General features: G+C 41.5%; 1 protein-coding gene across 2 annotated transcripts; it reads left to right on the top strand.

The window, feature by feature from the left end:
- Positions 1–17708: 17708 nt before the first annotated feature.
- Positions 17709–46686, top strand: INKA1 (inka box actin regulator 1). Of its 2 annotated transcripts, none has more exons than XM_044078855.1 (2): positions 17709–18013; positions 45539–46686. In XM_044078855.1, exons 1-2 carry the CDS (start codon positions 17963–17965, stop codon positions 46523–46525), a joined length of 1038 nt encoding a protein of 345 aa, XP_043934790.1. In that variant the 5' UTR covers positions 17709–17962; the 3' UTR covers positions 46526–46686. The 2 variants fall into 2 exon arrangements, with proteins under 2 accessions (XP_043934790.1, XP_043934792.1); XM_044078857.1 differs by lacking the exon at positions 17709–18013 and adding an exon at positions 40320–40387.
- The last annotated feature ends 25403 nt before the right edge of the window (positions 46687–72089 follow it).

Genomic DNA, 72089 nt, shown 5'->3' with positions numbered 1-72089 from the left:
GTAGTAAAAAGTATTATCTTGTGTTTTTATTATTTTTTATTAAATATTTTAAAACCTTTCAACCGTGGCTGTTTTGTGTAGAAATAATTTAAGCTCTAGAGTACATTGCATATTTATAGTGATTACTGTACCAAGTCACTCTAATAAGCCTTGACTGTTTAGTTATACTACCAATTAGATAATAATGTTACACAGTAATAATTGGACACCCTTTTAAAGGCCTATGAGTAGCTGATAAATATTAGCTGGGTGGTGGCAGGTGGTACTACCATATAGTCTGGGTAATAGGGGCACAGTTGGAGAACCTGTGCCAGCCTTTCCCAGGAGTGTCTGTGTGGTTGTATAAACTCTTATCTCAAATTGTGTGTGTGTCAGCTACTTGGGCAGGGACACGAAGCACTGGTTGGGCAGAGAGGGTGCTGGAGGTTTTAGCTTGCCCAGCTAGGCTGAGATCTGTACACTAAAGCTGTGCCAGTGGGGAGTTTTATTGGGGACCTAGAGAGCAAGGGAGCGACCAGCCCCAGACTGACTGTGATCTCTCCATGCTATTAAGGGAAATTGCACTTTACTGTATGTATTTGTTATCCTTTCTTCATATATGAGATGCCCTCTCTGGTGTTAGTGGTGAGGATTGAGGCTCCTTGATTGCTGAACCAGGGCACGGGCATCATAGCTCCTTATTGGCCATGACAAGTTTCATTTCCCTTCCTTTGGCCTCACCTACTAGATCACCCATGGATTCTGGATCCTTCTCCAGAACTGATCTTGCACCTACAAGGGTTGACTCAACAGAACATCTCCAGTCTCAAGCTGACAGCTTGGTTCCTCCACTTCCAGGAATCACCAGGCAGGACAATCTCACCTCCCCAGTGCGTAATATCATTCTGGCTTCACATAAACTGTCTACCAGGAAATCCTATCTCAGCAAATGGAAGAGGTTCCTCATTTGGTCTCAAAAAAGACATCTAGACCCTTGCTCAGCTCCAGTTGCTGTAGTTTTGGACTATTTATCAAATCTTCTTGATTCAGGAGTAGCAGCTTCAAGCCATTTGGGGTACACGTAGCTGCTATCTCAAATTTTCATAATGGTTTTCAAGATTCTTCCCTTATATCCCACCATCTCTGCAAAACATTCTTAAAAGGTGTTCTACATATCAGACCCCCTTTCAGGGAACCAGTCGAACCTTGGAAGTTAACATTAGTATTACAATCTCTAACACAATCTCCCTTTGAGCCTGCCTCTACTTGCAATCTAAAATTATTTTCCTGGAAATCATTATTTTTGATAGCTGTCACATCAGCTAGACACGTCTCAGAGCTTCAAGCTTTGAGTATCAGCTGACCTTAGATGGTATTTCATAAAGACAGGGTATCACTCCGAACTCATCCATCCTTTCTACCTGAAGTTATTTCTGAATTGACAATTAACCAGACAGTTTACCTGCCAGTATTTTTTGCCAACTACTCAAACAAAGGAGAATATTGCCTTCACTTACTGGATGCACATAGACAATTACATTTTTACCTGGACAGAACTAAGTCAATACGTAAATCAGACCAATTATTTGTGGACTTCTCAGGACCAAAAATGGGAAATCCTGTCTCTAAAGTAACTTTGGCCAAATGGTTGAGAGACTATATAACCTTAATTTAACAAAAAAATAAGACTCCTCTGCCTTGCAAATTCAGAGCACATTCGTAGCAACTTCTGTTGCTTTCCATGCGAGAGCTTCTTTGAATGACATTTGTGCAGCTGTAACCTGGGCTATCCCTCATACCTTTAGCAATCATTACAAATTGGATTTGGCCTCTAGGGGAATAGCAGCCTTTGGTTCAATGGTACTCTGGAACATTCTTCCATAAGGGCCTCCCAGGAATAAAGGTAGCTAGGGACTCTGTCCCATCAGTAAGGAATGAATGAAGATTAACAACATCAGATAAAGAAGTTATGTTCTTACCATAACATTCCATCTGTGTTGATGATCTTCATTCATTCATTACTCCCCACCCTCCATCCCCCTCCTAAGGCTCATGGGGGATCGCACAAGGTCCTGCACCTGTTTTTAGGGTTTTTCTGCCCAGAGACAGCCTTTGCTTTACTTATTTTAGGCACTCGATCTGAGGTAACAAGGGGCATGGGATTGTGGGTAAAAGCTTAGCTTGAGAGTTTGTTGGCTGGCACAAGCTTGTTACAAGGCTGACTCAGTTCCGAGGATGGAACCGATACCCCATCAGTAATGAATGAATGAAGATCAACAACACAGATGGAACGTTATGGTAAGAACATAACTTCCTTTTCTTCCACTCAACATCTCAACCAGCTGGCACCTGAATGAGTAGGTGAAAGGCACATACCTTCCAGTAACTTCCTCATCCAGCTGCAATTCAAAGAACTGTGATGGGCACACAGCTCTTTCCCTCTTCATCTTAGCCAGCAGCCATCTTAAGAACTTGGGGGGCCCAGTTCTTCTACACCTATTCCAGGTGCCATTTGACAAAGTGTATAGGAGCACCAGCTTTTCCTTGTACCACTCCAGTAAGGTATCACCTGTTAAGCTTCATTTTTATTTTGATGAGGTATGCAAGCACAAGTGCTGAAAGAAATGGAATTAAGTTTATCCATGCCAAACAGAGAGAGGTTACACTGGACAAGAAGAAAATGCAGGAGTTTCTAGGCTATCAGGGGACAACTAGTATATGCTCGAAGTGCTAACACCACCGAAGAATCTGTGCTGTTAGCTACTCTAAAGGGATGAGTTAATGTTGCTTCTTCTCAACATTCTGCTCACATGTGAGCTGTACCCAGAATATACATTAAAGGATTTTAATGCACAAACCAGACTGGTGAATAATGCGATTCAGTGGTAAAGTATCTTTATATCCTTGAGAAAATATGCATTACAATCAATATACAACTTTGGCTTGTTTTATATTTATGAAAGGCTCTAACTTTTTAGTACAAATATGAAGGCAAAATTCTGACCATAAATATGTAATAAATTAGTTCAGATAAGTCTATTTTTTTTTTCAAAGAATTCTGTGGGAGTTTTTTAATGCTATTTTCTAACATTACTTACCATGTGCATACAGAAGGAAATACTAAACATTGCACTATGGCCTCGCAAAGATGGATGAACTGTCATGTACATTGTAGCCCAATTACAAATATTAGTAAGGAGGTCAGGTTACTCTGATATAATTTGATTTAACATGATGAATATTTGATGTTATGTTGTCCTATCTCTCCTTCATTCTTACATGTGGGTTCAGAGCCGATCCTTGGCTCTGACTTGGCCGATTGCAAAAGCTCGAAGTCTCTAAGTTGGCTCATGGCAAGGTAGGTATCCCATAATGCAGTGGTATCAATCCCCAGATCTCGTTTGACACTTTACGAGTTCAGAAATGCTCTTCTTGGCTGTGGCTAAGTGAACTTTTTCATCTGTGTTTTTTCTTGCATTTATACTTAGTATATAGTTGGATTAGTTAGAAAATACTTAGAATATAGTTAGTATACTAGTTTTTACATAGTAGTGAATATTAGATATTGTTTAATAGTTTCCTATTTTGTTAGCATTTTTGGACGTCATTTTTCCACAGGCGTGTGTGTGTGTGTGTGTGTGTGTGTGTGTGTGTGTATGTGTGTGTGTGTGTGTGTGTGTGTGTGTGTGTGTTTATTGGTATCCCGTAGTGGTAGCTTATTTCTCTTGTTGAGTCCTTTATCGGTTGTTTATTAGCTTGTATCGAGTATTTACTATTGAGGTCTTTCTAGTTTAGTCTGTTTTCCAATTGTTATTGGGATCTTCCTACATGTGCGTATATCTTTGTTTAAGCATAGGTAACTTAGTTAACTGTTTTCTGGTGTGGCGTACTTCTCTTATAGCAAAGTTCATTTTTCATTAGAGGACTTTTTTAGTTCCGTGTTCTCCCTCATTTCTCATTGGGCTAGGCCCATTTAAGTTACAGGACCTAGTCCTCTTATTATACTGTTGCTTTCTCTTCTGCTTTAGTAGGGCTAGGACTGTTGGAGTTAGAGGACCTAGTCCTCTCCTCTGATTACTTCTCCCTTTTTGTGGTGTGTCTTTATCACCCCATTAGCAGTGGTCTGTTTAAGTTAGAGGATCTAGCTAATTCCCCTTCTTTGTTTTTTCTGTGTCATCTGCTGCTAGTTAGAGTTGTCCAGTATGCCTAACAATAAAGAAAAGGATCATAAACCTTCGGGTTTTAAGAAGTGCCAAAAATGTAATCAAAAAATGTCCATAACAGACAGGCATACTGTGTGTGTGTCTACTGTTTAGGGGCCATTCATTTACAAGACAGCTGTACATTTTGTCATGCTTTTAGCTCTAGATTCCTTCAAGAAAGGAAAAACAAGCTTCTTTTGAAAGGTCTCCTAAAACTATCTTTTGAGGAAGCTTTAGGTAGTTTTTCATCCTCTCAATCTGCAAAGTCTTCCTCTAGTCAAAAAGAAAAGACTGCTAAGAGGCCATCTCCAGTGTCCTCAGAGAGATCTGGACCTCCTGAAAAAATGTTTAAAACTATTAAGACTTCCACCTCATCAGCTCCACTGCATTTGGAGTCAACTGAGGTCATTACCACTGATGAGCCTATATCGGCCCCAGGAACTTCGGAGCTGAAAAAGGATTTTTCAACTTGGATCCGGTCTACAGACATTCCTCCAGTCTCCCCTACTTTGAGATCTCCTATTTTACAGAGATCTCGCTCACCAACCCTTTCCTCTAGGTCCTCTAGGAGCAAACTATCAGATGAAGATGTGGAGAGGGTGGTGCGTAGACTTTTGAAGGCACCGGGGCTGGCAAATTTGCACTCGGCTCTGGCCCAGCTGGCTTCAGAGCCGTCCAAACCTTTTACATCCACTGCTGTTCCTTCTCTGAGCCATACTGGTCTGTTGGAGTCAGAACATCCAGTGATGCTTGTTGTAGAACCTTTGGCTCAAGCACCCCATGAGGCCTTACCAAAACCAATATCTGCTGTGACACTCTCTGTGCCATCCATGGTGTCTAGGAGCCAAAGTTCACCAGTCGGCCCTGAGGGATATTCTCGGACCCAAGCCTCCTCAGGTCTGAGTCTACCTCTCGGTGCATCTGCTTGGCTGAGCTCAGTTCCTACATTGGCTTCAGAGCCGATTTCTCTGGAAATAAGTGCTACCTCTGCTTCTTCAGAACCGGTGGTGTCCTTGGAACCAGGGGAGTCGAGATGATGAGGAGTGTGCTGGCCAAATCTACAGCTCTGTGCAAGAATGCTGATGTTCTTCCACCAAAAGCACCAGCCACTGTCTTAGTGCCACAGCCTCAGGAACCTCCTCTGGGGTGTCCCTATTCTTCCGAGACCTCCCTAGAATGCCCTTCTGAGGAGCCTCCTCGGAAGAAAACATGCAAGAGGAAGCATGTAGACTCCCCTGATGAGTCCGTCACCTCAGACACTGACCTTGAGGAGTCAGAAGGGTCCCCAAGGTCATCCTCTGATGATATCTCCTTTGTAGATATCCTTGAGATCCTGAAACAGAGAGATGGCTGGCCTACCATCACCACTTCTGATGAGGAGTCGCTGTACCCGAAGGTTTTCAGATCTCAACCTTCAGCCTCTTGGGTGTCTCCGCCTTTCAACTATCTCATGGATTTGGTCAGTCGAAAGACATGGAAATCACCTGACACCATGGAGCCAGTCCCTAGGAGGCCAAACAAATTTCTGTCAGCCACCAGGGAAAAGGATTTCTTGAAGAAAGGTGAGCTGGTAGATGCTATGGTGGTGGCAGCAGCCACCAAGAAGGAGCTTGCAGAGACATCCTCATTTGTCCATACACTGAACAAAGAGTCTTGAAAGATGGACAGATATGGGAAGCATGTTTTTTTCCTAACAGCTTTTACCCTTAGATCATTGAATTGTCTTACCCATTTTACAAGGCTTCAAAGAGATCTCCTGAAGGAACTAGGAGATACTCTACAAAGTTCTTCAACTGTGGGGGGTACCAGAAAAGGTTACCGCTCACTTACCCACCTTAAACTCCATAGTGAACTCCTCCATGAGACTGATATCATACACAGCAGATGGAGCGAGTAGAGCAGGGGGTTCAAGAATTTCCCTGAGGAGACACTCCTGGATGCACTTGTGTAACTTTGCGGAACCCTTTAAGTCTACCTTCACAAATGCCCCCTTTGATGGTTCCTCACTGTTTGGACCTAAAGTTAAAGATACACTCACTAGATGTGAGAAGGAAGGGAAAACTCTCTCTACCAGTGGAGTATGTTTTTCCGTCCCTTCAAGACCCTATCCTAAAAGGAAGAAAGGCAGGAAGATGTGGTTCAAGACCTCACACAGATTTTTCCCAAATGCATGAGGTAATTCCTTCCCCAAAGGCAGAGAGGGATAAAATAATGGTAGATGTCATTCTAGAGGCGGAGGGTGTCCACAGAACCAGGATGACCATGATTCCTTTCGCAGATGCCCCTATCAGTGCTCCTGAAAGGAGGCACAACTGTGCTACTCTGGAGCCAGTCGAGGGACATTTATCTTTGTACCCAGAAGCCTGGCACAACATCACAAAAGACAAGTGGGTACAAAACATAATATCCAGAGGATACTCCATACCCTTTTCCTACCCCCCTCCTCGAACCAGAAAAATCCCGGATGTTCCACCCAATCACAGGGATCAAGCAACCATAGAGATCCAAAAGTTGCTAAACAAAAGAGTCATCCAGACCATCCCCGCAGACCAGATAGGATTCAGAACTTACTCGAGATTCTTTTTAGTACCGAAAAAAACAGGGGACTGGAGGCCCATATTGGATCTCAGCAAACTAAATGAATCAGTAAAGAAGTCCAAGTTCCAAATGGTGACACTGCAGTCTATACTCCCCCTTTTAGGGAAAGACAATTGGATGTGCTCGATAGACCTCCTAGATGCGTACTACCACATAAAAATGGACAGAGCATCGAGGAGTCATTTACGCTTCTGGCTGGGAGCCAGTCACTATCAATTTCATGCTCTGCCCTTTGGTCTCACTACAGCTCCCAGAGTGTTCACCAAATGCATGGCAGTAGTAATGGCTCACTTGAGACGTCTTGGATTCCTAGAGTTTCCATACCTGGATGACTGGCTCCTGACTGCCACCACCAAGCATCTACTTCAACGGGCCAGAGACATGACCCTACAAATTTGTGCTCAGCTAGGTATTACAATAAACTTGCAAAAATCTGCCTTGTTGCCCTGTCAGCATGTTACCTTTATAGGCACAGAAATAGACACCATTTCAATGATGGCGCACCTTCCCACCGACAGAATTGCAAATCTCAAACAACAGATATTGCTTCTTCTTCCCAAACAAAAGGTCAAGGCAAAGATAGTGCTCAAACTACTGGGAACAATGGCCTCAACCATAACCCTCATTCCCTTAGCCAGGATGCATATGAGAATCCTACAGTGGTTAGTCTTCTGCCAGTGGTCACTTCAGGAACTTCCTCTGTCTCACTCATGACCATGGATGCTTCCCAGATAGGGTGGGTGGGCATTACCTGGGAAAGACAGTCCAAGGCATATGGCAAGAACACGAGGCCCATTTGCACATCAATGTTCTAGAGATGAGAGCAGTACTTCTGGTGTTGCAAGCACTCCACAACTCTCTTCCTCTAGGGATGACTGCTATCCAGTCAGACAATATGTCAGTGGTATGGTATATAAACAAACAGGGAGGAACCAGACCATACCCACCTTGTCAAGAGGTTCTGAGTGTTTGGCAGTAGGCAATATCTTCTCAACACTTTCTAGTCGCAATGCATATCCCGGGGAAATCCAATAAGATAGCCGACAAGCTCAGCAGGGATATTTTGATGCCTCATGAGTGGTCTCTGAATCAGAAAATAGTGGAAGAGATCATCCGCAAATGGGGCCAGCCTTGCTGCGATCTTTTTGCCACCCCTATGAATGCCAAATGCAGCAGCTACTTTGCTCTAATCCCCCCTCCGGTGGAGACTCCCAGAGACGCACTTGTTCACAATTGGCCCTCGGGACTTCTTTGTGCCTTTCCCCTGTTTCCCCTTATATCAGAAGTCATCCAGAAAGCAAAATAGTTGGGAAGCAAGATGATTCTCATTGCTCCATATTGGCCTCATCAGATCTGGTTCCACTTTCTCGGGCCTCATCTACTGGAGGATCCATGGATTCTGGACACAGTTCCGGACCTGCTGACACATATGTCTGGAACTCTCCATCCCTCTCTCCACACCCTCAACTTGACAGCTTGGCTGCTCCACTTCCAACCTTAGTCAGGCTTCAGGATTTCACTCCAGCCGTAAAACATATCTTGATATCCTCTCATAAGGTTTCTACCAGAAAACTATATGCTAATAAATGGAAAAAATTTTCTTTCTGGGCGCAGAGCAGAAACATAGACCCATTCATGGCCCCAATCTCTTCAATTTTGGACTTCCTTTCAGAACTCTTTCAACAAAGCTCAGCCGCTGCAACAATTAAAGTCCAGCTAGCAGCTATCTCCAGTTTCCCCTTAGGACAACATATGCCTAACTTGATGGCAGATAGTCTGTGTAAAGCCTTTTTGAAAGGCACTTCCTTATTGAGATCTCCATTTAAGGAACCTGTTCCTCCTTAGGACTTAAACTTTGTCCTATCGCAATTACCCTCACCACCCTTTGAACCTTCATCCACTTGTGATCTAAAGTTCCTCTCTTGGAAAAACTTTTTTCTGGTAGCCATAACCTCAGCTAGAAGAGTTTCAGAGCTACAAGTGCTTTCAGTCAAACCACCTTATTTGATTATCCATAAAGACAGGGTTTCGCTTCAAACTAACCCATCCTTTGTCCCTAAGATTTGCTCCCAATCTAATATTAACCAATCAATTGAACTTCCGATGTTTTTTCCTAACCATAGCAACAAGGCAGAATACAGACTTCACCAACTTGATGTGCACAGGCAATCGAGATTCTACCTTGACAGAACTAAAGAATTCAGAAAGTCAGATCAGTTATCCATATCCTTTTTGGGGACAAAAAAGGGTATGCCAGTCTTTAAAATCACATTATCTAATTGGCTTTCTAATTGCATACCTTTTATATACTCTTCCAATAACAAGGAACTGCCCTTCAAAGTTGGAGGTCACACAACCAAGTCAGTAGCAACATCCACTGCCTTTCAAGCCAGAATTTCAAAGGACATTATTTGTGCAGCCGTGACCTGGGCAAGCCCACATAAGTTTATTACTCATTACAAAGTTGATTTAGCCTCCAGGAACATAGCTTCCTTTGGTTCCATGATGCTCAAGAGTGTATTCCCATGAGCCACCCGAGAAAAAGGTGCTAGGGACGCTGTCCCACATTAAGAAGGAAGGTGAGATAGGACAACATAACACAAAGAAGTTATGCACTCACCATAACATTCTCTGTTTGTTGTCCATCTCGCCCATCATTCTTACGAACCCACCCACCTACCTCCATCCATAAAGTCATAGAGGACCTGGTAGGAAATTTTGCTTTTTCCTTATGTTGGAGACCTTTCACTATTGTTTCTCCTTTATCTGAGGGTACAGTATAACTATTTTCTATTATAGTTAGCAGCAAACAAGATCTGAGGATTGATACCACTACATTATGGGATATCTACCTTGCCACGAGCCAGCTTAGAGATTTTGAGCTTTTGTAATCGTCTGAATCATTGCCGAAGATCGGCTCCGAACCCACATGTAAGAATGAAGGGCAAGATGGACAACAAACATAGAATGTTATGGTGAGTATATAACTTCTTTTTTTGCTGATGGGTCATTCTCTTATATTAAAATGGCCCAATTTTTGCAGAGAGTAAAGCCCGCCTCCAAACACACACATGCATACATGGAAATACACAGACACACACACACACACACACACACACACACACACACACACACACACACACACACACATACACACACACACACACACACACACACACACACACACACACACACACACACACACACACACACACACACACACACACACACACACACACACACACACACACACACACACACACACACACACACACACACACACACACACACACACACACACACACACACACATGTCTTCATTCTTGTTGCCTTACTCCTTAATTGATTTTAATTATATATCTAACTCAGCCTCAGGCCCCACATTTAACCCAGAAAACTTTGAGATTAACTTAACAGCCTAATTAATTTTTTTGCCAGTCCTCAGAACTGCCTGTCCAACAACTGTGTTCACTCTTCACATGGCATCACCCTGATCTTGTTATCTTCCCTTACACATTTTTTCTTTCCTTTTCACATATCTGTGTACATTCCCTTTGTTAATGTCCATATGTACTTATGACGGCATATCGTAACAGCTATAAAAGTTGGTGGCAGTAAAACAATGCATATAAAGTAGTATGTAAATAATCGATTTTCTCATTCTGTCTTTTGAACTGGACTTTGGATATATTCATATGCTTATTCTGCATAAACTTTTCCTCTGCATTCATTGCCGTTTGTATATACTCTGCAACTTAAAAGTCCCGATTCGAGGTATGTAGTCTACATTAATTCTGAGACCGAAGCTGCCTATATTTTATTTCTTAGTGCAGAAGACTAAGGTTATGATGTTCAATAGAATTTTTATTCCCTCAGTCTCTACACAATTCGCTTAACCAGATATCGGTCATGAAAAGTGACGACTGAAGAAGCGAAGGTTACTAGGCTATCGACCCAAAGACCCAAAGGTCATTTCAAGCCTAGATGTTTCATCCCAATGTAATAGGAGAGATACACTAGTCAATACCAGGATTGTATTTATTAATGACTGCCCATGTCCTAGAGCATTGTGGGTGCTATCCCCAGTATGAATTTATGGTGCCCCATCCACTCGTCCAGCTTCTTTTTGAACAGTGTTCATAGGTAGGTACTAGGCTATCGGCCCAAGGGCCTACATAAGCCTAGCCAACAAGGTTCCCTGGCTTATGCCACCCAAGAAAGTTATTTTCCTGTGCCACTGTCGAGCAGAGACACAGAAGTGATCCCCGGGGTGTATTTCCTATTTCCCATCCACTCATCAAGATTTTTCTTGAAGAGTGCTAATGAACAACTTTGCTTGACATAGATGGGTAGCTTGTTCCAGAGTATGAGAAGTCTCTGGGACAGGAATCTATCCCTCCAGCACGTCCTGTTTATTGTGGTGACAAGGCTTAGGTCCCTAGAGCGTGTAGCTTGGAGGGATTTCTTTAGGTGTAGCATGTCCATCAGCTCTGGGTTTGACATAGCTTTATATGTTAGGCAGAGATCACCTCGGAGTAGGCAATATGCTACAGAGTAAAGCTGGAGTTTTTTGAGGTGGTCAGTGTAGGGCATTTGTTTGAGGCCAGTAATCCTCTTTGTGAGGTACTTCTGTGGCCTTTCCAGCTGCTGCAGATGTCTTGTGAGGTACATTCCAAAAGGGGCACTGTACTCTATAACGGGTCTAATAGTGTTGAGTGGAGGGGAACAATGACCTCTTTTTTTCCTGGATGAGAACCCTTTTACGATGAGGTGTGCCACATAGAACAACGTCCTGACTACTGTGGTGATGTGACTATAAAGGAGAGACTACTGTCCACCTGGGTCCCAAGGTCTCTTATCACGCATTCGGTGTTAAGTAGATTGCTGCCTATGTGGTAGTTCATGGGTACAGAGTTTTTACCAAAGGGGATGACGCTGCACTTTTTGGCATTGAGCTTGTGTCCATGGCTCTGATACCAGGCATCTGTCTCAGCGAGGCCCTTCTGTAGGATGTCCACATCATTTGGGAACTTGACTATAGCTCCTAGCTTGCAGACATCTGCGAATTTTGTTAGCCAGAGGCCTTCTGTGTTAGCCTGTACTTCAGAGAAGTAGACACCAAACAAGAGAGGTCCCAGGATGGAACCCTGTGGTACTCCACTTGTCACGGCTTTGAGGTCAGATTTGGAGTCTGCAACTTTTACAGTGTGGGTACTGTCAGTGAGCCATTTGGTAACCCATCTTGTGACACAGGGATTTATACCTAGTTTACTGAGTTTAGCTATAATTCCAGAATGGGGGATAGTGTTGAAAGCCTTGGCGAGGTCAAGATAGGCTGTGTGAACCACCTTACCCTCATCTACGGCTTTGGTGACTGCCTCAAAGAAGTCAATCAGGTTCAGGAGGTATGATCTGCCTTTCACAAACCCAAACTGGGTGGGATCCAGAGTTTGAAGGTTATCAATGTCTTTGTTTATGAGTTCCATGATGATACGTTCCATGGCCTTGCAGACCAGGCTCGTCAGGCTAATATGTCAATAGTTCCCGGGATCAGTGGTGCCCCCCCCCCTTTATGGAGTGGGATAACTGTTGCTGTGCACCATTCAGTGGGCATAAAGCCTGATGCGAGGCTATTACTGAACATGGTGCTTAGGTGGGGAGCCAGTTCGTTGTGAAGTTTGTGTAAAATGCAGCCTGGGATGTTGTCCGGTCCCATGGATGCTGTGTTTTTGGCTTTAGAGAGTGCAGCTTTTACCTGCGTAGTTGTGATTACAGGGACTCTGCATTCTTCCATATAGATATGGGCCCTTTAGAGGGTGAGATGGGGTAAAGTTAGCACTGAACCTGTCTGCCAGGATGTTGGCAATATCAGTTGGTTCTGTAATTTTCATGCCTTTGTGCTGTAACTCAGAGCAGATCTGGGTGTTGCCATTGAGATTCTTGACATAGCTATCGAATGCTTTGTGGTTGTCCTTGGAATTAGTGGTGATTTTGTTTTCATAGTTAGCTTTGGAGGCTCTTATAAGGGATCTCAGCTTCTTACTGAGGCTGACCAGGGAGCCCCTCCACTCATGGGATTTTACTCTCGTTTGCAACAGTTTCTTCCTTCTGTTGTACAGTTTGTCTATGGCAAGGGACCACCAGATAGGCTTCCTTTTTTGGAGGATAGCGTCTTGGTTCTGTTTGGGATAGCACGATCCATGCACTTGTGTAAGTGCTTATAGAGTGCATTTGTGTAGGATTTAGCTGCTGTAACTGTATTGCCCATTTGCATGGGTGTCATGAAGTTCACCACTTCTGTGTTAAGAAATATGAAGTTGGCTTTGGAGAAATTTTTTACTGTGATTTCCTTAATGGGGGGTGGGGGCGAGATGTGGATATCAAGGGTGATTAGATTATGGTCGGATCGGACCAATGAGGAGTTGACTTCAGGTGTGGAACACCAGTCACTCATGTTGGTAATGACTAGGTCTAGCATATTGTTACCCCTGGTGTGGGTGTGGATAAGTTGATCTAGGGCAATGGAATTTATGAATTCCAGAAAGCATTGAGCTAAGGAGTTGGTACACGAGTAGTTTTCCCAGTTAATGGTGGGGTAGTTGAAGTCACCCATTATTAGGGTGTTCAGTTGAACCCTAATATTTTCCAGTACATCAAGAAAAGAGAATCATGGGGGATGGTGGGGGATCTGTAGCAAGCTACAATTTGGATTGCAGTTTTGCCCAGAGTTAGTTGAACTTGGATAACCTTGGATGCATTATGTTGAGAAACTAGCCTGGAGGTGTGGATATCCTCAATGAATATGGACACACCTCCCCCTTTGGTGTTTTGGTCCAGGTTACATCGCCGAAAAGTGTGGTATGAGTTATAGCCTGGTAATGCAGGGGTGCTTTCTGGAGCCTTGAACCAGGTCTCAGTCACTGAACAGATATCAATGTTCTCCATTTTAAGGAGTGCCTCTAGTGAGTCCATTTTGAGAAACCCCCTCTCCTATTCACTAGCATGCCTATGGAACTCCCTTCCACCCTCCATTCGTACCATCACTAGCCTTCCTACCTTTAAAAAATCACTCCACTCCTACCTATCATCCACATGGGAATGCTCCTGCTCCCACCCCACATAATCTTTCTATACTCTGTACTGTATTCCCCCTTTTACTCTCTCTACCTCAGACAGTAACCTATTCCTTAATAGTTCCTATCCTCCTGAAAGCCTTATGCATCTATCTACTCCCTTCCTTATCCTTGTGCCTATCATATAATTTGATTTCAACTTTAATATGTTTTATACTTTGATTGTATAAATGCTTAACTTTACTCATTTTAATCACTGTTCCTCGTGATGTCATGTACAATAATTTGGATATAAATCTCTATAATATGTAATCTGCATATAACTCTCTATAATATGTAATCTGTAATGGAGCTTTTCTCCCCAGGACTCCATTGAAAATGGGTTCTCTTGGCCCAATGGACTATCCTGGTTAACCAACAGCAAATAAATAAATAAATAAATAAATAATAAATAAAATAGACTTATAGCATTGAGTAGCATTACCCTCAGTTGTTGTCATAGAGGTGATCCTCTTCACATGAATTGGCAGTCTATTCCAAAGATGTTGCAGTCGCTGGGAGGCAAATCTATCCCTCTAGCACATCCTATTCAAGTTGCAGGTCATATTTATGTCCATGGAATTGGTATCTCTAGTCTCGTTTGATTTATGGATGTGCAGCCAATTCATTAGGTTTGGGTCAGAGACTAGTGTCCCCCAAGGAGTCTATACGATACAGAGTATAGTGACAGGGACTTTAGTCGGTCTGTGTAAGGCAGGTGCTGGAGTCCCTTTTTCTTCTTTGTTAGAAATCTCTGAGGTCTCTCGAACTGCTGCAGGTGCTTTGTATGGTACATGTTGAATGGGGAGTTATACTCAGCTATAGGCCTGATTAGTGATGAGTTTAGGGGGTTATAACTTCCTTTGCTCTAGAGGCAATGCCTTTGCTAATCAAGTGTGCTACATAGAAAGTCTTCCTCGCTGCAGTAGATACATGGTGGTCAAAGTTAAGGTTACAGTCTACTTGTGATCCCAGATCCCTTACCACTTCATTAATACACAGGGTATTGTTGTTAATTTGATAGTGTGAAGGGTCAGTGTTTTTACCGAAGGGAGTGATGACGCCTTTCTTTCCATTTAGTATGGGACCATGACCAAGACACCAGTCACTGGTCTGCATAAGACCCTCCTGAAGTATACTGACAGCATTTTGGGATTCAGTAATTGCACCCAGTTTGCAGCCATCCTCAAACTTGGTCAGCCATAGCCCCTAAGTTTTGGTCTGAACTTCAGAGAAATATATACCAAACATTAGGGGTCCCAGCACTGACCCTTGTGGCACCCCGCTGGTGACAGGTCTGCTTGTAGATGTGGAGTCACCCACTTTGATAGTGTGTGATGGGTTTGTATGCCGGTTGGCAACCCATCTTACAACAAAGGGTTTACATTCAGTTTGCTAAGTTTATCGGTAATGCCTGAATATGGGATTGTGTCAAATGCCTTTGCCAAGTCAAGGTATGCTGTGTGCACAGATTTGCCCTCGTCAATGGCCCTAGTCACATTTTCAAAGAAATCCATCAGGTTTAACAGGTAAGATCTGCCCTTGATGAAGCCGAATTGGGTCAGATCCAGGGTTTGGAGGTCATCTATGTCTTTATTTATGAGTTTCACGATGATTCGTTCCACGGTCTTACACATGAGGCTAATCAGACTTATGGGTCTGTAATTCCTGGGGTCTGTTATTAAGCCACCTTTATGGAGGGAATTTTCCAGAATACAACAATTTCAGACTTAGTAAATACTTCACACTTAATTCCTTGAAGTTTTGGATCTGCGCTATCAGGCCTCAAAAATACAATGGGACCAATTATAAATATGCTGATTTATTAATACAAATTCAAGCATCTCTCATTGAGAAAAATAAATGTTATTTTTGAAAATGAATGCCATGGTATACATGGCATATGGCTGGATAAATTCATAAATAGACTAATAATGAGCATGCGGAGGAGTCCACCATGTGCAGTAATAAAATACTGGCTATAGAACAGAAAAATGTACTTTGAACCTTGGTACTACATATCACTTGAAAAATATCAGTATGGGAGGTCAGAGGTGACATGTCATTTCAGTATTTATATCTGCATATTTACTTGTATTTATTTCCCAGGTCCATTTAAATATATAAAAAAGAAGAAATTAAAACTCATAGAACATTGCTCCAGTATAGGGAATGTGACCATATACTTTATAGAAGGGGTATCCCTGGAATCCTCTATTCATTTATTTGCTAATCAGGTAAAAAGCAAACTAGGCATAACTGTCTCTTTTTTTTCAGGGGTGATCCAGCAGGACTCATTGGTTAAGTGAACTGGTTAGAGTCACACAGCAGACAAAGAGAGAAGGAAAGAATCAAACCCCCGCACTTCAATATAAAAATCACGAGTAGCTCATACCTTTAATCGTCTGAGATAAACTGTCTGGAATTAAAAATGCCAACTCTAAATGCAATACTATTATTTTTAATTCCAGTGTTTTTGAATGTTTGACTTCTACCGTGCATGAGTAGTTTCGAATCCTTGCTGCTATTAAAGACGTTGGAAATTTTTAATGAGCTAAAGTAAAGAGCCAAGGTGAGCATAGGTCTAAAAATGTCAGACCTGGCTTACTGCCCAGAATTATATTTTTGTTAATAATCTCGTGTGAATATACGTTTGATACAGTAATGTGCCTCTTGGTTTACTTCATGTCTGAAAAGGGTCTGCAGATCAACCAGCCTACTTACTCAATTAACAAACAGAAAAAAAAAATAATTTGAAACCTTTTAAACTTTAAGCATTAAAAATAATGGATGTGACCTTCCAGCATCTTTGCAGCTGGCTGGAAAGACCAGTTTCTAATTCTACACAGGAAAGGACTTCAAATACTAGGCATCATATAATTAGTATTGAGAAACAGCTGCAAAGATTCATTTTAGAGATTCTATTATTTATGTGCAGATATGATGTCCTGACTTTAAGAAAAAACAGTGACTTCATACAAAATAAAAGTAAAATATGATGCCAAAAATTATACTTTTTACAGGGTCTGGGACTGTTTTTGTACTCCACCATTCCTGACATCATACTTTATTAACATTTGTTGGCTGGGAAGGGAATGTCCCATTGGGAGGATCCTATTTTTAGTGGAGATCCAGGGAGGAAAGCCCTGGCATATACAAAAAAATATGTAAAATGGGATGTACAAAAAGCACTGTGCAACATAAAATGACCTGCGCATGTGAGAAATATTGTGTGTACTTATAAACTGAGAAAAGGCAGAAAAAATTATGACTATATATATACAGCTGTGATACAATTTCAAGTTAAACTAATACACTTCATATCTACTTAATAGCAGGCAAACATTCAGATTACGCACGCAGAGAAAAAATGGATTTAGTGAACAACATTGTACAAGCTTTAGGTTACATCACGATTACTTTTCCATTGTCTACTGAAATGCTCCTTTAAAGCCTGCTTAAATGCTCATTAGTGTTTTTTGGAAGAAAAGCGATACCCTGTTTTTGTCTTTCAGACAGTATGGATTTGACAGTTGGTGTATTATCTGCTGAAGTGGACCATTTGCCTCAGTGGCAGAAATTTCACTTTTCCCCTTTTTATCTTCTGCCCAGCATCGCTGATTTAATTAACTGCAGGACTTACTACTCAGATTACAACACCCAGCTACATTTAACTGGCCCAGACATTTTTTTTTTAATTCTCTAAGGTAGGGAAAAAAAGGCACAGAACCAAAACACATGCTGATTGGCTGACTGGGGAGAGAGGGGGTGGTGGCCCAGATGAAGACAAAAAATGTTAGAAGGAAGCCAGTAAGTTCAGTCAGCCTGGGCATGTCAGGGGTTGTTAGGTTTCGTCTGAAGTCTCTTAGGAAACAAAGCTAATAGTAAGGATTGTTAAGAGTGACAGTACGGAAGACCTGAGCTCAGTCTGCTCACAGTGGTACTAAGTGAAAAACATCAGCAACTAAATTTAACAGGAACCCAGGGGCAGGAGCCACAATTTTTGCAGAGTAAATACATGGTACTGGTGGTGGAGAGCTTCAGAGGGCTGATCCTGCCTCAGCTTTGGGGATGCAGGCTACAAAATTAAATGAGTGTCTTGCACAGCTGCAAAGTGAAGTGGTAAGTAATACATTTTGTCACCCTTCTTCTGATTGTTGTTTTATAACATTTACATGAGAGCTAACATCTAATGCAGCTGCATTGCAGACCCCTGCCAATTGGGGAAACTGCACTGCTTTTATTCATTAAATGATTCAGTGTCGGGGTGGAAGAAAAGCGGACCTATAATTAGAGGTGAGGTTTACAGTCCCTGCAATTTGTAAGACACATGTCCTGAAATGCTTGTCAATGTACAGATAACACCCAGATATAAATGCATATGATCAGTTGCAGTTGTTGGCCAACTAGGTGGCTTGGAATTAATGTGTGAGATTTGATTTTTAACGTATACTGTTAAGATGCTATGTCACTGCTTAAAGAAACTTCTCTCAAAATGACACTTAGAAATAAAAGTATACCTACATGGGGCAGCGTTATTTCCGCAGAAGGGTGGAAGTGTTAGTATTAAACACCTTTGGGTTTTTCGGATTATTGCTATGAAAATCTTGTGCAATTCCCTAGTGCCCCACACTGCGTGGGCATTCTGTACAAGAGCCCGCCATCAAGAACATTGGTCCACATGGCACTTATATGTGTCTGCGCAGTGTCAGATTAAAGACAAATGCAATTTTTCAAAGTGGTGGTTGAAAACTTATGATTTGAAACAATATGACCAAGTCCAACTTTATCATTATCTGTGTGTGTGTGTGTGTGTGTGTGTGTGTGTGTGTGTGTATTAATCCATAATTGTAGAAAGCAACCTATATAGCACTTATGTGGTGAAAAACAAAAGGCAAACTGTAACTTTCATTAGGAACAAATGGCTAGGTTGTGTACTCCTCCCATCCCCTAAACACACATATACACATTTGTTACTTTATTCCTGGGATCTGTGTTTGACTTTCCAAATTCCACCCTAAAGCCGTGTCTTTCATTAAGCAGCCTCTTTATTTTGCTTTGTTTTAATGGGGCTGCTTTGGGTAAAAAAATCTACATTTCCATCAGACATGTTTCTATTTATTTCTAATATTCACTGCTTGAAATGCATGACTGTACATTTTAAAAAGTCTGTTGTTGCCTTTGCACTACCTGCTGTGATAAAAAGTCCACTCCTCGACTGGTTGTATTTGCCAACAGAAGACAACACCAGCTCAATAAAAGGAGTTTCAGTGTTAAGATTTAGCCTACAGAAAGCAATCAATACTGTTGAAATTATGAGACCTGAAGCACAAATTGTTCAACATTCTGTTATGTTTTTTAAGAGGAGACAAGCCAAACCGATTTAGTGTAAGAGCTTTAAATCTATAAAACATGAGATTCAGTGGCATTGTTTGCTTCCTTTTGTTAACAAGTATGTGGATACACGTGGGCAGCGTGTGGCAAATGTAAATGGATCGCTTAAGCTGAGCTATGGTAAGGTTGTGTGCTACAGGACCCCAAAACGCGTTTGTGGTTCTGAGGTTCGAGTCTGACAAGTTGCTTGACGCCGGGTTCTGTCAGTAAAATGAATGTTACATTGCTATACTTTTATTCCATCTTAAGCAATATACGTACACTCGATTTTTTTTTTTTTGGAGGGGTTGTTAAACCTCTTATGTATGGAGTCAAGTGGACCCCCTTGGAAAGGAGTGGTCGATGGTTTGGATGTGGTTAGGCTGTTCTGCCGCGGGTCAGTTGGTGAGCATATGTAAGTATGTCCTGTCTTTGTGGGGATGATTCCCATGCACTTCCTGCATACCCAACGTGTGACTCTGCTGGTTCGGTAACCGCTGAGTGCAAAGTCTGTCTTCCGAAAGTTTGGGCAGCTTGTAGTGCGCATCCCATACCTTGCTGGTTTCAAAGGTGGTGGAAAAGCGTACGCACCTCCTTTCATACGTACCTATCGAAAACGGTACAAACGCTGCACGCCTCCTGACGGTGTAGTAGGGAGACAGAAGGGAGAATCGAAAGTGACAGTACAGCAGGCTGCGTGTCCAGGGTTTGAATCTCTCACTGCGCTATGAAGGTCACATAAGTACTTAAAAGCATTTGTTTGTGAAGTACTGCCTTATTTAATAATAAACAAATAATATGTTAACATCATACCCCTCAACTGGTACTACACAAATGTTCGGGTTCTTTCTTTTTGTTTGTTTGTTTTGTTTTTTGCCTCTTTGGTGTGTTCCTCATAAAATCTGGAGTTCTGTGATAAATCATTGAAGATTAAAGTCCCTAAATAATGACAGACATTTGACTTTCAGACTTTATACTTTAGACAATACATGCTAATGCAAAACTTTTTCTTTTATTCCACGGACTTTATGTTTATCGAGCAATGTTTTACACTTGTCCCAGATTTTAGACGTGTGTCCAACCATTATTTTTGGCTTTGTCCTGAATTCTTGTGCCAAGAGGCTGAGAAACTTGGCTAACGTGGTTACTGAGGAGAAGCAATTCAGGGTGTTAGTAGCAGTTTGAACTAAGAAAGCAGAGACTCGTTCTATGTTTGGATGGTGAGCCTAGGGTTGCCACCTTTTTAAATGCCCAAAGTGGGACATTTTTGGTACAAATGTCAGATTCTGCAGGGTGAAACATACCCACGGCCAGTACAAAGGACATCACTTCTTTTCCTAAATGAAAGCTTATACTTGTAGCATTTTAGTTTCTTATTCTGTTTTTTTATAAAATATTTAGGTGTTTCAGATACAAAATAACTGCTTTCTGCAACTATTACATAAAACATAGCAAATAATTTTGTCCTAAAATCTCAGGACATTTGCCATTTTTACAATTTTTTTGCAGGACACAACTGCTCAAAGAGGGACTGTCCCTCGCAAAGTGGGACAGGTGGTAACCCTAGGTGAGCCCCAATTTGATTTTAAGCAGTAGCATTTACAGGGATATCTGCTTGTTTTCTAATAAAGTTTTGCCCCCCCCACACACACACACACACACACACACCCCACACAGGCGTATGACCTCAAACTAAAGGGGAATTCTTCCTTCTAATGTTGAGCACAGGTTTGGGAAAAGCCACATTCTGACTTTTTCACTGGAGCATCAGAAAACTGGGGGACATCTGTACAAATACACAAACATGCGTTTTGGTGACTACTGCAATTGCATGTGTTAAACAAATAATTCTGCCATCATCCTACATGTTTGCTGTCACAGACTTGGTACTGTTGAAGACACCTACTTTCCTGCCTAGGTGGTGGTTAGTTGTATGTTTTCTACTTGATTAAATCCATCCCACTATTTTTTTTTTCTTTAGCCAGTAAGTTCTGCCCAGATGTAACTTCCCAATTATCTGTATAAAGGAATGATAATAACATCATCGGGTTTCTCTGACTGTCTTGTGACTTTGTAACATTTCCCTTCATTGTTAGGACTGTGATGTCATAGCTTCCCATTAAAGTCACACACATTGAACTGCTTTCCTTCATGTTCTTGCAGTTTACAGGAAGTCCGGAAACACGTTCTGGAAATGAAGCAAACTTAAGCAGCAAGTCAGTAAAGTAACATTGGTCTGTATGTTGTAAGTCAGAGCAGTGAAGTGATTGGATTATACACGAGTTTCAGATGGGAGATTTAGAGGCAAGTCATTCGATACGTGTAGGTGGTGAACGATAAAGACATAAAGTTATGACAGAGGATAGAGGCATGGTGTGTCATTTGTAGTTGTGTATCCAGTGGTAAAACCCCTCATTGGTTAGTGGCAATCATACCATCCACAGATACGACATTTAACCGCAAGGCATCCTCACTAGAAACGTGTTGGATGGTCAGCACTTTTGGGCTCCGCTGTCTGCTTTCTTTTTCTTTTCATTTTTTGATAACCTGGTAAGCCCATTGGAATGAACAGTCCCTTTTTAGGAAATTGTTTTGTCAGGTGACTTGCTGAGAGTCACACACAGGAGATAGATGGAAATAGAAGGAATCAAACCCTCTGCACTTCACATCAGTCTTGAGGTGAATTTCTTGACGTCCATGTCTCGACCGCATGATAAGGTGGTTATGAAAGGAGCTCTAATCACGGTCCTCCGTCTTATTGTTATTCTTATTTACCAGTCACATTGTATCGACTCATATGCTGTCTATCACATTGTATCGACTCATATGCTGTCTATCACAATCCAGTAATACCCGACTCAGCTTTAATGTGGGTCCTACTGGGAGGAGGCGAGTCTCGCCCTCCTTGAAGTTGGCCAGTCAGGTTTTGCTGGATTGTGATCGAGGTCTGTGAGTTGATCACTATCATGTCAACAATGGCCACGGCATCCATATATTATATGTGTGTGTTTGTGCTTGCACTTCTACATGTCACATGTATGTGTGTGCATACATACCTGACACAGAAACACACTAATTCACATACAGATAGCTTGGGATTTCAGCTATCTTGTGAGCACATGGTTGTTTTTGTGAATAGCAATTTAATGGTTACACCACCATGTTCTTCAGTATCCCTTTGAAGAGGTCACTTCTGCTTCGATTAGGAATAAGGACTAATTTTGTAGGTCACAGGACTTTCATAATGCAGTTGTCATCTCATAAAGGACCACTTCCTGTTCTGCATGAGGTAAGAATTTCCTCTTTTCTCTTGGATGTAAGGGAAATCATTGAAGCAGCAAAACCAGGCCCCTACCACCTTAAAGTGGTATAAACATCCATCCTTAGCATGGTTTTACAGCATGTGTATGCCTCTCCAAGTTTCAGGCATAACCCTAGGCCTTTCCATAGCTAGGTGCTGAGTTTCAGGGCATCTGAAGTCAGCAGTGGTTTAATCCATAGAGGGGCACTGTGTGCACAATCCATTGCGGTAAAGGTGGATCTTTTTGCATGTTGACCAGTGTTTGAGATTACCCAATAATCTCTGTTCTGATTTCCAGATGCCTCCAAAAAAGCCACCATTATTTTCCAACATGTTTCCTAATTACTGAAGATTTACAATGCACTTAGGCAAGTCTAGCCCTATAAACTTGTATCCCTTTGGATGAATTAAATGCCTCATTATGTTTATGTTATAGATTTTATGAAGCATTTGCTTAAGCCACTGACTTAAGCAAAATGTTGTTCGGGTAGAAACTAGGATGACCCAAGTTATCGCCCTCTTTGTGTCTTTTAAGGTTGGCAACAGAACAAGATTGAAATGTAAAATAAGACAATAAATTGAAACTTGTAAAAAAAAAAGCATGCCTCACTACAAAGCTAACCTCTCCTAAACACAAATCAGGTCTCGTCGTACCACTTTCGTGAAATGCTAGGCACTTTGTCATTGAATTTGAATGTGCATTTATTGCATTACATAGTGGAGTTTTCACAAAGTAAAACATAATTAATAGAAAATAAATCTCCTTCAAGATGCTGTGGTTTGCCAATATCTGGCATAGCTGCATGTAGTTAAAGTCTCCAGACAGTTAATAAAAAGAGAGCTTTTTAAAAAGAGCACTATAGCCAAGAACAACAGCAGCATTTTCTGCTTCTAGAAGTACCCTGAGTAGCCAGACTGTCTGATCTGGATCTCCAGGAATGCCATGTGTTGTTCATGAATGCTGCTGCGGCACGTTTAACAGTCTTGTTGACACATCTGGTATAGAGCTGCCTTTTTTCTAGTCAGACTATTGCTGTGTTACCACTTTTATTTCCAGCGTAAGTTAACAAAAATTAAAATGCACTGATCCTATGCCTCTAAACGGTCAGCTAATGGCAGATTCACATTCCATACTGAGACATCATAGTCACTGTATAACTATTTACCTGACTGACTCCCTTTTACACTTTTTTCCAACAGAAATGTAGGTAGACTGGAACCCACTGAAATGCAGTGTTGTTTCTGTGCCTAAAGGCCACATATGGCCCAAGTCCTGTTCCTGGTGCTTTGTGCACAATTTTGTTTGAAGTGTCCTGACTTTCAGAAGAAGACAAGGTTTTTATGATTAGTGTTAAGAAGGAGTACCCAGGGACAAGCTGAGGACAATGTAGTATCATGCCTAGACAGTAAAGAGAAAACTTTTTGGGGATGTGCTGATGGCTGCTCTGAAACTCCACTCCATACAAACCCCAATATCACTCACCTAGCCGTTCTCCTTCATCCCAAAATGGCTCCTGTGAACAGCCTGAAAACAGAGATAACAAATCATGTCCTGCAGAAGAGTAGCCTAGCAAATTATGGCCTGGGATGAGCCATTCACAAGTCAAAGGAACAGCTATGCAAAGCAAAGTGCAGTGAAAGGGTACAGAGTTTGAGTCTTTCTACCTTCATTTGTCTAGTTTCTGCCTCAAAGCAGGCCTCTTAACCAGTCAGTGCTTTCAGGTCACCCCTGTAAAGGGACATTTTTATAAAATCAAGTGGGCTAATCCAGTTAACAGATAAATAAAGAATAAAAAAAGCCAGAAAGTCCTTAAAAACAGAAAACGTTTGGACATACATGATGAGTGAAATAGGAAAGGTTTGTGTGGCTAGAGATACATAGACAGGAAGCATGGATGAATTAGAAAAAGCAATTATGTAATGCACTTTGAAGTAGAAAAATCCATTTGGAGTCCTTAAGTGCCTTGCTGTGGTATTTCAAAAGCACAGAATTCTTTAAGAATGGTCTTATTGCTGGGGTTGTTACCCCAGCAGCATTCCTGCGACAGATAGTTGTACAATTGCTGTACTGTGTCCCTTCCTCAATGAACATGTAACGGCTTCACCTCCCCTCCCACTTTCATACAGAGCTTTCCTGTCTCTGAGCATGATCAGTGATAGATGCAAAACATGTGTTTGAACAAAGGGCCCATCCTGGGTTGACGGAAATGTGCAAACATCACTTTACAGCCAACAGAAGATCACATGCTTTTTGTGGGAAAGGATAAGCTGCAAATGTTGGGTTTTATAATTTCTGCAATTCTTAATTCCCTTTGGAGTAGCAGTCTGCAGAGATCTGCAAAAAGGATTTTTAAAAAGCACCAGTACTTGTATTCTTCAAAAGAATAGCTGCAAACATAAGTTTTAAAGACAAAATGTATTTTATATGACTGTAGCCCTACAGTAACAGAATATACAATAAAAATGGTCTGTAAGATTCCTGTCAGTGCCTTGTGCTAGCAGGATTCAACACAGGTGCAGTGTTACACCCAATAAAACTGATTTTGCTATCATTTTGTGCCTATACTAGTGACAAATATTTATGGGGTGTACAACAAAATATACAAAAGCTTATCATTCACATCTGTTCTCCCATGCATTGGTATTCCTTTATAATTTAGCAAATTATTTTATTGCAGTAGCAGCTACAAGACTATGCATTATTATAATATAGACATTGTCACTAGATACCTGGCTTTGCATAATCTCTCAATGTATGACGGTGTCCTGTAACAAAGCATGTCCAGTCTTGGATAATAACTGGCTACATTCTATTAGCTCTTCCTAGTTGTCCACCTCCGGTCAGTACTACTGTACCTCTGCCAAACAGATGATAGTTTGCATATGGGTTTCTCCTATGTTATGTTCATCTTACGATGTCCCATGTCATGTTTGATTTGATGTACTGTTGGCTGATGCTTAACTAGGTTAGTTATGTCATTGTATAATGGTGCTTTTCTGCCAAGGACTCTGCTGAAAAGTGGCTACTAGCCCGGTCAGATAATTCCAAGTAACAACAACTTTCTTTCTTACTTTCTTTTCCGTGTTTCTTTCTCTGACCGGATAATGTCCAGCTGGGAAAATTCCATTTTCACTGGAGTCCCAGGTACGAAACACTCCGAGATTTCTGTGTGCCCATAAGAAACCCATTTAATTTCGTTGTGATGACTCGTAGCCCAAGAAAGAGTGTGGCGAGCCCAGTTGGTTTTCCCGGTAAAATTTGTGTACAAGTTTCTGACACCCCTACAACTCTCTTCTTTGCAGATTTTTTTTGTACTAGGCAGAGGTTGCATAAAACCTTGGCCTGAAATATTTACTTGTAGAAACTGACAAGTATCTAATTAGTACCATCTCAAAGATACGCCATTGCAGTTCTGTTTATCATAGGATTATAGGAGGTTACTAGGGTAATGGCCCTGGGGGCCCTTGCAGGCCTAGCCAAGAGTTTATCCCCAAAACGAAACCTCAGTCACCACCTGTCAATGAGGGACACAGGTGGAACCCCTGGGACAAATTTGTGGTTTTCCATCCACTCATATAGGGAAAAACTGTTTCTGCCCGGTTTCAAACTAGGTATCTTTTGCATTTAATGTGAACATGATAACCACAACTTTACAGAAACATATCCATCTAGCTTCATGGTGGTGCTGCGGTAGCGTTGTCGCCTCACAGCAAGACGTTGTGCCGTTCGATTCTCAGTTAGGGCATCTTCTGTGTGGAGACATGCGTGAATGGGCATGCCTTCGTTGAAGGTTGTGCATCAGGGCTGGCAAACTCGGCACGTAAAAAAAATCTACTGCCAATCATTAGTGGACGGGAGCTCCGCTGTGGCGACCCCTAATTGGGAAAAGCCGAAAGACACAAACAATCCATCTAGCTTCATTTCTTTTAAACTGATATAATTATTGTGCTTTTAGTTTGCTTATGCTCATTTTCTGTTACTCTTGTATGTAACTACATTGCACTTAAATTGAAGTCCTTGTTTGACTTGGATGTACTTCTTTAAATTGTAATCCTTGTTTTGCTGTGTTTGCAGAAAACACTGTTCCTTGTGGCCAGGGTTATTGTTGATAATGGTCCTTGTAAGATTAGCCCACATATCCACTCAACAACTATGCAAAAAATTGTAGCTGGCTCTGTTCAGTCATAACCTCATTTTGAGTCCTTATGTAACACTTTCCAAAGTTTTATATAGTTGTCTCTTGCCTGTGGCCTTGTCGTAATGGGGATGGGGTGTCCCAGCATGCAGATCTTGTTTAGCTGTTAACTTGCTGTCTCTGTACCTAGAGGCACACTTCTCACGTGTGTCACACGTCACACTTGTGCCTATACCTAGTGAACTTCCTTACAGTAAATGAAGTAGTGACTTAATTGTAAGATTTCTGCCACTTATCACCAAGGTTTTGTGTTCAATTTTGATTTAAAATTATTTTCTGTGTGGAGTTATGCATGCATTCCTTGTGTCTCTTTGACTTTTTCTATAATTTCCTCCCAATAATCTAGTTGACTGTCCCCAGTAAATTGTCCTTGCATTGGCTGAATTTTCCTTGCCCTTGTGACTGTAGTGGAGTGTAGGTTTTTGGTTTGGCTGCATTATACAGACCCATTTTTTTTTGTCCAGTGTTGGAGCCATTGTACTTGGTCACTGTAATGCAACAGGACAGTAATTGTGCGAGTCGAGTCGTTTCTAAATTTATTAGGTATTACTTGCAAGTACAAATCTGCTCCATTTCATATTAATCATTCTTTTGTTTGTGCTGTTATCCTTTTTCCAATAAAAAAAGAATAAATAGTATAAGCAAAGTATTTAGCTATGTGATGTGCAAAATTTGACAGCATGCACACCAACTGAATACCCTTAACCACGGATAAATAAATGCATTTGCTTGGGATATTAGAACATTGGAGTGTATGTTAATGGCTTTGTGCCAGGGTTCCTCTAACAGCGCATAGCACACTTACCGGATATATCTGCACTTACAACACACAGAGGCGACAGCAAGAGAGAGAGAGAGAGTAGCATCTAATAAACCTGGTTAATATACAGTCAGCTAAAACTTGGATAACAAACACAGACGGTCAAAGAATAGTCTAAAATGAGAAGAAAAAAGCACCAGCGATTAGTAAGCAAGTGTTTTACACAGCAGCAGCCGTTTCCTTCCTCTGTCCCACTTGGTACTCCCCATTGACTCACCTACTTCCATATTCAAATTTTGGGTAGCAGTACCTTTGCACTGTGGGCTACTTTGCTATGATGCCATCTTGAACTTAAGTATTATAATGTGGGTGAAGTGTGTTCAGGCTAGACACCCCAAAAATAGTAATCCAGCACTGTGGCTACTGCTTCCCGTTTAGCAGTTTGTGTTTCCAATCCTTTGACTTTTGTCACCTTGAGTGTAGGTTTCTCATGTATTAGCCTTAATAAGTGTGTTTTGTTTATGTCTACCTATTTTGGTCCATTCTCCAGTTACTCATTTTATCTCGCCTATCCCACTTAATTGGTTCAGGACCAAAAGAAACTAATTCTGCTTAAGAGACCAATCTACAGCAACATGCATGTACGCATATATATATCACATACAGACACACACACACACACACACACACACACACACACACACACACACACACATACACACACAAACACACACTTACCAAATTGGCAGTTTGGAGAATGGCCAATTCACTGACAGTGTGACTTTGAAATGTGGGAGTAAACTGTAACTCCTGTCAAAAACCTGTATGAACACGGGTGTACACAGAAATCAACCTAGCAGAGCCCCAAACTTGAGAACCAAGCACTGGGAGGCCGCACTGCTAACTGCTGGAGTTTGTATCACCTAGAGCAGATACTCACTCATCCACTCACACACTCCATGTACCTTTTCTAGCCTCTAAGGAGTTGGAAACAATCTTGGATGCCTTAAACAAAAGGGGGCAGAATTAAGCAATTTATGAGCCCTACACATACTTCATATGAAAAATGAAAATAAACTGTAGGGTGGCCACGGTGGTGCAGTGGTTAGCACTGCCGCCTCACAGCAAGAGGTTCTCCGGTTCAATCCTCGGTTGGGGTGTCTTCTATGCGGAGTCTGCATGTCCTCCCTGTGGTTATGTGGGTTTCCTCCGGGTACTCCTGTTTCCTCCCACATCCCAAAGACATGCTGTAGGTGGATTGGACACTCCAAATTGGCCCTAGGTGTGGGTGTGTGCATGTGTGTGCCTTCTGTGGAAGGTTGGGTGCTGGGCTGGCAACTCGACACTGTAAAACTCCACTGCCAATCATGAGAGGACAGGTGGTCCGCTATGGTGACCCCTAACCAGGAAAAGCCGAAAGAAGAAGATGTGGAAATAAAGCCTGTTGCTGTGTCATTATGAGGATATATCATCACATTTCCACATTAAACAGAAATTATGTGGCTTGTTCCAACAGAGTGTGGATGTGTATTAGGTATGTGAAAGGTGGGAGGGCTTCCCAGGAGATGCAAAATGCAAGCTGTGTGTCTTAAACAGCAGAGTACAGAGTAACATGGCATAAAGTTGCAGAACGTGGAATAAAGTGGAGTCATACGTTTGATGAAGTGTTCTGCACGTGCTCCTAACCTTTATAACTGTCTGTATATCAAACAATATATTCCAAACCTGTTAAAATTTGTTCTTGCCTTCAAAGAGCTCTATCACATTTTCCTAAGACGAGTTACACTATGTTTCATACACTGCAGCCTACATCCTTTTTTTGACATTGCTTCTTTATTCATTTGACTATTAAAGCAAAAAAATTAACAGGCTGTAGGTTGCCATTTGTGTTTTTCTTATCAACAAGTGGGACAGTAAACATTTTTTCTCAGTTTTCACACAACTGAAAACAAAAGGTGAAATCATCTGGTGACTAAGGGGGCCTACAGCTGAATCACGTATGAGCCTTCCTGCTGTGCTCTCTCCTGCAAAGTGTGAATGCAGTAAATAGCCATGTGGTTCACAGAACTCCTGCTCTCACACTGTTTACACATCATTCCTTGATAAAGAGCTGAAGACTCCTTGTCAATGGGAAACTTTGTCGAGCTGGATACATACCAATCATCCAGAAGAAACTCCTAACATAAACCAACAGGAGGAACAAGAGTTTTTGTAATAGAACTGATGGCTGTACTTTCTGTTGTAGTTCAAGATTCTCAGGTTGTTCTTCAACAACATTCTTTTAAGGTTGTATGAGTGATGGTCTCTATGCCTTGTCCAGATGAAGGTCTTCTCCTGTCCTAAATAACCTTTTGAAGATGAAGGACATTAGTTTTTCCTTCTACCTCGGTTTACAGGCCTGACACTAGTTGTGAGGAATAAACACACCCTGTATAACACTGTACCCGTAATAGCTCCAGTGTGCGTACTCATGTTCCAACTGCTTGTGGCTCATTTTGCTTGCAGCTGAGTGCTTATCTGTGTGCTCAAGTATGAGAAAACTCAAACACACAGACACAGTCTATACGTGCATTTTCTCCAAGTTAACAAAATGACCTTGGAGTCAAATTATATATAGAGAGAGATAGTGAGGGAAAATCCTCTATGAATGGGGGCAGGGGGCTTGCTGTCTGCAAAGAATGCTGTTTTATCATATTATGTATAGCTCAAGCACTTGCTTTAATGGTCGTCCAGCAGTAAGTATATGAGAATGGAGCGGATAGTGCTCAGTTTCATGTAGCAGTCCCACACCGATTCAGCTTACCATTTTTTTTTTTGCAATGATACAGCTAACAGCCAGATTTTGTTACAGAAGTGTCAATACTTGACATCAAATGACAGGACCTGAGTCATTTATTTATTCTGCTTTTCTATCCATCCATTCATGTACTAAACAATTTTCCTTATGACATCAACTGGGTTAGCAAACCGAGTAATCATATCAGACTTCTCTATATCCATTAACAATGGGTCTATATCATATAATCGAATGTTGACAATGTCGAACGCTCTAAGGAGCGGAAATGCTGGAACTCGAACTCCTTAATGTGGGGGGCGCCCCTCGCTAAATATATATTCCAACTCCGAGATCACACTACAGTGAGGAAAGGGCAAATATTCCAGTCTTCACTGTACTGCAGTCTCAATAACAGAACTTCGAGTTCTGGCATTTTCGCTCTTTAGAGCGTTCGACGTTGTCAGCATTTGATTATAAGATATAGACCTGTATTAACAGTATATTTGTGGGATCCTTATTTTTTTCCAGGCAAATTAAAAGATAAATCCCTCTAATCTGTCCTTGGTGCACCCCAAAGCTTATTTCCAGTGGGCAACTTTTATATGGAGAATTCAGTGGGGCTGCCTTAGTAAATACCCAAACTGCCTCAACTGACTTCTCACAACCTGACCAGCAGTTATTCTCCAGGATCTGCTTAGGATTGCTGAGGTCTTCACTCTGTCACTAACAGGGAACCCAGCTACACGAGGAGCAAACATTATTTCTGTATTTGCAATGTCATCCTGTCAGTCATTCCCCAAAGCTCATAACCATGGGTTAGGATGGTCACATAGAATGATTGGCAAATTGAAAGTTCTGTCCTGCAAATCAGTTCTTGTTTCATTTCCACAGTACAGTACACCATGTGCAGCACTAGAACGTTATACCTATCTGCAGTCTTCCAATCCCTGCACTGTATTACATAATTAAGACCTTAAGGTACTTCAAGTCCTGAACTTGGGATAGCAGCTCTCTCCTTCACCTGCAGAATACAATCCACCCATTTCTAGGAGAAAACCACTAGCTGTTATTTAGAGGTGCTGATTTTTACCCCATTTATTTCACCCACAGATTTGAATTGCTTGGCCACATGGTGGAGATCAGACTCAGTTGAACCTGGGAAGGACAGTGTCGTCTACAAACAGTAGAACTGCAACCTGTGCATCCTCAGTGTGAAGCTCTCCAAACTTTGGCTCCACCTTAATATACTGGCCATGAAAATTACAGTCAGGAGGGGAAGAGGAGAAACAGCACACCTGAAGATCTTTTACACATACTTCAAACACATCTGACTTAACACTAAGGATACAGAGAGAGCTCTCTCTCTCCTGAAAGACAGGGACCATGTGGTATCAACACCAGTCCTGGGGTCCCTGTATTGTTATAGTATGTCCCACAAGACATTCCAGAGTACACAGACACAGTCCTTTGTTCCACAGAACACACAAAGACAGTAATGGCAAGCTCCCCTACCCCCCTACCCCAATACCTGTGTATGGATAAAGAGCCGAGTGGTTGTTCAGTAGTTAGGACAGAATCCACATTGTTCTTCTTAAATAAGAGTCTCAATTATAGAATGAAGTTCCCCTTCCAGCATCCTGTCATATGTTTCCTGGTGAGCAGTGTGTTCCTTCACTAACTGGAACTGACCTATCTGTCCCGCTTTCGAAAATAAGACCCGCTACCTCAGTTCACTAGTAGAGAGGCACTGTTCCTACTCTCCAAACAACAGTGAAAAGAGACATTAACCTTGACATGTCAACAGTGTTGAACTTCATCTGCATTTCTGTTTGGATCTCAGACAGTCTTGCAGCCTTGCCACAGCACACAGCAAAAGAGTTCGACTGCCATAATGATATCATCTACAAAAGTGAGTAATCCAGTCTCACCAGTTGCTTTCAGCATTGTCTGTTTCTCCTGAAAGAAGGAATGTTCCCCAGATTCAGGAGTTCCTCAAAGTGCTTCATTCCCATCCTGATAATGTCCTTAACAACAGCATTTTTACACCATCTTTGCTTTGCTGACAGCAAGCTGGTCAGTGTAATGAGTGCTTTCTGTATCGTGTTCTGTTTTTCTCCCAAGTTAAAGCTGAGACAGAGGAGGCATTTTCCAGGGTAGACTTGGTGAGTCTAAAGCCTCCCTCACGGTGAAGCAGTTTGTTCAGTATGGCGACATTCACTAGATAAATATCTGGAAAATCTTGAGTAGTGTTTTATACGCATTCAAATTTCATAGCTTTAAGACATAGGGGGCTCTAAATGTTAGTTACATCTAAAAAAAAGTTAGAGTCAGTCATGTGAGTAATTGTTAAGGAAAGTTATTAGCTTTAATTTCAGGGTTCAGCAGTTTATTCCCTATTTTGAGGTATTAAGCCGCTCTGTTGGGATTAAGTAGATTTTAATATCAGATCAGTAACATCTGCGGCTGGTGATAAGGTGAGGGATTTCACTTCATGAGAAAATGTATTCTTAATTATTTATCTCTGAAGTGCATGTGTGTGTGTGTGTGTGTGTGTGTGTGTGTGTGTGTGTGTGTGTGTGTGTGTGTGTGTAGGTGTGTGTGTGTGTGTGTGTGTGTGTGTGTGTGTGTGTGTGTGTGTGTGTATGTGTGTGTGTGTGTGTGTGTGTGTGTGTGTGTGTGTGTGTGTGTGTGTGTATGTTTGTGTATATGCATACATGCATGCATGTGTGTGGGTGTACGTGTGTATGTCCATGCATATGATTGTGTGCTTGTGTGTCCTTGTGTCTGTGTTGTGTTTGAGGAGGTCTGTTTGATACACATAAACTGCCTACAGTGGAGATGCATGTTTCATGCATTTCCAGGGAGTAATTGAAGGTTTAAGATGCTTAACCTTCATGCAAGACAGAGACAGTGGCCCTCTTTCCATAAGAAAAAAAGTATTTGCAGACCAAGTACTCGATATTGAGTAAGGCTATAGGCTATACAAACACACAGGCATGGAATAGGACTGAATGACTGCTGTATTTTCTTGTTTACACTAGTTCAGATCTGTGAAGGTGTTGACTTGCATGCTTTCTGTAGTGTTTCTGTCATAAAATCTTGGCATTACATGATATGAGCACGTGTGTCTCTGCTCTTGTGTATTTCACTGTGCATTACAGATGTATTTGGATGGTTTTATTGAAATCTTTATATCTTACTCAAAACCTGTTAGCTTTTATTTTCTGTTAGTAGGCTTTCCCTGTATTCAATCGAGTCATCTAAAAAAAAGACAAATAAACAAATTACACTTCACCGATTTTTTGCTAATCAAGAAGCATAACTGGAAAAAATCTTTTTTACGGAGCACCAGAACACAGGGGACCAAGCAATAAAAGACCCTCAATCTAAATACAAACTCTATGGTCACACAACAGAGTAAAAAAGGAGAAAAATGCTGCAGTGCAGCACGGGCTCACACAGCACATATAACAAAAACACTGCGTTGCAGCACGGGCTCACACAGCACATATAACAAAAACACTGCGTTGCAGCACGAGCTCACACAGCACATATACCAAAAACGCTGCGGTGCAGCATGGGCTCACACAGTACATATAACAAAAACACTGCGGTGCAGCATGGGCTCACACAGCACATATAACAAAAACACTGCGGTGCAGCACGGGCTCACACAGCACATATAACAAAAACACTGCGGTGCAGCACGGGCTCACACAGTACATATAACAAAAACACTGCGGTGCAGCACGGGCTCACACAGTACATATAACAAAAATGCTGCGGTGCAGCATGGGCTCACACAGTACATATAACAAAAACACTGCAGTACAGCATGGGCTCACACAGCACATATAACAAAAACACTGCGTTGCAGCACGGGCTCACACAGCACATATAACAAAAACACTGCGTTGCAGCACGGGCTCACACAGCACATATAACAAAAACGCTGCGGTGCAGCATGGGCTCACACAGTACATATAACAAAAACACTGCGGTGCAGCATGGGCTCACACAGCACATATAACAAAAACACTGCGGTGCAGCACGGGCTCACACAGCACATATAACAAAAACACTGCGGTGCAGCACGGGCTCACACAGTACATATAACAAAAACACTGCGTTGCAGCACGGGCTCACACAGCACATATAACAAAAACGCTGCGGTGCAGCATGGGCTCACACAGTACATATAACAAAAACACTGCGGTGCAGCATGGGCTCACACAGCACATATAACAAAAACACTGCGGTGCAGCACGGGCTCACACAGTACATATAACAAAAACACTGCGGTGCAGCATGGGCTCACACAGCACATATAACAAAAACACTGCGGTGCAGCATGGGCTCACACAGCACATATAACAAAAACACTGCGGTGCAGCACGGGCTCACACAGCACATATAACAAAAACGCTGCGGTGCAGCACAGGCTCATGCAGTACATATAACAAATACACTGCAGTGCAGCATGGGCTCACACAGTACATATAACAAAAACACTGCAGTACAGCACGGGCTCACACAGCACATATAACAAAAACACTGCGGTGCAGCATGGGCTCACACAGTACATATAACAAAAACACTGCAGTGCAGCACGGGCTCACACAGCACATATAACAAAAATGCTGCGGTGCAGCACGGGCTCACACAGTACATATACCAAAAATGCTGCGGTGCAGCATGGGCTCACACAGTACATATAACAAAAACACTGTGGTGCAGCATGGGCTCACACAGCACATATAACAAAAACGCTGCGGTGCAGCACGGGCCCACACAGCATATATAACAAAAACACTGTGGTGCAGCACGGGCTTACAAAGCACATATAACAAAAATGCTGCAGTGCAGCACCGGCTCACACAGTACATATAACAAAAACACTGCAGTGCAGCATGGGCTCACACAGTACATATAACAAAAACACTGTGGTGCAGCATGGGCTCACACAGCACATATAACAAAAACGCTGCGGTGCAGCACGGGCTCACACAGCATATATAACAAAAACACTGTGGTGCAGCACGGGCTCACAAAGCACATATAACAAAAACGCTGCAGTGCAGCACCGGCTCACACAGTACATATAACAAAAACACTGCGGTGCAGCATGGGCTCACACAGTACATATAACAAAAACACTGCTGTGCAGCACAGGCTCACACAGCACATATAACAAAAACGCTGCGGTGCAGCACGGGCTCACACAGTACATATAACAAAAACACTGTGGTGCCGCATGGGTTCACACAGCACATATAACAAAAACGCTGCGGTGCAGCACGGGCCCACACAGCATATATAACAAAAGCACTGCGGTGCAGCACAGGCTCACACAGCACATATAACAAAAATGCTGCGGTGCAGCATGGGCTCACACAGTACATATAACAAAAACGCTGCGGTGCAGCATGGGCTCACACAGCACATATAACAAAAGCACTGCGGTGCAGCACAGGCTCACAAAGCACACATAACAAAAATGCTGCAGTGCAGCACCGGCTCACACAGTACATATAACAAAAACGCTGCGGTGCAGCATGGGCTCACACAGTACATATAACAAAAATGCTGCAGTGCAGCATGGGATCACACAGTACATATAACAAAAATGCTGCAGTGCAGCATGGGATCACACAGTACATATAACTGCATGCAGTTTGGACAGACAAACCACGGTTAAACAAAATCAAAGAAAAGCTGCTTGATAAACTTAGCTTTGTTGGAGGATTCCCTGTTAGATTAATTTATACTAACCCCTAATTGTATTAAAAGCAAAATTCAGCACTGAAAGTAGACGGGAGCTACTAAATGAATGGATGACACATTTTTGCCACCTCTGTTTAGTTTCATATGCACTTTTCTGGCCTGTTGGACTGTTAACAGTATTTAATGATATGAAAGTAATTACCGTTAGCCAGCTATTGCAGTTTGTAACCTGTCTTGGTTCTCTGTTTATTAGCCAAGTAAGCCCAACATGCACAAGTGCTTTATTTCAGATGTGGCCCCCTAACATTGGTGTGATAAATAATTTGTTCAGTCACACCATATGCAAATGGAAACTGAAAGAATCAGACCCATGACTACAGCTTTAAACTGTTCAGAAATATATAAACTTCATCCTCTATGTTAAACTGTCAGACTACCACAATGTTGTCATTCCACTGTCAGATGACTGCCAAGTTATGCAAATGAAAAGCCCCTTCATGAATCAAAGAAAGTGCAAACAAACGTGGAATAACTCAAGAACTGGAGAAGACAGCCACTGAAACCAAAACAGTGTTTTTTTTTTTTTTGAGTGGAAAGGTATTATCCAAATAGGGAATCCCAAAACTTTTGTGGAGAAACAGGGACGCTAACTTACAAAAAAAAAATCAAAATGTATTTGACCATTATACAAAGTTAGGGCATTACTTAAACTGGGTATGTGTCACCTACATCTCAGCCTTACATTAAAAAAGATCCAGCTGAATCTAAATGTGCATCCAGTTCCAAGAGCTACGTAAGTATGCTGTTGTGGTGATTAGATATTTCTAAATGGTTTGGAAGATTGATGTTGCTTTATGCAGTTATTCCATGATGTAGACACACACACACACACACATGCACACACACACTCACACACAGCATGTAGTGTATCCTAGTAAATATGCAGCTTTGTGGAAATGTTCTGTCTGTGACAAAAAGTGCCTTCATCTGTAGAATCAGTCACAAGCAGTGCAGAAGACAACAGGAGAGTGAAAGTGTAGTTGTACACTGTTGCAGACACAAGCAAGCGCATGTGCGTGCACACACACACACACACACACACACACACACACACACACACACACACACACACACACTCACACACACACCACACACGCCAAGCACGTACACACACACACACACACACACACACACACACACACACACACACACACAAACACGCACACACACCACAGTGCACCCACTGTATAGATTTTCTAAATGTTTATAAAGCTGCGATGATTTTCAAAAGAGAGTACTCCACAGTTTACATCCTGCATATCTGTGAAGTCTAATAACATACAAAAGAAGTTCTGTCAAGATCATGTTCATGGGGGAGGGGTGCCCATGACAGGCGCCTTAACAGCTGTAGGGTGCATCATTATTCATCAAAGTGCAGACCATCTCTGTTCGTTTACTTGTGTTCACTAACACCACCTCATACCTGTATGTGTGATGTTCTGTGTGCTTCTCACTGTACAGTTTTCATTGGTGTAGTACACAGCAGTACCTATATGTCTTTGGAAACCTATAATAACCTCATATACACAGTTCTTAATTACTGCTTACATTGGGAAAAATATGGGTCGGTATCCTGTTAAGTAAAAAGAAAGATCTGACGTGGTACTCCTTAGCTTAAAGCACCCACTTTACCAGACCTGTCCTCAAAAAACAAGAAGCACTTATCAGCTGCCATAGGGATCTAGAACCCATCTCAGCAAACAAAATGAGTAAGTCAGGAACCTACCTATCCTGGATGGCATATAAATCCATTATAGTGCCGCCACCCCCTTCCTGTATTACATACACACAAACACATACACACGTACATGCAAACTCATACACACGAACAAAGTCATACACACAAACTCGTACACACACACACACACACACACACACACACACACACACACACTTGTGGGTAATTTGAACATCACCAATTTGTCCATGTTTTTGGTTTTGTGATGTGATAGGGAACCTTGGCAAAATGTTTATGGGCACAGGAATGACCTGCTGAATGTTCAGAGATGTCACTCCAACCAAAAATGTCAGTGGATTTTTATTCTGTTGTAACAAGCTCCTTCCTTTCCACAGGATTTAGGTGACTATCTGAACTGGGCTATCCAGGCAGTATTACTAACATAAGACATCCTGATTTCAGGCGCAACCTTAGAGCATAACAAAATTAAGTGACATGCAAAAAAGTCACACACATTGTGCAGCTGAAAGTTGATGAAATTCAAACCCAAGTCTCCTTTTTTACAATGCAGCACTGTCTTGTGCAGACACTTTATGTGTCTGTTTATTATTTGATTACCAACCTGAATCAGAGGATTTTACACATATTTAAAGCAAAATCATACACAGTTATGAAGAGGAATACAGGTAAACTATAAACACAGGTAATAAAAGGCAAGGACATATTCTGAACCCAAGTAGTGAAACTGCAGGTACTTACCTTACATGCCCAAAGCCCAGCTTCATGGCACAGAAGATACTTTACACAGTGCTGCTCTGCCCCAGATCACTATGTAAAACTAAATATATATTAATATATCAGCGTTCCCCCAGTCAGTGTGAGGGCTCTACCCCAGTATCCCCAATCTCTAAATATACTATCTCCGAGGTCACACTGATTGGGAAAATAGAATTTCCCTTTTCCTTTAAGGTGACATGAGCATGAATATACTATATTTAGACACTGGTGTATAGAGTCAAAGTTCCTACATTGGTGTACCCCTCTGCAAGAACACTTCCAAATGTCATTGCTTATCCCGGAACAAAATATTGGGTTGGAGCAAGCTGGGAAGTAATATGCTGTTGTCACTATAACAACTGCGTCAGTAGGCCAAAGTAGAACCCATATAAAACCACGATACTGGCATATAGGATCGTTAATACGTATGTACTAGGACAGTGACATGAAGGGACATAAAATTACTAAGACACGGCAACTGCATGTGTACGTGGTATGACATTAAGTTATAGACAGTCAACAAGCACAGTATGATTCAGTATCTTCCATGTTTTGGTGCCCTGTTCTATTGAAAATGGGATCTGCATTTCAGATTCAGTACCAAACTTATTTCGTACTTGCTAATTGCAAGTGTTTTACTGGTCACTGCGTTTTATTTATTTATTTTTTTTCTTTTGTTTTCTCAATGCTGTATACATCTGCATCACCTTTGTCATATCTGTGATCAGTAATACAGACTGGTTCACAGCAGATTTTGCCCTCCCTCTCTCACTGAGGTGGCACATACCTGAGACAGATGGTCAGAGCCTTGCTTGGTCACTGTCAGATGGCAGGGCCTTGTGGTTTTAAGTTCTAACCATGCCCTACCTATGTAATGGTGAGCAGTAATGATTCCTGGTTCAAAAATCTTTTTTTACTTGATCTGGAAGAATTATATTAACTGCTAAAAAGAAGGGTCCTAAATCTTTGTCTTACTCAAACCTGACTGTCCAGTCTTTTCTCTAATCTGACTGTCCACTTTTTTATGGCCAGTTATATTCTTCCCTAAGAACCTTGTCTGCAGTATGTATACCTGTGCTTCATTTTTGCTTTCTGTCTTATTGAATATTTAAACTTCCAAGTATTCACTAAAGCTGCACTAAGGGCCATGGAAGCCCCCATTATATTACCTTAGTGAGGGCCATTCCATTTGTTAACTACTCGTAAAGCTTTGCAATTCAGTCCTACCAGAGAAAACAACATATTTGTAAATGGCTTTATGAGACTGTCAAGAGATTAAATGCGCATTTACAACTCTAATGGTGATGTGCTTGTATGATTTTTTTTAACACACTGGGCAGCACAAATCTCTATAACTGCTTCATTCCTCTTGGGCTTGCATATATATTTGCACAAAATAAACAATCGAGTGAATAGATAGGCAGGCTGGCAGCCCAGCAGGGCATCATTTGGAGTCTTTTTTTAACTATGATAATTGGGTGGGGGTGTATTTTACTATGTTAATACCTAACACTGCTCAAAGACAGATGGCACTGGGTAACAATAGTCACTAGTCCTGGCTCTGTATTATCTTGGAATTATTAATATCCTGATGTTCTAAGGGTTAGAGTCCATGGAATCATAATTATTCAAGGACTGAATCTAACAGTCTTATTTAAGCCTGAATTTGGATATCCTCACCCATGTCACAGATACATCCTATGGGATCAGAACTAAGCCTCTGATTGGTGGGAGGGGGATGTAAAGGTGGGGGAGGGTATTGCTTAGGATTGTGTAATTTAAGGGATGATTAAACCACAGGAGAGTAAAAGTGGAGAAGCTGAATTCAATGTGTTTTCTTTCTTATAACTAGTAAGTGAGACTAAAGTGTTGTGAAATGTATTTAGTGTTAGCCATACAGCAAGATGTGTTATGTTGTAGACAAAATATATTAATAATTATTAATCAACTATATCTTTTGTTATAAAAGTGCCTTTTGTGTTAAAAAGGAAAAGCACTACTTCTGGTGAACATGTTTGAACATCAAGCTACTTCTGTGCTTTCACAGAGTGCTCTGTTTACACATTGAGACAGCAATGCAAGGAAATCCGTCTTTGATATCTAGTTTTTGACAAGCTGGATCAGCCACAGATGGAAGTGTGTGCATCTACACAGAACCACATGCACAAACACTGCAGGCAAGCTAGAGAAACCTTTGCAGATTTTTTTAAGAGGTGGCTCACAAATACGATCTCTTTGTAAAACTGGACTGTGCTCCCTGGAGTAAAGTATAAAAAAATGTTCACTATAGGCCCCTCTTTACACCTTAGTCTGTTAGTTATTGTAAAAAAAAAGTCTTGTATAAGTACTTAATGACAGTTTAAACAAAACAGTGTTTCACATTCGTATAGCACATGGGAAGAAAAAGGTCATATCTGCCTAAAAAGCAGTCCCTTTAAAGTGCAAATGGAGACGTTTAACACATCAGCCATGACTAATGGTACAGAAGTTGGGAACAGTGTTGAGAACAGGCTAGCGTTCCTCAGGAATAAAGGTGTGCAGTGTGGCAATAGGTCATAAACGTTGTGAAACATGCCATATGGGTTGTTGGTGCTGTAGCCACAATGTAATTTTATATGTGCATATCACTATTGTATATTTATCATCTTATAAGATGTTGTGTGTCTGAAGTCTGCAGTGACGAGCTGTGAACTGACATAAAACCCATTCCTTCCATTTGTTGGAGTAGTATCCACAATGTGTTAAGAACAAGCAGGTCTTTGTTTTTTGAGGGAAGGAAAGGACATTTTAATGTGCTCAGTAGGAGCCCAGGACTTCCCAGTTTCCTCAGGTTCTAATCGGCTAAGGTGCACTTTCTGTACAGTGACAAAGGTGCTGTTTATTATGTCATGGCCTGCCCACAGGTAGTGCATACGTGTGCCAATCATACAGGTTGGATAGTATGCCTGTACACTTTGTAAGTTACATGGTCATTCAGAACTGTTCATACTTATTTTGTAACTAACAGGTTTGGTTAAATAAACAGTAAGTTTGAGAACTTAAGTAGTCCTGGGAAGTATTGTAGACCTACTTAATGGCTAGACATTTATGTTTGTGAATTGTACTTTGGTTCTGGTCATTTGGTGGTAAGGGGGATGGATGTTCATAGGTAGGTACTAGGCTATCGGCCCAAGGACCTAAGTAAGCTTAGCCAACAAGGTTCCCTGGCTTATGCCACCCAAGAAAGTTAATTTCCTGTGCCCCTGTCGAGCAGAGCCACAGAAGTGATCCCCGGGGTGCATTTCCTATTTCCCATCCACTCAAGATTTTTCTTGAAGAGTGCTAATGAGGAACTTTGCTTGACATAGATGGGTAGCTTGTTCCAGAGTATGGAAAGTCTCTGGGACAGGAATCTATCCCTCCAGCATGTCTTGTTTATTGTGGTGACAAGGTTTAGGTCCTTAGAGCATGTAGCTTGGAGGGATTGGGATTTCTTTAGGTGTAACATGTCCAACATCTCTGGGTTTAACATAGCTTTATACATTAGGCAGAGATGTCCTCAGAGTAGGCGACATGCTGCAGAGTAAAGCTGGGGTTCTTTGAGACTGTCAGTGTAGGGCATCTGCTTGAGGCCAGTAATCCTCTTTGTGAGGTACTTCTGTGGCCTTCAGTTGCTGCAGATGTCTTGTGAGGTACATTCCAAAAGTGGCGTTGTACTCTATAATGGGTCTAATGAGTGCCGAGTAGAGGGGAACAGTAACCTCTTTTTTTTTTTTTTTTTTCCTGGATGAGAACCCTTTTGTGATGATGTGTGCCACATAGAAGGATTTCCACATAGAAGGATTTCCTGACTACTGTGGCGATGTGATTATCAAAGGAGAGACTACTGTCCGCCTGGGTCCCAAGGTCTCTTATCACACATTCGGCATTAAGTAGACTGCCGTTTATGTGGTAGTTTATGAGTACAGAGTTTTTATCAAAGGGGATGACAATGCACCTTTTGGCATTGAGCTTGAGGCCATGCCTCTGACAATGTAAACATTAGGAAGTATTCAGAATAGATTGTTTTGCCTCTCTGCCTGTATTGAAGTAGATAAGCCTTTTAGCAGGGGCATACATATGATCCTTTTAAATCATAGCCTCATAGGTCAAGCATTTGCAGGGTATTTTTTTTATTATTGTCTGTTTCTTGTATTGTGAATGTTATTTTTCTCATAACTGTTACATTTCACGTTTTGATGCTCCAGCATTTAGATAATATTGTTTTCCGTCTGTAGACGAATGTTGGTACATTCTTATGTAGGTCTTTGGGCTAGGCAGGGTGTACAATTATGAGACTTGAAGATTAGAACTGTGTTTTATTTATTTGTTGACAACTATGAAAGTGAGGGGGCTGGGGTCAGAATTGTAGACACAGATTAAGATTTTAAGGATGCTGTAGGCATACCTAGATTTTGTTATTTAATCTTGGTAATGGGGGGGTACCCATTAATCACAAGTATCTGTTTTCACATGAATGTATGTAACGTTGATGTATTTTGTTAGGCCCACAATGGTGTATTGACTGCTCCAATAAACCTCTTCTGTAAAACCGTTTTGTGTGTGTGTGTGTGTGTGTGTGTGTGTGTGTGTGTGTGTGTGTGTGTGTGTGTGTGTGTGTACGTACGTATGCGCACGGGTGCGTGTGGAGCTTAAAGAGTGAACAGTATTTGCTTTTGGTGTAGTTTGAGAAAGGGAAACTTTTAACAGAAAGGTAAGGTAGGGGGGATTGGAGTCACAGTTGTACATTCACTGAGGCTTGTGAGAATTTGAGATTGACAGAAATGTATTGATTTTCTGTGAAGAACATCTGTGGCTTAAATCAGTAGGGTCTCAGGAATACAGCTGGTGCACAATTTGCCACCTCGATTAGCATTGTGCAAGCAAACTGAAATGTCACTTGACTTAGTTGCATAAAAACAGAGCAGTACTGTGACACAAAAGGTGTTGGGCCAATACTTCTGCACTTATGATTTCTTTCATTACAAATTGCCACCAGACCTCTCAACTGTCCAGATTTTCGCACAATGTCCATATTTTTGATGCATATTTTAGATCCGTTCCCCATAAAGTTTATATTTTTTCTGGCAAATCACTAAGGATTGAAGTCATTGAATAATGATAGATATGAGTTTCAGACTTCACATCCTTCAGAGAAATGCATGCAAACACAGCACCTGTTATTTTAGCAACTTTCTAGGTTTATAAGGGCAATATTTAAAATCTGTCCCTATTTTTGGTCCTTTGTCACTCCCCCTATTATTTTAGGCTTTGTCCAGATCCCTCGTGCTAAGAGGTTGAGATGTAGGATTGCCAGAAATGTCCTAAGCTTCTGTAAACAAGAGAAGCATATAAGAGAAACATCCCGTGGCCCAGAAGTGGAGTCTTGAGGTCAAAGGTAAAGACTTGAAATTGACAGAGCTGTTCATCTCAAGCTATGGAATTTCCTGTTTCCAACAAGGAAGGCCATTCTGTTCTGAAGGATTTTTTTAAGAAAACTTGGCTAAGAAACAAACACTGTATTTTCTTTACTCAACAAATATTTGCATGCTGGAATTTCTTGACATGTTTCTGCCTGTATTGCAGTAGATACTTTTAGAAAAGGCTCAGATTGTCAGCCAGGCAAGTAGATTTTTTACAAAGGTTTTAATTTGGGAGGGACAACAGTGCAACAGTTTTAGAACGTTTCCCTTGTTTAAAGACGTGGGTGTCAGGAATTTTTTTGCTAGACAGATCTTTTAAAAAATATATAGTTTCTGTCACAGGCAGCAGATTGTGGGTGATCTGCAGAGTTAAAAGCAGGTATGTAGATATATGCAGGTTTCTCCTTTGTTTGTGCCACATGGAGGGAAATTATAGTGTGGCTTCCTTGTTTCATTACTGATAAAGAACTATGGTCCCACATGTATGTGCCTTTTAATGAAAATGTTATGTCAGTCACAATATGGCTGGCATGCCCTACTGTTTATGGCAATAATCCATTGTAGGAGGTCTGCAGAAGATTGACATTGCCTTCAAGTCACTTTGGTGTGACCACAAACTAGTGTGTCACTGTTAATCCATATGTCAAAGGAAATCGAATGCCACTCATCAACAAAATGTAAAAAACACTTTTTTAATGTTAAGCACTTTTGTCCAATAATAAGACATACGGACTTCATCAGAAGTCATATGGATTAACAGCGATCTGCTGTTTGCGGTTACTAGTTTCCTTTGGCAGATTTATGTCGGGCTCATAATTGGTTGTATTCACTTTGGTGTGACTGACAGTGACACAGAGATGATCAGTTATTCTAAGAGCCATTTCTTTGTCCCCCGTAAAGGGTATATGGGTCAGAAGTCTGTATCAGTTGCTGTGCATTTGATTGTTATACAAAAGGAGGTTATTGCAACTGCGTGAACCTGTATAGGACTGATTTTGTTGCTGCAGTTTTTTTAAGTTGTGGTTTGACAAATACATTGTACTGCATGCATACAGTTGTCTCTAAAGTCGGTCTTAGCCAAGAGATCAGTATGTCAAAGAAACAGCAGTATTCAGGCAAATACATCTCACCTAGAGAGCAAAGTACTGCCTACAAATAACCACCCTGACAATATATTTTAACATGGATAGTCCGGCACTTCTTGGTGTGGCTGGGTAACCTTCCCATACAGACACACACAGACACAGACACACACACGCTTGCGCTTCATGCATCTGCAACATAAGCATTTCTTCAACGAGGTCCACTTAACTCCTGCAGCTGATGAAATGTGCTTGCCTGTCTTCATATAACTTCTCTTTTGTAGTTATTTTCAGATTGTAAGAAACAATTTTGATAGTCCGTTATTCCTGTGGCAGTTGTTATGAAATTCTCAAGCTTGGATCAACTGATTTCAGTCCTGTTTGTCTGTATTGTATACTGTGATGTGTTAATTAAAAGATTAGGAAATATGATTCCTTCTCTTGTTTTTTTTGCTTTAAATATGTTTTTTTCTCCTCAGCTATGCATGAAGGAAGCTGGCGAAGGCCTTCGTGAGCAGATGCAGTGCATGATGAGAACTCTGCATGACCTTAAGAAAGTGCATGGCCGTAGGACTCGCCTGGAGCCCCAAGCAGTGATGACTGAAGGCAGTGCGCAAGGCCACAGCCGACAACAGCAGTGCCGAAGCATGATCTCTGATGTATCAGAATCGGACACTTATGACTCTGCTTGCTGCCTCGCAACAGGTGAAGAGGAGGATGAAAGCAGTCAGTCTGTTTTCACATCACCAGTCAGTGAACGGAGCATGGAATTTGATTCTGGATTTTCAGAAGGATCTGGAGGTTCAGTACAAGGGGAACGTGTGGTGATGAGGAATAAAATGCAGTGCACATCAAATCACAAACTGTCATCAGGTGGCTTCCTCCGAAGCAGGTACAATCAAACCGCTAACAGGAAAGTCCGACCAAAGTCCACGTCTGATGCTTGCTTAGACCAGTGGAGAATTATAAATGATTCTGACACGTATGACTGGACTGTGGCATTGCTGTCTCAAGGAAGGAACAGGCAGCCTTTGGTTCTTGGGGACAATTGTTTTGCAGACCTTGTGGAGAACTGGATGGACCTGCCTGACATGGGGGAGGACTGTGAGAGACTGAAGCCTCAGCAGGAGCAGACTAACCGCTGGCTAGGTAAGCCACATGAGTTCCTACTAAACCTCTCCAGTAATGTCCGACGCAAGTTAGCTAATATCTCTCGCTTTCACCGGTCAAGGAGTGCAGATGTCAAACATTCTGCAGTCCGGGACTGTAGTCGCATGCAGACATTTTCCAAACGACTCTCTTGCCCTGTTGCTCTTGATGCGAACTGCAGACCCAGGGGACCTTATTTCCATCAGTCATATTCTAATATCTCTGAACTGTCTACAGACTTCAATAAATTTGCTGCTTTAATGAATTGCCGAAGTCGACAGCCTATCATTTGCAATGACATCATTGGCTACATATAGCACCGGACATGGTTACAACCTCCTCCTAGTATACTATAGAGATTCTCCTGCAGATATACGTCATGTCACTTTATTTTATACCAAACTTTTGTATATTTTTATCCTAATATCTATTTTTGAGTTTTATAATAAATTTGAGAAACTACAAGTTTTTAAAACAGCTTTTTAATGTGTCTGCATATGTGATTTAACAAAAAAGGTTGCTTTATTTTAAAATGTGCCTTGCCTTTTTGTTTTGATGGTGGAACATGTGACACTTCATATTTAGTGTCATATGATTTTTGCTGTGGGAAAATGGTTGTTTGGGTTTGTTTAAAATGATTGTGAATATGGCAAAGCTTTAAGTAAGCATATGAATAAATGGGTACACAGTGGGACTTTGAGAAAAAAATCAGTAATATTTCTCAATTGGCCAGTGTTTTCTTATGCCGCCCTCATGCAACAGAAGTCATGAGTTTGCTCATAACTTATTCTGTAACAGGGCAAAAAACATTGCTGGGATTTTCTTTAGCCCCACAGCATTTCCTTTGTACTGTGATTTTCACATTAAGATGATGGAATGGTCTGACTTGAAGAAAAGAACACTTGTGCTAATCAGTGAAGGAGAATCCCTGATTACGTGGCACAATTTTTCCACACATGTACTAGTGATTTGTTTGTACAAAATGTGCACATTTTTTAATTATGTAGAAATGTTCTTGAAAATCAGAATTTAGATTTTTATTACTGGAACCTTAGTGTACTTCGACAAAAACAGACTCGATTAGAGCTCCCAAACCTTTAACATACTTTTGCTGTGTAAAATGAAGTCGGTACACTAAGATGAGAGATTCTGAGGTTTGTCACAGAGTTTGTCGTCAGCAGTTTGTGTGCCACCATCTCATAGGATATCTTTGTATAGAAAAGTGTGTGTGTATGCGATGGAGGCTACAGAAGTGGCTAATACACAAATGTGATGCCCACTCTCTGCAGTTTTACTTACAAGGTTAAGGCTATGAGGTGTTAATATGTTTCATGTTTTAGCCACAATCTCGACTCCCACTGTTAACTTCATGACTCTGAGCAAGTCAGTTAACCAGTCTGTGCTCGCCTGTCAGTCCTGAAAAGGGGCACTTGTGACGTTTGGGCTACCCTGCTTAATAAAGTATGAAGTAAAACATCAATTTTAGAGCAGTGGTCCCATAAGAAAGTAATATCCAGAGGAAATATTAACATTCTATTGGGTTATTGTACCACTCTCAAAATTAAATGCAGCAGAGACCAGGTTAAAACATTTGCCCCCTTCCAAAAACCTTGCTGTCTGTTTAAGTATCTTACTGTGGTGTAACACCCATCTACAAATCAGGTTTACACAGGGACCAGATTCCAAAAGGCATGCTGTTGGTGGAAGTGAGTTACTTTAGTTCATACCGAGTGCAAGTCTTTTGGAATCTCCTTTTTGTTTGTAGGCTGAGAGTAACACTTCACATTCTGAAGTATTTGACATGCGAACTACTGTACTTCCCATAAATTAGTAATGTATGACAACATGCCACACTGCTGTAAATATATTTATAGATTACCAATGTCCATGTATGTTTTCTTTCTCTTGCAGTCGCACATTTAATTCCATGTAGATATGTATTTTGTTTTTACCTTTTGTTGTTGTTGTTGCGTCTTTCGGCTTTTCCCGGTTAGGGGTTGCCACAGTGGAACTTCGGTCCGCTAATAATTGGCAGTAGATTTTTACATGCCGAGTTGCCGGCCTTGACGCACAACCTTCAACGAAGGTATGCCCATTCATGCATGTCTGCACACAGAAGACACTCTAGCTGAGAATCGAACAGGACAACGTCTTACTGTGAGGCGACAACGCTACCGCAGCACCCACCTTTTGTTGATTTGAGATTTTCATTAGTTTACTTTCTTCTTCTGACATAACCATTTAAACATTCTCAATGTGAAATGTGACACACATTAAACTGTCTTCTAAAATGTGCCAAAATGCTTGCCTGGTGTGTTGGAAGTCTCCATGAGTTCTTGGTAAGATTCCAAGTGTTTCCTGTACTACAGAACTGCATCAATGTCAGATGTCAGCACCAGTGACAGCCCCTGTATATGTCTTACTGGTATACCCATTGTCAGTCTTGGGGGGGGGGGGGGTTTGCAGCATGTAGCTGCTGACTACTTCTTCTTTTGGCTTTTCCCGGTTAGGGGTTGCCACAGCGGATCACCTGTCCACTCATGATTGGCAGTGGAGTTTTACATTGTCGAATTGCCAGCCCGGTGCCCAGCCTTCCACAGAAGGTACACACACGCATGCATGCACTCACACCTAGAGCCAATTTAGTGTGTCCTATCCACCTACAGCATGTCTTTGGGATGTGAGAGGAAACTGGAGCACCTGGAGGAAACCCACGCGACCACAGGGAGGACATGCAGACTCCATACAGAAGGCAACCCAGCCAAGGATCGAACCAGAGAACCTCTTGCTGTGAGGCAGCAACGCTAACTGCTGCACCACTGCGGCCGCCCCATGTAGCTGCCGACAATGAGTGGGAAATACTGTGATTCATCATGCTGGGAAGACTCATTTGTAGGGTCATAACATCACAAGTGCCAAGTGGGTAACTTGCCAAATGAAGCTGGCAAGGTTTTTATTTCCTTGAGATAGATTTCATTCTATGTCTTGCATGACCGTGAAGCCTGTGAGGGTGAGAGTGCAGAAAACCCTGTGGACAGTGTGAAAAGTCAAAGTTATGTATATCCTTTTAACTGTTAAAAAATAACTTGTGACATTTTTGTGTTGGTACTTTACGTATCTGGCAAGTTCCACAGTAATCACTGGGGGGAGACTGCCTGTGAAGTGATGTTTGAGGTTCATGTTCATCTACAGAACACATGGAAGAACAGTCTTTGCTCAATGTAGCTGTGTAGAATAATTTGTTTACAACATATATTTCCCAATATTATTTAGAAGAAAAATTGACTGCAGTTAATATTATTACTGTCATGACTAGATGTGCTTTCTATAGTTGGCATTGTTACAATTTAAGGACCATTTTAAGCCTAGCCAATTTTCCTTTCATGAGACTTAAACCCAGTACCTTGTGTTTGTGAGGTAAACACTTTAACCATTATGCCCACCCTGCTTCCCCCAAAAACTAGGTTCATATGAGGCTAGTTGCCCTTGTGGGACAATTTCTCTTTCAAAAGTGAGAGTCAAATCTTGTACACTTTGACTGTGAGTTAAATACCTTAACTATACCCACTCCCAACCATTTCTCTGTGTTTCTGCATATTTGCATATTAGATGCTTAATTAGCAAAAGGCATGATTGAGTGCCTGGTTTTCGCGCTCCTCCGTAATTGGAAGGGTAGGGGTATGAGATCAGTAACAGGTGGATTACTGGTACAAAAAGGGATTTTTACAGACAAACTGCCTGCACGTTATCAGTGACTCAGCAAGCAGCCCAATTGTCTGCTGCTGGAAAATCAGAGGGCAGGGAGTTCTATTCGTACAACATGGATTTTGATTAATTTCCTATTATTGATACATCAGAGGGCAGGGAGTTCTATTCGTACAATGTGGATTTTGATTAATTTCCTGTAACTAATACTGCAGTGTGACATTAAGGGGTGCTGCACTCACGAATGTGCTGACCTTACAGTAAAGATGTTAAACTGAGGCCCCTTTTGCTTGAATTGGTGGTCACTACTGCAGTGCGACATTAAGGCATGCTGCACTCACGAATGTGCTGTCCTTCCAATAAGATGTTAAACTGAGGCCCCTTCTGTTTGAATTAGTTGTCACTACTGCAGTGCGACATTAAGGGGTGCTGCACTCATGAATGTGCTGTCCTTACAGTAAAGATGTTAAACTGAGGCCCCTTCTGCTTGAATTGGTGGTCACTTGAGCGAATATAAAAGATCCCACAGCACTTTTTTAAAAGACTAAGGGACTTTTTATGGTTCCCAGGAAAAATTTCCCCTAGATGGTATAAATACCACCTCAGATATACCCTGAAAAGAGGCAGTCAGCCTAGTGGGACTAATCTGGTCAACAAAGGATAAATAAAGTGAGATGGCTATGGTATCTTCTCACGAACCACAGCATGCATGTGCCATTAGCTTATCACTGCACTTCTCCAGAGGAGTAAAAGGAGCAGTGAAATATGGTCATCATACAGGCTTTGGGGGTTGGGAAAACAGGTTCATGCAGTACATTTCTTGTGGGGTTCTCTCATATGCTTTAAAAATGAAGGGAGGGAATGAAGTGCAAATTACCATATCTCCTTAGGCTGTAAGGAAGGACAATTTACACAAAAATGGGTTTCCAATAAGATTAAAAAAGGATAATGCTGAAACAAACTTCATTCAGCCTTGAGCAGGATAATTTTCTCCACAGGTAAATGTGATAGTGCCAATGGTGGTTAGGAATATATTTGGAAGTAGACAAGGACAATTTACACAAAAATGGGTTTCCAATAAGATTAAAAAAGGATAATGCTGAAACAAACTTCATTCAGCCTTGAGCAGGATAATTTTCTCCACAGGTAAATGTGATAGTGCCAATGGTGGTTAGGAATATATTTGGAAGTAGACAAATGTAAGGTTTACACATTGCAATAGCCAAACAGGCTAAGAAGAAACTCACTGTGGCAAACATCAGCACCCCTTGGCACTCTGTAGGTTTGATTAGGGGAGCCATGAACCAAGCAAACATGGACACCATGCAGGCTTGAGTGAGACTAGTTGCATGCAAACATGTACACACTGCAGGTTGTGGGACTCTTTTGCAGGTTAATTAAGGCACTCTGTAGGCCAGTGGGTAGTGTTTTACAAGTTAATGACAACCACCATGGTAACTGGGAAGAATCATGCTACGGGTGAACATATGAAACCTGCTGGCTGGAGGAGAGGCAGGCTTGCGCTGTAGATTAGTGCAGACATTTTGCAAAGGGCTGCACTGCAGGTAATCACAGATGCTATGCAGGGTTTGGGGAAGGTTACAGCAAAGCATGGGCATCTTGCAAGTGACGGGAATGACTGATTTTAGCAAATATGTGCACCCTCTAGGCTGAGGGGAAGGATTAATACAGCTAAACATTGCCACCCTCTATATTGCAGGAAATGCAAGACCAGTGCTGGATATAAACTTGAATACCCTACAGATCAGAAAATAGATTGTCATGCAAATAAATGTGGACCTTGGAGGATGAAAGCAAATGACTGTGGTGCAGATAAAAGCTAAACATGGATACCGTGGAAGTTGGATTGATGTAAAGGGACAGACTGTGCTTGCAATGGAGATGGTGGTTTTACGTTGCTGAGATTGATGTGGTCATCTTGCAGGTTTTGGTAGTGGGTAGACAACTGTGAGGGAAATAAATGAGAGAGAACATCCACAGAAGAAATGTGCAAGTTTTTACTCCAGTCTGAAGAGAGGGAAGCATGTTGCAAATGTGAATTGTATTCCATCCACATCTATCCACAATCCCCCTTTCCCAATTTTGCACATGGGGTCTGGGTGTCACTTAAACAATGAAAATCATCTAGACCCAATGTTTACACCACTGGGTGGCTAGCCCTGTTGCAGTAGCCCTTCCACACCAAACACACACACACCTATGGCCAATTAAGCATTTCTAAAGCACCCAGAGGATTCTCACACAAACACAGGGAGGGTATTCAGACTCTGCACAGAAGGTACCCTAGCTGAGATTTGAACAGAGGAACCTCTTGCTGTGAGGTGACAACAGTATCTTCTGTGCCACCCTGATGTAAATAATATTGAATAGTATTATAACTGTTGGGTAAGAGAGTCAATACAGGAGTTATACATTCAGAACAGTGGGCTTTATAATTAACAAAATTATGGGTTATCAGGCTGGGAATCTTGCAGTTTGAATTATAAGATTCCAGGTAAGCAAAAAAGGACAAAAATGTAGTACAGGCAAGGTAGCCGAAAGCAATTGCTACATGTTTACAAGCAAGACTGGAGTATAATTCAGTAAAAATGGTTACTACAGCATGTATTTAAATAGATAAAACAAAAATGAAAAAATCTGAAAAATAAAACTGAGCTTGGAGAGAGATGCATGGTGCAGAGATGGATAGCCATTCTTCATGGAATAAGGCAGTGTAAGCTTAAGAACCTAAAGACAGAGGTAGGTATAGAGTCCGCAGGAGGATGAGTATGCTAAAGCTGAAGTAGTTCAGCTGAAGAGGGTGACTGGGAAGCTTAGAGCCTGGGTCAGTCACTTTGGGCAAGATGCAGAAGGGAAATGGAAACAAAGCAGGGAAGTGGAGCTGGAAAAAGAGTAACAGCAGAGGGTATGAAACTAGAAGAAAAAGCTCAAGACTTAAGGTGATGACATAAAAGAGGTAGGCAGAATAGGCCAGAAGACAGGAAATGTATCCAGTGCATGAGCAAAAGGAAATACTAATTGAAAAAACAGATGGGGCAGCTGAAGAGAAGGAGGAAAGCAAGGTTGAAAAAATGAGAAGTGGGTAACAGAGAGCAATGCAATAAGAATGAGCAGGTGACCCAAAAAGTAGAAGCTTGCGCCAGACAGACGCTATGTGGGTTACAGACGACAAGCATAGTTGGGGAAAATACAAAGCTTCAGAGGCTGTGCAGAAAGAAGGATTAGCTCAGGAGGTTTTTATTTTATTCTACACTTTGATGACTGGGTTATAGGCCAACTGTCTCATTGCTGTGGGCCCCCAAGGTAGTATTCCTACTGACCAAGGAAAGGTTTGGCCACAGGAGAAATTCTACTGTTTTGATAAGTGACTTAGGATCTTTTGCATCCACCTGAGCTACCACTAAATCAGCACAGGGGACCTTGGTTTAATGTCACAGCCAAAGGATGACACCCCCCTTATGCTAAATTTCAGTGTCAGCAATGGAAAAATTAATCCAAATACCTGGTGTGGGAGTAGAGTCCACAGTTTCCTGATCTTCGAGCAGCAAAGACAAATGAGGGCTACCGGCTGAGCTGCTGATGCTGCTTAGAGATGTAGGCAGGGCAACTAGCGAAGAAGCCTAGAAGTACAAAGTTGATGGCAGGTGAGAAAAAAATATGTTGCTTTGAAAAATTGGTATATCGAAGTACAAAACCACTCACGTCTGTATCCTGTTGAAAAAGGTGCACAAAGAGTTAAAACTTCTAACACACAACATCCCAGCACATTGTAAAATAAAGCATGCACTAGTTCAATAAAACTGTTTAGCAGTAATCCAAAGACATGGAATAAATATACTGCTTTCAGCAAACAGCCTTCCTTGGTACATCTCACACCTTTGGCTTATTTAGTAAATGGTTCTATGAAACTAGTGCATGCTTTATTTTATAAGGTGATAGGACATTGTGTATTTGAAAAATTGGCCACAAGGAATGTCAAATGAGCAGGCAACTTGGAATGAGCGGACAAGTGGCAGTAAGTACTGTCCCATGAGAGAGATTAGATAGGAAAAACTAAGAAGTGCGAAAGCTTCTCATGGATGACATGGGGGTAACGACATGTTATAGTATTTGGGCACTAATAATTTTTGCAGGTAGAGCTACAGAAGAGGCATAGGATATGGTAGCTGAAGTGGTGAGAAGATGTATAGTGTGAGGTGTGAAGTGACCTTTTTGGAGGTGCTACAGGTGCCATGTGCCAGGATAACATGTTAAGGATAAGATCCAGAACCACAATGCCTGGCTTCAAAACTGGAATAGTAATCAGGGATTTGGACCAATGGGAAACTGGTGGAAGGGAGGCATGTCAAAGAGAGAACATAGGGTGGCGTTACTGGAAAGTAGAAAGCAAAATTATATCAGAGTGACTCTACTGTTAAAGCGAGGCAAAAGGGGAGTGCGGTACAGATGGAGCTGAGGGAAAAAAGCAAAATATCTGCAGGACTCTGCGTGAAGGTACAGGATCATGTGTAAAACAGACTGTGATGTAGCACATGACTCAGATGATTAAACAAGTGTACAGGGGGTGGGGGAGGCAGAAAACAGAGCATGCGTACTGACAGGAAGGAGTACATGCTCGTATTGATTAATGTAGCACATTTAAACATGAAAGTGTGGGAGGTTGAGAATATTAACACACAAGAGGGAGAGGCAGGTGATGCTTGTTGTAACAGAAATCTGGGTAGTGGAAAACTTCAGGTCACAATCCAAGAGGGGGAGTAAATATAATATGTGTCACAGAAATCTGTGGGATATTTACATACTCATAAGGAAAAGCACATAGTAGACTGGAAAGAAGGCAAAGTAAATGATCAAAGAGACTGGGATGTGTAGATGTTGGATAGGACAGACAGGGCACAATAGGGGGAGAAGCAGCTGTCTGTGTTAAGCACACAATACAATTACAGTACATGTCCTACTATTCTTCACTCGGGATATCATTCCAAAGGTAGTCAAACATGCAGCCAGTATACCAAAGCCTTTACATCTTCCAGGCTTCATATGTCAGATGTATGTCCCACATGAATGGTGTAAGGTACATATGGGATGCATGAGCATGTAATCCCCAGAAGAACAGGGCAACCCCAGAAGAAAGCAAACATGTACATCCAGGGAGAGGAGAAGAAGAAAAGGTTGAACGACTCCTTGGTCAAAAGAAAAGCAACAGAAAGTAAGGAGGGACAAAATACTGCAGCAGTGAGAAGAACATCTACTTTTATGGTAAGATCTTGGATAAGTGTACTATTTATTTTTGTTACTGTTGCACTATTCTTCGCTCTTGGGAGAGTATAAAAGCTGTTGTAAAGTATGGGAGGAGGAAGCAACAGAGGAGCCCTTCAACAATCACATGAAGGATGGCCCTGAAAAAAAAAGACACCCTGACCCTAGAAATGAAATCCAACTTGTAATGTTTGGTGAAAGTGCGAACAGAAGACCAAATAGCAGCTTCCAAGATGGAGCTAGTATCTAGAGCCTTGAAAAATGCACCAGAAGAGGCCAGTGCCCTGATAGAATGAGCATGAACAGAAGAAGAAAGCTGCTGCCATGAAAAGAATAAAACAAAATAAAAGGCCTTGAAAATACAGAAGTTGGTTTGCTTAGATGCTGCCAAACCCAATTTTTTGGCATGAAAGGAAACAAAAAGCTATTCAGATTTCCATATATGTTTGTCTTGTCTAGGTACTGAGTTGTCTATGTAAATCCAAGGTGTGAAGAACCCTCTCACTAGGATTCTCTGGAGAAGAGGAAAAAAGAAAGAAGTTGAATGGACTGATTCAAGGAGAAATCATTAACCACTGTGGGCATAAAAGACGTATTGGTACAAAGAAACATCCTGCCTTGTGAAAACACAAAAAAGGTGGAACTGCCATCAGTGCTTGAAAATCAGAAAGCCTCTTCGCAGACGTAAGAATTGCCAGCAATACAGTCTTCCAACTACAGTGTTGTAGGGAAGAGGAAACTATAGGTTCAAAAGGGGACTGAGACAGTTTTTCAAGAACAAACTTAAGGTCCCAAGGAGGAGAAATATGCTACCTTGGAGGCAGAATATGAAGAACACCTTTCAAAAATTCTTTGACATTAAATCTAGAGGGAAATTCAGAGGCAGACAAGTGTAAATGGCTGAAGAATCAACTTTCACAGATGAATATGCCATGCCAGAATTGAAAAACTCTCACAAATAAGAAAAGACCATTGGAATCTCTGCAAAAAAGTGTTAAGGTCATGCTTGAGACACCAAATAGAAGATCTCTTCCATTTAGTCACATCAGATTTTCTAAAACTGGTTTCTAGCCTCCAGCAAAATTCAAAGCATGTCCTCAGAAAATTGGTGTCTAAAAAGAATCAAAACCCTTCACCCAAAGTGTCAAATGAAGGGTGGGCAAGTAACATTGAATGAGGGATTCCTTGTCTTGTAGGAGAAGAATCTTTCTGAGAGGTAACTTGTTTTGACTGCCCCTGGACAGATACAATTAAAGGGGTGACCAGTGCTGTCTGGGCCAAAAGGGAGGCACCAGCAAGACTTTGGGCCTGTCCCACATGATCTTGTGCAGGACCTTTGGTACCAGAGGAAGAGGGGGACAGGCATACAGAACCATCCCCTTCCAAGAAAAAGACACAGCATCCACTGGTGGAACAAAACCAGGGAGGTTTGTTCAGAGGGGATGCAAAAGGGATCTACTTGAGGAATACCCCACTGAAGTGCAATGCCCAGAAATACCTCCCTATGCACCACCCCCCTGTTGAGGATTTGTCCTGAACTGCTCAAAGAGTCTGCCACAACATTGATCTCTGAATGAATGTAATCCACATGAAGAACCAAGTGATGCTGGACTGCAAAATCCCAAGCCTGAACAGCCAGCCTGTAAAGATGGTAATATTTGTGCCCCTTTGTCAGTTGATGTACCATATCTTTGACATCATCTTTAAAAACCTTTAGAGGACCTGTAACTTAAAGGGAGAGAAAGGCCTGGAGAGCTAGAAGTAGAGCCCTCATCTTCTTGATGTTGATATAGTCTGTCATCTGTTGATGGGACCAAAGACCCTGGGCTTTGAGCTTGTTGGATGAGGCTCCCCAATCTTGATTGGAAGCATCCATGTACAGCTCCTGAGTTGGGAGAGGAAGCTGAAAAGACAAGTCTGGATTCAGGGAAATCTAGTGTATCAGCCAGCAGAGCTTGAGCTTGAGACAAAGTATGAGAGGGATCAGATACTTCAGATGGTGGCAGTGCTGAGGCAAACAGTCTTGAGATACTATTGAAATATCCTCATGTGGAGTTTGGTAAAATGAACCATGGAAATGGTTGATGCCACGTATCCCAGAGCGCTGAGAAATATCCTTGCAGGAAGGACTGGAAGAGGTAGAATAAAGGGGAAATAAGCATTCATTGGAGAACCTTGGGTGGTAGGAGGCAAGGCAACATTGGAATGGTCTGATTCTTGCAAACCAGGAACACTTGGTCCTGATAGGGATTCAACATGGACATTTTCAGTTTGAAAGTGAATCCAACACTGCAAAGAAGAATAGTGAAGTGCAAATTCTGAACTGCTGAAAGGGTCTTGAATCAAAAGGTTATCCAAGGAAGGGAATATGTGAATTATCAGAAATATGAGGAAGGCTATCATGGGGCCAGACATTTGTTAAAGACTCTCAGAGCTATACAAAGAAAAAAATGTAATCCAGAGAACTGAAAATTAGAAGATGAAGCAGAGAAACATAAAAACTTCCTGAAGAGACGGTGAATAAGAATGTGGAGAAAAGTGTCCTACAAATCCAGGAATACCAGAAAAGCTTGAGGAAGCAACACAGGGAAAAGTGTCTAAAGAGACAACAGCCTGAAAGAGGGAACCTTGAGAAAGGTGTTGAGAAAGGACATGCCTAGAATGGGCCTCCACAGCTCCTCCTTCCTGGGAAGCAGAAACATCCTGGAACAAAAACCTGTATACTGCTAAGGCAAGGGGACAGGCTGGAGGGTTCCTTGTATCACCAGATCCTAAAGAACTAAAGGAAGATGTGGAAGCTGAAAGAGGCTTTGGAAGACCTGAGAATGGTGAAAGGAAGGGACTACCAGACCATAAAATAACTGTTTTGGATAATGGAAAGTACCCAAGATGTGATGTCCCTGCTCTGGGCCAGTAAGCAAGGATACTTAATTTTCTCCACTGTCACTGGAGAGGGATGTTCACTTGGAACAAAATTAGATACGGTATTTCCAGATGCAACTCTCTGCATCAAGCACAGTTTCCCTTAAGAGCATACAGGGAACACACTCAGTCCTGGAGCTGGGTTTCCCTCTCTCTCTCTCCAGGCCCCCAAAAATACCCCCCACTGGCACAGCTGTAGAGTTAAGTCCTCAGCCAAGTATTCCAAGCCAAGTCCTCCACCACCCTCTTTCTGAAACCAGTGCTCTGTGTCCCTGCTCCAAGTATCTGACACATGCACACACTCTTTGAAATTTGATTTTCACACACACACATGCACAAATGCACACACACACACACACACACACACACACACACACACACACACACACACCTAGGAAAGACTGGAACATATTTACTATGCCCAGACTATAAGGTAGGTACGGCCACTAGAACACTTCCAAGCTAGCTACTCTAAGGCTCTTATCTAATTATACTGAGTAGAATTAATACTAATACAATTGGTAGTGTTTGACCAGTGTAGCAAGGCTTTCAGAAGCAGTGTCACCAAATAAGTACTCTCAAAGGTTAAAATATTCTCTAAAAGACCAGCCACAATGAAAAGTTTAAATATATTTAATAATAGATAAGAGAACATGAAAATACTAAATATCTATTTGCAATAAACACCAGAGATTCAATCACAGGAAATATCAAAAAATAACACAGATGAATAGATTCACACAGATACAGAAAATTAGCTAATCTCACTATATTTTCATGACTGATATAAAAAGTTACTATTCCCTGGTTACTTACTAAAGCAAGGCAAGCTGGTGTGTGTGAGTGTCCTTCTTTGTCAGATTTCAAAAACAGACTGCCATGAGACATCTGTCTCAGTATTAAAACATCATTTCAGTGCTGGATTACAGAATGACATCACATACATCTGGTCATCTGACTTTGGTTCCCACACTACCCCCTTTAAGAAACTGAATCAGAATCTAGCACATACCATACAAATAGAGATTTTCTGAGATGTGTTATAGCATCTGGAAGTTATAATACCATTTCAAAATTTCCACCCTTCCAGGGTAGCAACTAATTCAACCCTAAGGAAAATATAGTAGGATTCCTAGTCCTGTTTTAAACAGATATTTAATCTCTGGTTACAATCAGAACTGTAAGACACATTATTAATGACCTAAACTATGTAATTTAATTTCAGACTATTTTTCAAAGTTAGCTGGACTGAGATTAACTTCTTCTCTTCCAGTAGCCTCTGTTATAATATATTCATTTCAACCATTACAATACAGTCTGACATACAGGTGTATTTCTTTTCTGTCCAGCAGGACCCATTGTTACATGTTTAACACAAGCAGCTTTACAAAACAGTTTGATATACAAATGACATATAATTCTTTTCAAAACGTCAGCTAGCTATGCTGGCATATGTTACACATCCACAACCCTAATTCTCCTGGCATAGCTGGCAAGACCTTTCATCATCACACCCCCCCTTGAAGACTTAAGCTAGTTTTTCAAGTGACCCTTGATAAATATGGCTTGAGAGAAATGAGCCATCTGCATTAGTATAGCTGATCCCACTACAGTGCTGTACTATCATGTCATATGCTTGCAACCCTAGGCTCCACCTTAATAACTTGCATTTTGACACAGGAATTCCCTACAGGACACACCATTGTCAAAACCTACACCTCTTAGGTTGGCTAGAACTCCCCAGGCTAATTCAATTTATTTAGCTTACTGTAGCATTCAAGGTTATTAACCATCCAGAAAAAATGCCCTCCCTTAAAAACATTATCCATCCCTACAGAAACGCTAGGCCTCTTCATTACACTAAAAACGTTTGGTTCAATCTGTTAAAGCTAACAACCTATCTGGAGAATCTTTGTTTGCAAATTCAGTAGGCAAAACCTGGAATTCGCTCCCATCTGACCTTACTCTAACCCAGTATTTTAAAACTCACTGGTTATGTCCTTGCTCTAACCTTGACTAAAGCCTCATCTACTTCCATATCCCTGAAATTTCTTATTCATAGCAACTAACCTCTTACACTAAAAGGTTTGAAAAGAGAAACTGTTATATCTTTGCAGATACTCTGTATATAAGCTGCACCTATAGGTTTTATAAGAGAAACTGTAACATATTTGTGTATATTTCTGTATATAAACTGTATTCTTCATAAGCTTGAAATGTGAGACTGTAACTTGTATGTTAATACAATATGTTTGTGCATATACTGTAACTTGCTTGTCTTTATCTGTTTGTATGTTGGGAGCTTTTCTCCCCGGGCCTCCACTGAAAATGGAAATGTATCCAGTTGGACTATCCCAGTCAACAAATGTAAAATAAATAAATAAAATAAAATAAATAAATAATAAATTTTGTTGGCTGGCTCGATGTACCCATATATCCCCCCTCAAAATCCTCCTATCACCCACTACAAATACTTAGCACAAGGGCCTTCCTATCATGGTAAGGCTTCATCGTGTTGACATGGTACAGTTTTTGCCCCTGCCTCCTACCTAACAGTTCTGCCATGTAGTTAACATCACTGACCTTCCTTACCACTTCAAAGGGTCCCTCCAAAGCTGACTGCAGCTTATTGTGTCTGACAGGAATAGGAACCATTACCTGCTGTCACACAGCATACTCTCAGGCTTGAGCATTCCTGTCATACCAGACCTTTTTCTGCTATTGGGCTCCTGCCAGGTTCTCCTGGGCCAAGCCCATGAGCTCCTTAAGCCTTATCCTGAGGTTTAGGACATATACCACAACAGACTCCTTGTGAGATTCACCCCCCACTCATCACAAATCAGGTCTAAAGGTGCCCTCACCCTATGCCTATACAGCAACTCAAAGGGTGAAAAACCTGTGGATTCCTGGGGTACTCAGTATGCAAACAGCAGTTAGGGCAAATATTTGTCCCACTCTCTCTTAAACTGGTCTGCAAATGCCTGTAGCATGGTCTTTAGTGTAGATTTTAACCTCTCCACAAGACCATTAGTCTGAGGGTGATAGAGGGTGGTCTTTATGTGCTTCACCCCACAACACTCCCACAGGCAAGCCACCAGGTCTGACATGAAATTGGTACCTCTGCCCGTCAGTATTTCTCTCAGGGAAACCTATCCCGCTGAGAATCTCTAACAAACCATTTACCACCTTCTCTGTCTCAATGGAGGACAGAGCCATCACTTTAGGGGATCTAGTAGCATAATCTACTACCACCAGGATATACTTTTTCCCTGTGGAACTTGGGGTACTCAGAGGCCCACAATATCCATAGCTACCCTCTGAAATGGCTCCTCAATCACAGGCAAAGGCACCAAAGAAGCTTTGACCTTGTCTCCGGCCTTGCCCTCTTTTTGGCACTGATCACAGGTCCTGTAGTACCCTGTTACAATCCTTGCAATCTCAGGCCAATAAAAGTTCTGCATAATATGTCTCTTGGTATGCTTTTATGCCCATATGGCCTGCAAAAGGAGTGTCATGGGCTATAGTTAGAAGTGCTAGATGGTAAGCTCTAGGCACTATCAACTGCTATAATACCTCACCCTCTAGCCCTCCCTCAGGCATCCAGTCTGTGTACAGTAACCCGTTGTTCCAGTATACATACTCCCCTTTTCCTTGAGAATCAGGTACCTCCCTAGTTACCTCTCTCAAGCCTCTTACTGTAGGGTTCGAGAGCTGAGCCTGTCTCAACTCTACCTTTATGACCCATCCCAGCTCCCTTGCTACAGAAAGTCTGGTATCCTCTGACAGCAGTGCCTCATGTCAGCCTGGGTACTACCACTCAACTCTCCCTCTGCAGTCACTCTGTCCAAGGAAACATCAGTACCTACCAGCAGCTGTGGCTCACTGTTACAGGGTAGCTCCCTCCCTGAAATAGCCACCACACCAGCCCTGGCTTCAGGTGGGGGGGGGGTCTGTCTGAGTCTCCCGAGGCTACCAGCCCAACATGCCTGTCTCCAAGGCTGACTGCATGTAACTGAATATGCACAAGGTACTGCATTGTCAAAATCATTCCTATCAGGACATCTGCAGTGATATCCTCAAACACATCTAATTGTTAGCTTCCTTTTCCACCCTCCCAGTCAAAGTTAACCCTGGCCAAAGGCATTTGGAATGGGATCCCTCCTAAACCTATGACTAAGCTATGACTGGAGTGGACTGCCCAAACAAGTACTGCTCCTCTGTAACCACTGCAGGCTTCACAATGGTTATATCAGAGGCTGTGTCTCTCTTAGCAGTGGCCGGGTTTCCATCCTCTAAGATAGGATATAAACTGTACTGATAGTCTGGTACCCCTGTTGTCTTCAGACAACTTACCACTGGCATGCTGTTATTTCCACTTGCTGCCCCCCCCCCCCGCCTTTTCTTGCCTACCTTGCTTCTGTGGACATCTGTATTCTACATGCCCCCACTGGCTGCATTTAAAACATCTAACCCTTGATCATGGTCATGTACTAGAAATAGTGGCTTCCCATGTTACTGGTGGACTCTGTTGGGGTGGTTTAGGTTGCCCACCTTTTATCTATGGGCAGAAGTTGGTATTTATTTATTATTTTTATTTGACATTTGTTAACCGAGTTAGGCTATCTGAGCCAAAGACCCGTTTTCAGTGGAGACCCAAGGAGAAAAGCTCCAGGATTACAAATGCAGAAGAAAAACATAATAGGCAATATACAGATACCAAGAAAAACAGTGCAGCAATACAACAAGATCAAAAATTATGTATACAGTAATCAGATGAAATACATAACTGTCATAAAAAGAAAAAATGATGTAAATACAAGTAGTACATGTAAATAGTGATAATATTGACACATCTTTCCATTAACATATTGTAACATATTGTAACATATTGTAACACATTGTAACATATTGTAGTATTGACTAGTGAGCATATTAGTCATTGCTTAATGAGATGTAGACAGGAAGAGAAAAGAGAGAGAGAGAGAGAGAGAAACTTTCAGTTTATGGAGGATTTTGGCAGGAGCAGGATTTTGAGTTAAGAAAGTAGTGCTTGACTTCATCTTTAAAACAGCTGGAACTAGTGACACTACAAATGTGAGGTGGTAGCCTATTCCATGCAAGGGGCACTGAGTGTTTATATAGGAGTTTGCTAGATGTTTTGTTGGGTTTATAGATGTAAAGAAGGTGCTGGTTGGAAGTACGAGGGGACCATTTTGAGGTACAAGGGGATACTAAGGTAGAGAGGGATGGGCAGGCTAGGGGTTTGTTGTGTAGGGAGTGAGTTAGCTGCAGCTGGGCAAGTAGTAAGAGCTGGGGCAATTCCAGCCATTGACGCTGTTTCAGAGCAAGGTAATTATGTGATTTATAAGGTTGGTTACAGGTGAATCTGGTTATTATTATTGTAGGATTATTCGAGTTTGGAGAGGAGGTTAGACTGGAGATGAGTAAGGATAGGGGAGGCATAGAGGAGACATGGAAGGAGGAAGGCTTGGGCAAGGGTAGGCTTGGAGGTGGGTGCAAGAAATTTTGTATTGCTGTAGAGAAGACCCAGTTTCTGGTTAGTTTTTTTGATACAGTGTTGGATATGAATGTCAAATTTGAGTTGGTCATCAATTATTGTACTCAGTAGCTTAGTGTGAGGTTCATCTTTGATGAGGTTGTTATCTAGTGAAGAAAGTATAAATGTGGATTTAAGGTGGTGGAGAGTTTTGGGGAAAAGTAGTAGGAGCTTGTTTTTTTGGGGGGGTTAAGTATAAGCTGATGCTCTGTGAGCCATTTTTCTATGAATGAGAAAGAGTTTTGGGTGATAGAAAGTCATTAAGAGATATTATGAGCAGAAGATATGAAAGTACAATCATCAGCATATTGTATAAGGAAGGAGGTGTTACAGGAGGACTAAAGGTGATTGTTGAAAATGTTGAATAGGAGGGGGCCTAGGACTGAGCCTTGTGGGGCACCAGTTTGGACAGGTAGGAAAGGGGAGGAAGCAGATTGCCATCTGACTGAAAGAAACCTATTTGATAGCTTGAGAACCAGAGAATATTAGAGGTGGAAAGATTTAGATCAGTAAGCTTAGTAAGAAACTTGTTATGGGAGACAGTATCGAAAACTTTAGACAGGTCGAGAAAGAGGCAAGATACCAGGAGGTTTTGTCCCTGGCTTCAGCAACAGTGTGAGTAAAAGATAGGAGGGCAGTGGAGGTGCTGTGGTATGGCCTAAAGCCATGTTGAGTGGGGGCCAGAAGATTATCATTTATAAGGGGAGCTAAAATCTGGTTGTGAATGCATTTTTCCAGGATTTTAGATAAGGGAGATAGGATGGCAATTAGGTCTATAGTTGCAAGGGTCAGTGGAATTACCTCCTTTGTGTAGTGGAATGGTGTAGAAAGTTTTCCAGATGTCGGGGCCAGTAGACTCTTGGATAGATCTATTTATTAGAATAGAGACAGGGTAAGCTATGGATTGAGCAGAAAGTTTAAGAAAGAGGGGGGCTTTATCAGTAGAGGGAGAATAAGGTTTTAGTTTTAGTAGAAGTGACCGTGTAGGTTGTGGAGATGAGGTTGAGAGAGAAAGGGTTGCATTGCATGTGTAGTGAGTGATGTGAGAGTGGTTGTGGGTTTGGGAGGGTTTGGTTAGTTTTTGAATAGATTCAATGAAGTGTGTATTAAGTAAGGTGGCAGTTTCTAAGGGAGAGTTATTTGGGTAGGGACTGGGGGTGTTAGGTGCACTGTCCACGGTGGTGCAGTGGTAGCATTGTTGCCTCACAGCAAGAGGTTCTCCCATTCGATTCCTGGCTGGAGTGCAGGGAGAGCCTTCTGTGTGGAGTCTGCATGTCCTCCCCGTGGTTGGGTGCACGTTTGAAAGACATGCGCAAATGGGTGTGCCTTCGTTGAAGGTTGGACATTGAGCTGGCACCTCGGCGTTCGTGAAATTCTACTGCCAATCATTAGCGGCCCGGAGTTCCTCTGTGGCGACCCCTAACTGGGAAAAGCCGAAAGACAAACAACTACATTGATGGTATGCCAGAATTTTGTGGGGCTAGACTTTTGGGAGAATTGGAGATTATGGAAGTCATTTTTATTGTCTTTTTTGCTAGATTTCGTAGTTCTTTATATTTTTTTAGGAATGTTGCAGATTAATTTTTAGCCATTTTTCCAATTCTTGTCTCTTTCTCTCATGAGAGATAGGGTGTTTTTGGTGAGCCAAGGTGAGTAGTTGGCCTTGATTCTCACAGTTCTAAGAGGAACTAAAGAGTCAAGTATATCAATAAAAGTGTGATTAAAATGTAGAATTACATCATTAAGAGGGAGGTACTTAAGGAGACCCCAGTTTATTAAAGCAAGTCTGTTATTGAAGTTTTCCGGGTTGAAAGTAGGAAGTTTGCAGTGCTCGCTAAAATTGTGGGATTTATGTATTTGGGAGGAGTAATGTTGAACTTGGGTAGGGAGGTGGTCACTTAGGGAGTTGGGGAGAGTCTTGGGGTCATGATATAGGGTGGGGTCAGAGGTAAGAACCCAGTCTAAGGTGGAACTGTTAGTATTGTTCTTGTTGAAGTGGGTAGGAGTTGTGATGAGTTGATGGAAACCATGTAGGTTGATTTGTTGGGAGGGAGAGGTAGAGGATATTTTTTGCCACCCGATATTTACATCACCTAGTAGTAAGGTCTCATAAGGGATATTAGTAGAGATATATTTGAGGGTGGAAATGTTGTTTCCAGGGGGGATGTTGATAGAAGCAATGGCAATTTTTTTGGGGGGGTTAATTTGATAGTTTAGAAGCAGTAGTTCAGCTGGATGAAAGTTAGGCAAAGATATTAGCAGGAGGGATAGGTTGAGGTGGTCAAAATAGATAATTGTGACACCTTCTCCTTTTTTGCTGGTTCTATCTTGGCAATAAATGTTGTAGTGGTGAGGTAGTATTTTAGTGTTAGAAATATGTGGTTTTACCCAACTTTCAGATAGGGCCAGGATATGTGGTGAGTGGTGGGTGATCCAGGAGTGTATTTCTGTAACTTTGTTAGGAAGGCTTCATATTTTAATAGCAAAGATGGAGAGATGCTTAGAAGGGGTGGGGGTATTATTTATGGTTGGGATAGATGGGCCTGGGTTAGGATGAATGTCACCTGATGATAGTAAATTTCTAAAAAAGGAAAAGGTTTATTTGCATAAAGGTAGAAGCTAAGGGAGTTGTATTTAGACTTAAAGTAGTGGAGACAGAGAATATGTTTATTTTTAGGAGCTGTGAGTAGAAAGAGTTAAAGACAGAGGGGCAGATTAGGATGGGCAGGGAGGATTCTTTGTGAAGTAAAAGAGATTCTGATGTTTGAGGTTTTGAATTTTCGAAATTACAAAGTGGACCCAGGTTATGGGTAGGTGGTGTAAAAGACTGGAGATATACTTAGATGCAGTGGGTGGGGGAAGATAACGAGAGGGAGTGGGATGTGAGAAAGAGTTTGTGGGGTGTAGGTAGGTATAAACAGTATTGAATAATTATGGATATAGGGGAGGGATAGGAAGCTATTTAGAGAGGAGTGGTAGGAGGTATACAGAGGACAGCTGTGATTGGATAAGTGGGGAGAGTAGGAGGGGCTAGAATAGGGTGTAGACAGTATAAATGTAATGGAAGTGGGGGTAGGTGAGAATGGGGATAGAGTAGGGGAGTGGAGTGAGTCAGAGCGCAGCAAGGACAAATCGAACGGGTTGGACCAGAAACGGCAGTCGCCACAAAAAACAATCAGCAGACCAGGAGGCAAACAGAATGGAGCACACAGTTGCAGTCTGCGGGTAAGTAGAATAGGTTGGGGAGTGAGACGAGGTGTAGTCAGAGAAGGGCAAGATGTTGTAGTGAAGTAAGAACAGGTGTTAGCAGTTTGACATAAATACTGTTGAAAGAAAACCTCAAACAGAAAATAATAGAGTATAACTTCTGATACTAGGGTAGTGTCTAATGCATTCATACCAGAGAGAGACAAGCAGGCAAGTTATTTAAAAAGGAGGTGAGTGTTGGGGTCTCAGGTGGTATCAGGTAACCTTTACAGTAAACTATTTTGTGGAATGAACTTGGAACATACTTTCGATTAACAGTGGGTATGCAGAGGAACACAGAGATTGTTCCAGGAGTAGTAGGAGTGTATATAAAGAAGGTAGAGGCTGTTAGTAGGACTGTATATAAAGAAGGTAGAGGCTGTTAGTAGGAGTGTATATAAAGAAGGTAGAGGCTGTTAGTAGGAGTGTATATAAAGAAGGTAGAGGCTGTTAGTAGGAGTGTATATAAAGAAGGTAGAGGCTGTTAGTAGGAGTGTATATAAAGAAGGTAGAGGCTGTTAGTAGGAGTGTATATAAAGAAGGTAGAGGCTGTTACTAGGAGTGTATATAAAGCAGGTAGAGGCTGTTAGTAGGAGTGTATATAAAGAAGGTAGAGGCTGTTAGTAGGAGTGTATATAAAGAAGGTAGAGGCTGTTAGTAGGAGTGTATATAAAGAAGGTAGAGGCTGTTAGTAGGAGTGTATAAAAGAAGGTAGAGGCTGTTAGTAGGAGTGTATATAAAGAAGGTAGAGGCTGTTAGTAGGAGTGTATATAAAGAAGGTAGAGGCTGTTAGTAGGAGTGTATATAAAGAGGTAGAGGCTGTCTGGAAATGAAGGTGCTTTGTTCGTAAGACCTAGGGAGAGAGGAGGGGAGAGAGCGTGTTGAGTGTTAAAACAAGGGAAATATATTTATTTATTTATTTATTTACTGAAATTTGTTAACCGGGTTTGTCCAACTGGGCTTGTGACCCATTTTCATTGGAGACCCGAGGAGAAAAGCTCCAGTAATACATTTTAAAACAAGTACAATTTTAAACAATATTGATATAGTAGCAGTTATAGCAAAATGATTCACATATGTTGGGATACATGCATAAAGTTAAAGTTGCATTTAAAAGAAGCTAAGTAACAATTTTACATTGATATAGTTCAATAGGTCAACAATGAACATTTTTTGTTTGTATAAAATTGTGCAAATGCATAGTAGACACATAGGAGAGAGAGGTGTAATGTGGTACTAAGTATGGTCCTTTTGAGGGTACATAAAGTGAAGGAAGACTAGGTAGGGTCATGGCAAGGGCAGGTTCTGGAATTGAGAAAATAAGCTTTTAGTTCATTTTTAAAGTGTGAGGTGTGGGAGATTGAACGTAAGTCAAGGGGAAGTTTGTTCCAAGCATGGGCAAGGGAGTGTTTGCAGAGTAGTTTACCTACTGACCTTTTTGGGTGGTAGATATCAAGCAATTGTTAAATGATCAAGCAATTGTTGGTTAGAAGTACGGAGGGTCCGGGATGGGATGTAGTTGGAGACTAAGGCAGATAGAGATGGACAGAAGGAGGGTTTATAAAGAATAGAGTGTAGCATATGAAATTGATAAGATAGCAGAAATTGGGGAAGTTCAAGTCATTGAAGAGAGTTTAAAGAAATGCAGTGGTGTAAGTTGTATGGGAAGTTAGTAATAAATCTGGCTATTTTATGGTAAGTCTGTTGGAGTTTGTTTAGAGTGGAGGCCTGGATATTGGTAAGAACTGGGGCAGCATATAAGAGGGAGGGGAGGAGGAGTGCCTGGCCCAGGGTAAGTCTAGATTCAGGGGTTAGGAATTTTTTGTTCCGATATAGCAGACCTAGTTTCTGGTTTGTTTTTTTTATACATTGGAGTATGTGTAGGTTGAACTTTAGTTCATCATCAATAATGACCCCTAGGAGTTTTGTGTGGGTGTCAGGTTGGATAGTTGTATTGTTAGAAGATGTAATAAAAAAGGAGGCTTTGTGATGAGAAAGAGAACGGCAAAAGAAAAGTAGGAGTTTGGTCTTTTTGGGATTTAGTATCAATAGGTTGTGAGAGAGCCATTGTTCAGTGGATAGTAGGGCCTGTTGGGTCAGGGTGTGTAGTTTAGGAATGTTATTTGAGATGGATATAAGTGTGGAGTTGTCGGCATACTGAATAAGGGAGGATTCTTTGTATGAGGTGTAAAGATCATTGGTGAAGATGTTAAACAAAGGGGGTCCCAAGATGGAGCCTTGGGGAACACCAGTGGAGATGGGAAGGAAAGGTGAGGGGGATGAGAGCCATTAGACAGATTGTTCCCTGCCAGATACGTAACTATTAAACCAGGCAAGTGCAGAGGGGGATAGGTGGAGATTTGTGAGTTTGGATAGTAGTAGAGGGGAGAGACAGTATCGAAGGCTTTGGAGAGATCTAGGAAGAGACAGGAAATGAATTTATTGTTGTCTAGGGCCTCTGCAATGATATGAGTGAAGGAGAGGAGGGCAGTGGTGGTGCTGTGGTGAGGACGAAATCCATGTTGGGTAGGGGTAAGTAAGTGGTGTGTGAGAAGGGGATTGAGAAGCTGTGAGTGAATACATTTTTCTAATATCTTAGAGAGGGGGACAGAATGGCAATGGGTCAGTAGTTTGAGGGGTCAGTGGAGTTTCCAGCTTTATGAAGAAGGCTAGTGAAGAAAGATTTCTAAAGGGTGGGAACAGTTGATTCCAGAATAGATCGATTAATTATCATAGATTTAGGATAGGCAATTGAGTAAGCAGCAAGTCTGAGGAATGTAGGAGATAGATTGTCAGTGGAAGAGCAAGGTTTTAGCTTGAGTAGTAGAGATTTGATGTAAGTAATGGGAACTGGCTCAAAAGAAAACAAAATTGTGTTAGTGGGACTTGGAGGGGTGGGTGTCGTAGTAGAGTTTGGCTTAGAGGTTGCCAGATTTTGGATGGAAGAGATAAAGTGTTTATTCAGGAGGGTAGCTGTTTCCTGAGAGGAAGGGTTAGGATATGGGGAGGGATTAGAGGGCTTTCCAGGATAGAGGATGCTGTTGAGAGTTGACCAAAATTTTTGAGGATTGGATTTGTTGTTAAGCTGAGCAGAGCTATAGTATAACTTTCTGTCATTAGTTGTATGTTTTTTTGCAAGGTTCCTCAGTTGCCTGTATTTTTGAAGAAAAGGTGGTTGTTTAGTTTTAGTCCAGGTTTTCCAAGCATGATCTCTTTGTTTCATAAGGGACCTAGTCTCTTTGGAGAGCCAGGGAGCATGATTTGATTTTACTCTGATCTTCCTAGAGGGAGCTAAGGAGTTTAGAGTGTTCATGAAGATGCTATTGAAAGTGCTTACAGCATCGTTTAGGGGGAGGTGTTTTAGGATGGACCAATCTATGTTGTGGAGAATGGAGTTAAATTGGGATGAATTGAAAGTCGATAGTTTTCGACAGTCTTTGATAAGGTGGGGTTTAGGAATATGGGAGCAGTGTCTTAAGATGGTGGTAGAGAGATGATCGCTGAGGGAGTCAGGTAAGGTGGTGGGATTGTGGTATTGGTGGGAGGGAATTGGTAAGGATCCAGTCTATGATGGAGCTGGAAGTGCAATTTTTATGGAAGCGAGTGGGAGATGTTATAAGTTGGTGGAAGCCATGTAGGTGGATACTGAGTTGGGGGGAGTCAGTTGTGAGTTTGGACCAATCAATGTTGACATCACCAAGGATAAGTGTCTCATATGGTATGTTGTGGGAGAACCAGGATAGGATGTTTTCAAGAATGGGCAGATTGTTACCAGGAGGAAGGTAGATAGAGGCAATTGCAAGTTTGTTGTGGGGATTCAGATGGCAGTTAAGGATGATGATTTCAGCTGGGAGGAAGTCAAGAATTGGGGAAGGGTATGGTGAGAGGTTAAGGTTGTTTGAGTAGAGGATGGCCACGCCACCACCTTTTTTTACAGGTCTATCACATCAGAAGATATTATAACCTGATGGTAGTATTTCACTATTTGAGATGTGTGGCTTGAGCCAGGTTTCAGATAGTGAGAGGATGTGAGGGGTATTGAGAGCTATCCAGGAGTGCAGCTCTGTGACTTTATTTGCTGGACTCTGAATATTCAATGAGTAAATAGTTAAGTATTTGGATGGAGATGATTGTTGTGACTGAGGTTGGTGACTGTTAGAGGAGTAAGATGGGGGCAGTGTAGAGGTAGTTTTGGGGAGAGAAGAGGGGCCAGAGTTGGGATGGATATATCCAGAACAAAGTAGGTTTTTAGTGAGGAGAGACACTAAATAAATAGCAGTGATACTATAAGCAACTACTGATAACAGCTAGTCAGGAGTTAGTTGAGATGAAAAACAAAAAAAAGCATAAATAAAAATATGCAAAAGTAATTAGCTGTAGGGATAAGAGCAGTAAAAAAGGTGAGACATTAGTTCAGTGACTTACTTCCACTATAACATTTTCACATACAAATAGTGAGATATTACCCATGAAGTCTTGATGTTAACAAATCAATTACATATTAATATGTCTGTTTTATTTCTAGGATCATACAAGTGCAGTTTAGCAGTTGAAATTATTCTAAATTTCTGAGATCTGAGAGTAGAGCTAAGGAGAAATTCTGCAGTTTAACATTCATTGCATCTGGAATGTCTATTGTATTTTACAACTCATGTTAAGGAGAAGTTCTACAGTTAAACATTCATTGCAGCTAGAATGACTATTGAAATTATGCAAGCTATGTTAAGCAGTTATAGCAAAAAGATGGTTTCTCGGTAACTGAAGTATGCACTACCAATAAACCCAGAGCGACTAGGACTGAAATTAAAACAATAGACTAAATTCACATCCACACAGCTGCTACTACAGTATTTAACACTGAAGAGATGCTATAATGCAGTCGCAGTGTAAGGTAAATGCTCTATAATGTGATAATAGGATTTAACAAACACACTGTCGGCAGTTATAACAGCCAAAGAGTTACAAACAGAAATCCACAGAAATATGAACAGCAGTATTACTGCATTAATCATTGCTGAATGTAACCTTACAGCTGTGCAGTTGTCCTACAACCATACTGTCTTTAGTTACACAATGTATATTTATTTTTTGCTCATTGCTTTATCTACCTTGCTGTATCTGTACTGTACTCTATTAATTTGTGAATGTTTTTTATTGTACAAATCTCTATG

This window comes from Protopterus annectens, chromosome 7.part1, assembly GCF_019279795.1.
Source record: "Protopterus annectens isolate FY-2018-M chromosome 7.part1, PAN1.0, whole genome shotgun sequence".
Lineage (NCBI taxonomy): Eukaryota > Metazoa > Chordata > Ceratodontiformes > Protopteridae > Protopterus > Protopterus annectens.
This window is presented reverse-complemented; position numbering and strand designations above follow the sequence as displayed.

Excerpts from the sequence above, each read along its gene's own strand:
- INKA1 (XM_044078855.1), top strand. The coding sequence starts at position 17,963 with ATGCAGGCTACAAAATTAAATGAGTGTCTTGCACAGCTGCAAAGTGAA. Across the intron at positions 18,014-45,538 it reads CACAGCTGCAAAGTGAAGTG|CTATGCATGAAGGAAGCTGG; the intron begins GTAAGTAATACA and ends TTTTCTCCTCAG.